The 71,626-nt window shown below is 37.5% G+C and overlaps 6 protein-coding genes and 2 pseudogenes across 7 annotated transcripts in view; 2 read left to right on the top strand and 6 right to left on the bottom strand.

The window, feature by feature from the left end:
* LOC143614738 (stomatal closure-related actin-binding protein 1-like) overlaps window positions 1-4,614 on the bottom strand; it is a 4,785-nt gene extending 171 nt beyond the window's left edge. The window contains exons 1-12 of the mRNA XM_077088084.1: window positions 4,563-4,614; window positions 4,058-4,338; window positions 3,852-3,980; window positions 3,672-3,764; window positions 2,799-2,939; window positions 2,129-2,197; window positions 1,667-1,750; window positions 1,383-1,563; window positions 1,196-1,312; window positions 1,017-1,075; window positions 197-331; window positions 1-110 (exon numbers count right to left, since the gene is read on the bottom strand). The exon at window positions 1-110 is cut by the window's left edge and continues 40 nt beyond it. Of these exons, the coding sequence (XP_076944199.1) occupies window positions 1-110; window positions 197-331; window positions 1,017-1,075; window positions 1,196-1,312; window positions 1,383-1,563; window positions 1,667-1,750; window positions 2,129-2,197; window positions 2,799-2,939; window positions 3,672-3,764; window positions 3,852-3,980; window positions 4,058-4,318 (1,379 nt within the window). The 5' untranslated portion in view covers window positions 4,319-4,338; window positions 4,563-4,614. The remainder of the gene's footprint in view (window positions 111-196; window positions 332-1,016; window positions 1,076-1,195; window positions 1,313-1,382; window positions 1,564-1,666; window positions 1,751-2,128; window positions 2,198-2,798; window positions 2,940-3,671; window positions 3,765-3,851; window positions 3,981-4,057; window positions 4,339-4,562) is intronic.
* Window positions 4,615-13,184: 8,570 nt separating this feature from the next.
* LOC143614743 (RHOMBOID-like protein 13 pseudogene) lies at window positions 13,185-14,099 on the bottom strand (annotated as a pseudogene).
* Window positions 14,100-17,246: 3,147 nt separating this feature from the next.
* LOC143614739 (acetylornithine aminotransferase, chloroplastic/mitochondrial-like) lies at window positions 17,247-20,195 on the bottom strand. The gene is made up of 3 exons (XM_077088085.1): window positions 19,788-20,195; window positions 18,411-18,845; window positions 17,247-17,954 (listed from the first exon to the last, which is right to left on the bottom strand). The coding sequence occupies exons 1-3, from the start codon at window positions 20,193-20,195 to the stop codon at window positions 17,412-17,414; spliced, it is 1,386 nt and encodes a 461-aa protein (XP_076944200.1). The 3' UTR covers window positions 17,247-17,411.
* Window positions 20,196-27,015: 6,820 nt separating this feature from the next.
* LOC143614750 (transcriptional regulator SUPERMAN-like) lies at window positions 27,016-27,651 on the top strand. The gene has a single exon (XM_077088091.1). The coding sequence runs from the start codon at window positions 27,016-27,018 to the stop codon at window positions 27,592-27,594; it is 579 nt and encodes a 192-aa protein (XP_076944206.1). The 3' UTR covers window positions 27,595-27,651.
* A 17,113-nt stretch (window positions 27,652-44,764) lies between these two features.
* LOC143614745 (quillaic acid 3-O-glycosyltransferase CSL1-like) lies at window positions 44,765-48,955 on the bottom strand (annotated as a pseudogene). The gene is made up of 7 exons (XR_013150341.1): window positions 48,324-48,955; window positions 47,486-47,569; window positions 47,243-47,371; window positions 46,925-47,137; window positions 46,734-46,833; window positions 45,889-46,409; window positions 44,765-45,312 (listed from the first exon to the last, which is right to left on the bottom strand). The product of XR_013150341.1 is annotated as a quillaic acid 3-O-glycosyltransferase CSL1-like (transcript).
* A 3,293-nt stretch (window positions 48,956-52,248) lies between these two features.
* LOC143614753 (uncharacterized) lies at window positions 52,249-54,179 on the bottom strand. Its single transcript, XM_077088093.1, has 8 exons — window positions 54,086-54,179; window positions 53,382-53,458; window positions 53,172-53,295; window positions 52,986-53,050; window positions 52,811-52,880; window positions 52,645-52,720; window positions 52,475-52,565; window positions 52,249-52,378 (listed from the first exon to the last, which is right to left on the bottom strand). The coding sequence occupies exons 1-8, from the start codon at window positions 54,177-54,179 to the stop codon at window positions 52,256-52,258; spliced, it is 720 nt and encodes a 239-aa protein (XP_076944208.1). The 3' UTR covers window positions 52,249-52,255.
* Window positions 54,180-55,630: 1,451 nt separating this feature from the next.
* LOC143614749 (PRA1 family protein D-like) lies at window positions 55,631-56,273 on the top strand. The gene has a single exon (XM_077088090.1). The coding sequence runs from the start codon at window positions 55,677-55,679 to the stop codon at window positions 56,199-56,201; it is 525 nt and encodes a 174-aa protein (XP_076944205.1). The 5' UTR covers window positions 55,631-55,676; the 3' UTR covers window positions 56,202-56,273.
* Window positions 56,274-60,423: 4,150 nt separating this feature from the next.
* LOC143614744 (uncharacterized) lies at window positions 60,424-62,090 on the bottom strand. The gene is made up of 4 exons (XM_077088087.1): window positions 61,675-62,090; window positions 61,174-61,289; window positions 60,774-60,877; window positions 60,424-60,641 (listed from the first exon to the last, which is right to left on the bottom strand). Exons 1-4 carry the CDS (start codon window positions 62,073-62,075, stop codon window positions 60,528-60,530), a joined length of 735 nt encoding a protein of 244 aa, XP_076944202.1. The 5' UTR covers window positions 62,076-62,090; the 3' UTR covers window positions 60,424-60,527.
* Window positions 62,091-71,626: the final 9,536 nt, after the last annotated feature.

The following is a 71,626-nucleotide window of genomic DNA, read 5'->3' as shown; positions in this document are numbered from 1 at the left end:
GCATTTCTTTCTCTTTCCGACTCGAATGCTAACACGAACGAGAGCCCTATCTTTGGTTGCCAAAATGCTGCTTGAGCTGCAGCATTACCACCACCTCTAACTCCACACAACTTGTTTGGAGAAAATCACATATAATTAATTATAAATTGGAAATGCAAAATAAAATAATATAAAGTAGAAGTGTTTACATATATACCTGCATAGACGAGGAATAATATTCTTTGGCGATTGTCGTTTTGTCCTTGCAAAGTTTCATTCTCATCTTTCCCACGTTAAGTACATGAATCGACTCTGAAGGATGGTTTTCGCCATTCATTTGGACAATAACTACCTGCACACATTAATGGCATCATAATGAATATAATTCCAAAAAATATGAGAATTTACATCATGTTTTAAATAATGTGTTTATTTCGAAGGACACCATATATAAAATCTAATATGGAACTCCAAAATTGCACAATATATCTTGGTCATGGGCACGTAAAATATCACAAAATGAGAGGTTCATTATAAAAGACTAAATTCTTGTGAGAATAAAACGAAGAAACTTAAATCGTTTTTCAATCAATGATTCATATTTTTAAAAGCTTTTACTTCTTACATACAAATGTCTATGTTGTGTACACACAAAAAAAGCATTAAACTAATTTGTTCATATGTTTTTTTAATTTTTTTTTTCACTTTTAAACATTTACCTACACGTGTAGGAAATATATATACACATGATTTACACGTGTAGATTATATAAATAAGTGAGTTTTGTTTGTACATTCTTTTCGAATGTTAAAAGAAATAATATACATCGCATTTTAACCATTTTCTTGTATTTTGAAACTGAAAAAACGAATGATTTGTTTCGTTCTTTCTATTCTCGCAAAAAATACTGTCTGCAAAGTAAAACCCTCCCCAATGTGTGCGTGCATGTAGGGGAGTGTTAAAATCACAACCAAGACATATGTTGAGAACTGCAAGAATCGCATAAAAGATAAACTTAAGGAAGCTATCTGATATACATTAAACTCAGTTTCATGCCGGCGCAACAATGCTTCCACATAGTTTCCAAGTCCTGCAGCTGTTTACAAAACTTTATTAATAAAAAAGTCAACAACCACTCGCATGAATTGGCTGCTAACAGACCATTCTTTAATGGTAATTAATATTATAAAAACACAAGAACATTAAAAAAAACTACCTGGATCTATGGGACCGGATGTTGCCAGCGTGACACTAACCCCGCCTGACATAATATCAACTTGAAGTACTCGGCCAACATCAGATGGTTCAGGAGCATAAATAGGTTTAGTGGCACCTAACAAGTATGATTGCTGCTTAGTAATATCAAGGATTAAAGGATTTTAGAAAGTGTTGAAACATAATACCTGATATAAGGCACTTTTTTCCATCTTCAGACGCCAAACGATACCACTGAATAGAACATTCTAGAAGTTCTGGAGCTGTATCAGAACATGGATGGATTTCCAAATAAGAGCCTAAAGCTTCGGTACCATCTAATTCAAACAAGTCAGGCGTATTATTCCCTCCATGTTTGCTCATTGCCAACTGAAATAGAAAGGAATAGAAATAATCAAAATGGATATAAGCATAATACGAATTATAGAAATTACATAATAGCCCTAACAAACTAACTAACAAACTAACTAACCTCTTTTTGAAGCTTAAGTGAAGATTTAGACTTTTCTGCTAGTTGAATACGTAACGCTTGGAGTTCATGATCCATGTCCATAACCTGTGGAGACAATATTTAGTTCAACACGTTTGAGTGTATAAAATGTACTTTTAACAACTTTAATTATGTTAAAATAAAGAATATTAAGGCATGCAACACCAATAACATGAGCATCTATATATTATTACAAAAGTTTAGTTTGACTTCTTTACAGGATTGAGAAATTAGAAATTATTTCCAAGCACATTGACATGTACATGCTGTTCATGATGTACACAAGTTTATATAACAAATAAATAGCAGGTAACCAACTACAGATGTAACGAAAAACATTCCAAAATGTAAGTATTTAACATTAGAAATTATACAGTAAAATAAATATCGTCGTCGTTAAACTGGCATTAGTTCTAAGCATTTACTGGTTGGGAAGCGTGATACCTTACTAGGCTGATGCAGCATCTTGATCCTTCTAGCTTCCTGAACCTCTTTCATCAGTTCTTCCACGTCCTTAATATCAGAATAATATCATAAAACAGTTTAACTACAACAAAAGATTACAATAAATCATCAACTTACTCTACACACACAGACACACACACACACACATATATATACATGTGTGTGTGTGCATTGTAAAACAAGATAGGCATTCATGACAATTATTAGAATTTAGGGATGACACTCAATACAAAAGACTAAATTAGTGTGATAACAAAAAGAACAAACCTAAATCATTTTATTTTATTTTTATCAGTGGTTTCATATTTGAAATTAAAGAACGTTACTTCTTACATACAAATGTCTATGTTAGATACACAAAACACTATTAAACTAATTTGTTCATGCGTTTCTTTCACTTTTAAGTGTTTCTTGGTTCTGATTTAAACCCACCCTATATAGTGTAAAGAAAAGACAGACACAATTACTAATTAGATGTTGTAGCTGGCAACCTTTTAAGTTTCTATATGAAAAATCATTAGTAACATTATTGTTAGTAATGTGATCATTCTTGTCAATTTTTCTTAGTTATTAACATATGTATGTTCTTGGCAATTTTTAAAAGGTCATATGGACTAAACAATGTTCAGAAACATGTAAGCAGAGATACCTGTTTCCCAGCAGCTCGGGACAATCTTTCTTGCTCCTGAAGAGCCTCTTCAACTCTCTGAACTGCAGCCCGAGCCTTCTCGATTTCACTCCGTGCAAACGCCCGTTCTTCATCGACGAGTTTTTTTGCATCTTCTGATGCCTATATATTATTATTACTACAATTCATCACCAAAACTCGAAACAATTGAATGCTTTTAATAATGGAAGTTCAAGTGATTTACCACACGCATATGCTTAGGCGTGTAAACAAACCAAACGTTTAGTGTACTGTTTGTGAAGCATTCAATGGGAAGTTGGTTTACGTCCGTTTAATAGACTAATGAACACGAAAAACATTTTTTGTTCATTTATTTAAACAAATAAACATGAACAAATGTTTCGTTCATTCATTTATGTTCATGATGTTTGTTCGTTTACGTTCATTTATGTTCGTTAGTTGATGTTTGTTTTTAGTTCGTTTGTGTATATATTCTAACTTTAAGTTAGATCTTTTGGGTCCATTAATGTATAGTCTAATTTTATGAAAAGAAAATATCACTCAATACAATTTAGCGTTTATTATACTCTTAGGCTCAGTTATTTGATATTCAAATTTAATTTTAATTGGTGTCCGCTCAATTATGTTCATTTATGTAATTATGTTCGGTCATGTTTCATTCATTTACATTCATGAACCGTTCGTTTATATTGTTAGTGAATGAACATAAACAAACACGACCCGTTCATTCTTTTAACGAACGAACAAGAACAAGAAAAACTTGTTTGTTTAATTGTTTGTGTTAGATCATTTGTCTGGTGAGGGTTAAATCAGCGAACATGAACATGCCCAATTCATGTTCATCCGGTTCTTTACAAGCCTACGTATACTAACCTGTTTCAGAAAACTTGCAAGTTTCTTAACCTCAGCTTTCTCTTGAACCAACTCACTTTCCCTCTGAGTCAATTGAAACGTTAAAGACTCAACCTACAATATCAATAAAAAAAACACACACACATTAAGAAACGACATTTTTATCAACTAAACTAAAAAATCAAAAAGAGTCGAACTTGCCATAGCAATAGCCTCTTCAACATCATCCTTGTTTTTACCAACCGCACGCCCTCTTAACGATTCAAGCGCATCTCTAAGGTTTTCTAGAAGCACGTGTTTCTCTAAAGAAGCAACATCTTGGAGTTTATTCTGTTCCACATACGTAAAACATAGCGTTTAGTATAATAAAATGATTTTAATAAATATATGAGACATCCAATGTTCACCTCATCTGATAACTTCGCAGCTGCAGCCAAACCCTTTTCAAATTTACTGGCGAGATCACGAACCGAGAGGCGGTTTTGCTGATCTAGCAGTTGGGCGGTCTCGTTTCGGGATTGTTCCTTCAAGGAAACTAACTTTGCATCCTCATTGGTTCTGTTTTTGTAATTTGGGAATCGAGTGGAGGCGAATATGACGTCTGCTGACACTGGGGAAACCGCGTCTGGTTGAGTTGTGTAGCTGAAATTGCGGCCCATTCTCGTCATGGTTCTGGTTGGATATTACTCTGTTCAATTGAAGATCTTACAAGTTTTTAATAATAATACAAAACAAACAATCTCTAATGTCAAATAACACTTGCACACCACAGCTAGTGACATCATATAGGCCGTATGACATGACAAGAAATGGTCATAGGGGTTGTATGCAATATAAAGTAAAGGAAACCCAGATTCAATTAGCAGAACAGAACAGTGATAAACCCTAATTGGAAACAGCAAGTGTACTTACAGATCATGTTAACATATGCAAATTGAACCAATTCAGCGGCTTTAGCTTTAATGTTAATCTATGAATGGATGGAGATTTGGAAACTCTGTTTGGTTTGCTTTTTAAAAGCAGGAAAAAAGTGAGGTTCAAAGTCTTCCTGTTTGTTGTTGTTTTGGTTACTTGCAAATTGCAATTGCAATAGTCATGGCTGGGCCTGGTTATTATTATTATTATTATTATTATTATTAGTTTTAAGGGGATTTAATATTTTCTTTATTTTGTTTAGGTGGCTTGTCAACTATGAAGGGACGGCTATAATTTTGTAATTTAAAAAATTAAGTTGAAATTCTATTGAAAATATTTAATAATTCTACGTTATACACCGACTAATGTATTGTTTAACATTATTTTCTTTGTTTTTCATATGATTTTAACGCGAGTTAAAACACTTTCGAGGTGATCAAACGGATTGTACAGATGTATCTCTATATCCATGTTTCCTTTTCAAAGTCTTCACAAACCGGGTTCGTGATTCTGAGAGGTTGTCGCTAATAATAGTTGTCAAAAAGTATTTCATAGCTGTTACAATAGCTACTCAGGAGTGCTGTTATAAACCCTAACAAGTCTCATCAAGATTTGTAGTAGAAGAAACAACATGCTCTTTGAGACATAAGTTATCATTATAGTGCCAAAAACCGTAAGAGAAACAAGTAGCAATCTACTCGTTGAACCCCTAGTCGCCATCACATAACGCTTGAAACCCTAGAGGAAACGATCCTTGTTAAGTAGCAGAATCAACCTACTTTTAGAAACCCTAGCCTCCATCATAGGGGACTAGTTTCACCAAACTCTAGCAAAACAACTTATTCTCCTAAAACTTGGTCACTTATAATAGCCATTAGTGAAAGCAACTTACTCTCTTAGACCTTGTCACTTTAAATAGCAAAATCAACGTTGTCCCGCCTACGTGCCACTACGCACCGCATCTTGTTGGGAATTGTTTTACTAGACAATTTTCTTTCTTTTTAATGCATTTTTGTTATCAGCGCATACACCGAGCTTTTAGTCAACACAAACTGACCAAACAAAACCGAATAATCGAAGACACATCACAAACGAAAACATTTGGTATGTAACTTACGAAACATTTGGTATGTACTTTTCTATGATAAACTAATTACTTGGATTGATATCACTACTAAACAAATGAGTATCACTAACGACCGATAACTAATGATGGACGCATAATGTTGGTAATTACCGACGAATTTGTAATGGAATGCCCTAAATAATTAAAAAATATTTTAAAACAACTCTTATTTCAAAATTTCGTTAAATTGGTGGGAGAGAGTTACATATAGACTTTCCATCGGTATTCTTTCAATAATGTGGGCAATGTTGTAAAAGTAGGTTTACAAGGCCGAGTACTTTTCGAGTACTCACTACAAGGTATGTCGCCGAGGGGGGGTTCTTTAACTTCGCCTAGCTACTAAGAATCGATCAAAGGTGGTTAACCTCAGCCATAATCACATATTGTCGGTGAACTTGTGCCGATTTTGACTTAAAAAACAAAACATAATTTGTATTTCTATAATATTAATGAACAAATATCATTTTTTTAATTAATTATTAGCAATTTTTAGAATAACTTATCATTTAAAAATGTACTTCTCTTATTTATATTGATATTCACATATTTTGTTATAAATATTGGTAAACTAATAATATTTGGCATATATATAATACCCAAAAATTAATTTTCATTATTTACCATGTCCAAGTACTCTCCGAGTACTTCCCGAGTACACCCAACTCCCCAGTCGACCGCCTATGATCCGCCTAACGACTTTTACAACCATGAATGTGAGATTAGATTTTAGATAAGATTCTCACATACTCTTTTCAGATGAATGTTGGTGTGGGCCCATGCTTTCGTCAATAATCCTCACTATTTCTTTGGTAATTGATATTTGGATTTCCGACGAGATCCTCACATAGACTTTGCATACATTTATGTCGGTTATTTTGATGTTATTAGATTAATTTTTTGATTGAGAAGTCATCGTCAAAAATCCACCGACATTATTGTCGGTGAATGGTTTTTTAATTCGTCCATCAATATCAATAACAACCCAATTTTTAATTTTCAAACCATAACTAGTAATGTTTGTTTAGATATTATCTTTTTTATCCCTAGTCAAACCTTCTTATTCTATATCCAAGTGATTTTTGAAGACATTTGTATTTGTGCTCTCGAAAATCCGGAAAAACTTGGGCTTGGAGTCTACTACTTGTCTGAGGTTAGACCGTTAATACATGATAATTTTATTATATAAATTAGTACGTTGTGGTGAATTAACAATATAGTTTATTAACAAAGTGGGGTGTTTGTGTGTGGGTCCAAAAAACAAAGCTCGATCTACACGGTGATCTTGGGACCCTCGTTTTCATGTGGTTTACCTTAATTCTAAGGTTATTTTCATGTGGTGTACCTTAATTCTAAGGTTATGTGTTGTGTAGGTGTCATTTATGACACATAGGAAGGATGGCGCTGCAAACCACCCTGCTCAAAATAAACCTGGGCGCCATGAAGCTTTTCTCCTCTTCATGTTATTCCGATGGCGCCATATGTCTACAACTCCTTTAGGCTGAGGGGTGTGGAGCGCGAGAAAGGGCGCGTGAGGCCATCCGGTCGCGCCCCGGGGCGCGAGCACCACACCACCGAGGCGCGAGAGGGGCGCGAGAGGGGCGCGAGCGCGGATTTCCAGGCGAGCGCAAGGGTGATCGCGGGAGAAGAGAGAGGAAAAGCTGGTGGGCCCACCCAAAAGAGCCGTTGAGCTCGGGTATTTTTTTAAAAAAACCTTTACAAAATCCTATATAATACCCCTAAATCAACCCATTTTAACCATATCAAACACAACTTCAATCTCCAAACTCATATATAATATCCCAAACTCCTTTATAAAACCCAAAATTTTTTTCCTATATATAACCCATTTCATATAAATCAATTACCACAACTTCAAAAAAAAATCCAAAAACAACCCATCGTCCCAATTTTTTTTTAAAAAATAATGTCGTCGTACTCGTCTGATTCCGACTCCTCCGAAGAGGATGATTTGCTTCTTCATGTACGGGGAGTTTTGACCGCAACCGTGGTCAATCTCTTGCAAAATCAAGCCCATCAACCCCGACTCCCGAGGGTTAGAGCACAACCTCGTGATCGTGATCGATCGGGTGCTAACGATACTTTGATGAGGCATTATTTTAGCCCTCAACCGGTATACGCGGAGTCGGATTTTCGAACTCGTTTTCGAATGAGCAGGCAATTGTTCACGCGTATAGCGAGTGATTTACAGGCACGGTATCCCTTTTTTCAACAAAGGGAGGATGCTAGGGGTCTTCCCGGTTTTACCCCTCTTCAAAAATGCACGGCTGCTATCCGTCAATTAGCGTACGGCATCTCGTCGGACGCTTTGGATGAGTATTTACAGATGTCGAAAAGGGTTGCACGTGAATCCCTTCATTTTTTCTGCCAAGGTAAAAAACATTAATTTTACTTTTTATTAAATATTTATTACATTTTGTAATATATATTGTACGTAGGAGTCATATCGACTTACGCTCGGAGATATCTGCGTAAACCTACAACGTATGACATCCAACGCATATATGAGGTGCACGCAGAAAAACATGGTTTTCCTGGGATGCTAGGTAGCATCGATTGTACGCATGTTGGATGGGCTATGTGTCCAACGGCCTGGCGAGGTCAGTTCCACCGTGGTGATCATGAAGGGCCGACCCTCATACTTGAGGCGGCGGTGTTACAGGATCTTTGGTTTTGGCATGCTTTTTTTGGTGTTGCTGGGTCAAATAACGACCTTAATGTTATCGATCAGTCACATTTGATCAACGACCTTATCGACGGGGTTGAACCACCTCAATCTTTTCTTGCAAATGGAGAACTCTTCAAGTACGGGTACTATCTGGTCGATGGTATTTACAACGAATGGGCTGTGTTAGTTCAAGCTTTTACAGATCCAATCGCCGACAAACGGAAGTATTTTACGAAGAAGCAAGAGTCTGCTAGAAAAGATATTGAAAGAGCTTTTGGAGCTATAAAAAAACAATATTATGTTCTGGCGAACCCGATACGTTATTGGACTCGGGAGAGGATAATGGACGTCGTCTACACGTGTCTTATCCTACACAACATGACGTTAGAAGACGAGGGCAAAGCTATATGCCAAAACTACCAAGGTGACATTCCGCCACAACCGTCCACAATCAGTGATCAACAAAAACTTCATAACATAGCAAATATCAAGAGCCGTGAGATACACGAGGATCTTCGACATGAGTTGGTTGAACATTTGTGGGCGAGGCGACCAGATGATCTTGTATTAGATTAGTTTTATTATTAAATATTATTGTTTGTTTAATTTTTAGTATGTTTTTTTTTTATTATGAATTTTCAAAAAAATGTGTGTTTTTTTAAATAATTTCTTGTTTTTTTAATAATACGTTTTTTTAATACATTTATAAAAAAATAAAAAAAAAACCGCTCGCGCCCCCTCTCGCGCCCCTCCACACCAGGGCCCGGGGCGCGAGCACCAAAACCAACACCCATCTTATCAAGTTTCTCTCTCTGCCACACGTCACAATATTATTGGCTGGATCCCCCACTCGCGCCCCCCACACCCTTAATGTCAAAGGAATTAACTGTCTACACTAACAAACAAAATCCACCTCATCCATTTGTCACTTTATTTTTACTATATATATTTTAATAGAATAGTAACTAGTTATAGGAATCCTATAACGCTTAAATTAACGAATGACTACCTGATAGTGATAATGACATGATATCTCAATTAAACATGTAGCCTAGAGGTAAGTTACCTTTGGAAAATGAAAATGAAGATGAGTGTTCCAAAATCCACGGAAATGCCATATATGCCTTGATTCGTGAACTCAAAAACACAACTCTATTATTTATTATTAATAAAGTTGAACAACATAACATAACATAACATAGATAGATAGACATACAGATCCAATGCATGAAAGTAACAGAAACCAAAAGAGAACTAAAACACATTAATCATGATATTGATCGATCACCAACTAATTAACCACAGCTAGCTAATTAACAAAGCCTGGTGCAGAAACAGCGGCGGCGGAAGCCCCTGCATCGTCCTCCTGAGAACCCCTCGTTACGGCAGACGTAAGCACAGTTATGGCTACTGAAACATGTTCCATGAAACTTATGACTCTGCGACTGACACATGCGTGCTTCTGCAACCGGAACTCTAGACTCTGCATGCATCACAACTTAATGTAACTTAAAAGCGTATGCTAATTAACTCCAAACAGTACTCATGAGATATATTAATTAATTAAGGGTTATAAGATACTAACGAGATGCCAAGAGGATAAGCAGCGTGAAAAGAAGAGTGAAGAAGCTCTTGGTTGCCATATTGTCGACTCAAGTGATATGTGTATGTTGTGATATTGCAGAAGGAGATTGTGTATGCATATATATATATATATATGTGTGTGTGTGTATCAAAGGCAGAGAAAGAGGGGTATAATGTGTAATCGCAGGGAAGAAGGTGGTGTGGATGATGGAGGTCACTCGGTGTTCACCGCTTTATCAGCTTTTGTTGATACATATATATTATGCCACGAGTTGTCAGTCAGCATGCATGCGCACATCACTTTGAGATCCACATCTTTATATATGTTATCGATGGGTTAGCTTATAATAAAAGCTTACTTGAGTTGTGAAAATTTTAGAAACTTATTTTCAACAACATGTTTTTAATTAAAGATTAAATCTTGTGGTACACAATTAAAGTTAATAAAAAATATAAAAGTTTATTTACATTTTCTCTTTCCTAAAAACATATATAAAATTACTAAAAAAATGTAAAAAAATAGCAAAACGTTTTTTTATGTTTTCAATGTTTTGTATTAAATGTAACAACATATATTACATATAACAGAAAAAAAAAACGATGTTACATAGAGTTTTCACAGGTTTTCTCAACTCAAGTGGGTTTTCAAACTATACTTCTCCTGTTAACGATATATATAACATCATCTATATAATAAAAAGCTGTCAAATTACATAAAACAAATTAGTTTATCGGGTTCTCGGCAACACTGCACCGACCCCTTGGGTACTTTGATCGAGTTTTTGGCAACACTGCACCGATCCCTTGATTTGCTTTCTAATTTCAGTTTCGATCTACTACGTGGATGCGATTTTAAAAATGAATGGTTGTATGTGTATGAGAGTATGCATTCCGGTAGCATGGGTATATACGGAACAGCATCCCTACCAATTTGAGTTCATTTGGGTAGTTTTGAGTTGTCTCTCTATTTAATTGGCTAGATGATTTAGGTAAATTGGGTTTTTCAGGTTGTCCCCCGAGTACCTTTAAGATTTTGTAAATTGGAACAAAAAAAAATTCAAGATTAGCGATTTTTAAATATAATTAGTCAAGCACATTATGCAATTAAGTTGTCATTGAGAAAAGATATTTAATTGGTAACTAAGTGTAGCGAGTTAAGGCTCATTCCTTAACATAAATAATGATGTAGTCGTATTTGTAGTCAAAATTCACCACCTCAGGCGTTTTACTTTATGTGGCGCCCGATTAATATTTTAAAATTTTGCAAAAAACAAATGTAGTGGTAAAATGCTCACAACTCTCCTGCAATCATTAACTATTCCCCCTCTCTCACAAAACGCCGGTTTAACACATTGTATCCACAAAGTTCATCCCCAAAATGTGACCAAAAACAGCACCGGGGGGGGGGGGGGGGCGACGTTTTGACTTTGAAACACCTTCACAATAGTGATGGTCTAAGTAGATTGCAATATTACATTCATAAGCCGAATGTTTATACATGTAGGGCTAATTTAAGAATAGGAAAAGACAAGCTTATATGACCATTTTTTTTTTGAAAAGACAAACGAAGATAACCATTAATAAAAACAAACGATACAAAAAACAACTAGGCCTAGGCCTAGCAAGAAGCTAGACACAACCACCCCCGAAACAAACCATACACCCGAAAACGTTTATTCACGCCCAACCTAGTTACACGTCGAACCTATACCAATCCTCCCACAATAATAAAGTTATATGATAATGATAACTAAGTAACTCAGTGGTATAAACTGATGTGCCACAGTGAGACTATCTCCATTTACAAACTTATCAAGGGTGCCACTGAGAAATGGAAAAAGTAGTGATGCGGTTTTCTCCCGGCTGATTTGTACCAAAATGGGGACTACTTCAAGGTTTCTCTCTGATGGATTTTGAAACACGACTGATTTTACACCGAAATCGAAGACTGCTCCAAAGGTTTCACTCTGATGAACTTTGTGTGAGATGGACCCTTCATGAGAGAAAGTAAGATGATATATAATGTTTGGAAAAAAATGGGAAGAAAAAAAAGGGGGAAACAAGAAAAAATCTGATACGACATGCGGAAAAAAGTGAAGAAAGTGAGGACTCCCTCTCCTCTTAGGGTGGGCTGATGCCTTTGATTCCCATTATTGGCATGCCCAAGAATTTTGTTGACAATTCAGTGCAGTTGAGTTTCTATCGAAAGCACAAGGTAACTAGCTAGGGGGTGTCAATCGTTCTTTTTTTTCTTGGTTTCCGGGGTTGTTCGAGTTTTGTGTGGTGAAAATCTATCCGAACACCGACCCAATAAATGACGGGTTAATCAGATTGCGGGTTTTGATAATCGAGTTAGAGCGGCTCGGTTTTGGTCGAGAGGAAATTCCAACCAAACACGGTAACTATTACATGCTTCGGGTTCAGGTTTTATGTTTAATCGGGTTCAAGTTAGTCGGGCCTTGTTTAATAGGTTTCTTTTGACTTCAGGTCGGGTTCGGTAATTGGGCACTAAATAATACCATAAATAGCTAAAAAAATGTATGCAGGAATAAAAAACATAAAATGTCATTTGCAGTAGGTTATTTACATACATGTATGAACATGTGTGCATATGAATTATTTAGTAAGTATGCATGAATAAAAATGTTTTTAGAATGGCAGCTATATTATAAAAATATTACTGGCAAGAAACTAGATAGGACGATACATCAAAACAATAACAAATCAAAACAATAACAAAGCGACCCATAAAAAACCACAACAAAAGGAAGAACTAATGATATAAATTTTAGTGCTTCACTTTCTCTGCGAGTCTTGTGTCTTTCAGGAATCAGATCTATCCGCCAAGAGGGTTACTGGTAAAGAACAGAAATCTAATTGCTTACATATGTTTTAAACCATCTCCTTTCCTAAACTACCTTTCCTGGTAACTGAAATAACTACATTGTTTGTAACAAACCAACTCATGATCACCAATAGTTTTGGTTGTAAAAACCTTAATTTGTTAAAGCATCCACATCAAACTTAAACTTCTATGATGCAACTCTTAAATTTCTCTTTTCCAATTAGCATGTCTACCGTTTTGACCCGTTAGCTAGCCTAACCTGACCCACCCGTTTTGCCAGGTATACGCATAATAAGATCAGGCATTCCTACAAGCCCGGGCTATAGATGAAATGAAACAAACCCCAACATAAATATTCAACACACAAACCATAACATATAAACACTGCATAATTCCGTATCACCATTCACCACAAACAACACTATCTGTTTAACCACATGATATAATCATAAATCCAAATACAAAAGCCAATTTTAAAGAATCACATGCCTGCTATACAAGTTCATCATGAGCATCCAAAAGCGAGCCCATTTGCACCATCCGACCAGTCCCCCGGCAACGTAGGATCCGTCACCGATTCAATCTTAATAAACCCGAAATCACACGCACCCGACTGCTTCAAACTGATCACAAACAGAACCGCAGTCCATCCCACCATACAAACCGCCCAATAATTATTCATCCCATGTATCAACCCCCACGAAATCGCGTACCCCACAATAATCCCCGACAAGTGCCCCAAGAAACTCGCTTGCGGGACAATAATTGAAGTAAAAATAAGCGACTCAAACGGTGCAAAACTAATCGGAAGCGACAGGAACCCGAAAAGGTTCAGCTTCGACGACGGCTGCTTGATGGACAAAACCGTCATCCATCCGAACACAACACACGAGTACCCAACCGCGGTAACCCGTCGAAAATACTCGAGCTTAAACCGATTGATCAAAACATGATAACTTCCTAAAACCAACAACCCGGATAATATAATCAAAACTAGTGAGTAATGAAGGTAATAAGCGGTTCCCAAAGCGGGTAATTGTTCGAGGGATCCGAGGCTCCATAAGGCGCTCATGTTGAAGACAAGATGGAGGACACTAATGTGGGAGAAGGCGGAGGTAATGAGGCGCCAATGGTGGCCATCGACGGCGGTTTCGTAGCTTAATCCGACATGGGAGTATCCGATGTTTTTCTTCTGGATGTAGAACCAGATTAAGGTGCATAATCCTATAATGGAAGTAGTTGCGGGCTTTTCGATGATTTCGTAGAGTAAGGGTTTACCCATTTTGGGGGTTAATTGATCATCTAGGGTTTAATGGTTTACCTTACAATACAAAGGGGTGAATTGGTTGATCGATGGATCTTGTTTGAAAGTAGTGCGTGTGAGTAAAGATGCCGGTGGTTTGACGCAATATTGATCCGGTGTCGGTGAGTAAAGAGACCTTGAATGTTCGGTAACAGAAGTGTTGATGTGATGATGATGATGATGATGATGATGATATATGCTTAACTTATTGAAACGGTTTATTTTCTTATTAAATTTTAAAATGTTTTTATAGAATTTTATTTAACGGGTTTGATAACTAAAAATTTTCATAAATAAATGAGATCTTATAGCTTGTTTAAAAACTCTCTGAGTTTGGTGAAACCCTGATCTACTTATTTTTTTTACTACAAAATTGTTTTTTAATTATAAATAATATCTTTTTTTCAAAAAGTTGTATATTAATTTTTAATGTATCCATATTTTATTAAATTTTTATATCAACTATTTGGTGAGATTAGTTTTAATATAATGAAATGTTTTAACCCATTTAAAGGTTATCTGAATTTGATGAGACCCACACCTGTTAATTCAGACTAAATGTATAAGAAACTTCTATTTACAAATAAAGCAATATGATGGCTTGAGAGGATGTCAAACAACTTTTAAATGTTTTGTTATATCTATAATATATATAAACGAAAACCCAAAAATCCTACGTGTCGCGATGTGATTGCTCCCCCCTTTTATGAAAGCCACCAGATTGCTTGATTTTTAAATGGATGCCTCTCATTGATTTAACCCAAATTCATGGGTATGGGTATTACCAAAACCAGATAGTTCTTAAACGGGTTATAACATCTCATTAAATTAAAAATTAATCTTACCAATTATTTAATATGAAAATCCTATAAAATAGATATATACTAAAATTTAATATCCAATTTTTTTTAAAAAAAAGATATTATTTATAATTAATAAACAATTTTATAGTAAAAAACATAAGCAGGTCATGGGTCACCAAATCCAGATAGCTTTTAAACGGATTATAACATATCATTTTTTTATGAAACCCTTTCATCATCAAACCCTAAGTATATTATTAACTTTCTTATAATAAAAAAATTAAAATACAAAAAGTAAATATTAAAAAACGAAAAATGTAAACAACTATTCTCTCAAGCCATCAGATTGCTTTATTTGTAAATGAAGGCTTCTCACGCATTTGGCTTGAATTCACGGGTAAAGGTCTCATCAAACTCATATAGCTCTTAAACGGGTTATAACATCTCATTATATTAAAAATTATCTCATCAAATATTTGATATAAAAATCCTATAAAATAAGGATATATTAAAAATTAATATCCTATTTTATTTAAAAAAAATATATTATTTATAATTAAGAAACAATTTTATAATAAAGAAATAAATGGGTAATTGGTATCACCAAACCTAGATAGCTTTTAAACCGGATTATAGGATATCATTTATATTTGTGTAACCATTTCATCATCAAATCTCAATTATATTAATTATTAACTTTCTTATAATAAATAAAATTAAAATCCCAATATACATATATAAATATTGAAAACGAATAATATAAAACAACCCCCGTAATACGGGGGATAAAATCTAGTATATTTAATATTTTTGAAAAAATTAAAATGGTGATGTTGGTGGCAGAGGTGACGAATATGAGAAGGGGGGGGGGGGGGGTTAATTACTTGAGAAAGTTCGAGAGAGGTAATTTAAAATTCTATATTCTTTCGTTTTCTAGTGAAGCAATGTCTTCCAATAAAACAAGTTCTATAAAGTTTAAAACAAGAGGATAATGAATAAAAATTTGATTCTAATTTCATTAATTAGAGGATAATGAAATAATGTCTTGCAGTAGATCTTTTTTGGCAATTTGCCGTTTCGTATTATATTATTTTCATTTTGCTTTGGAATTGAAACATGGTTTAATTCCATAGCTTTAAAAATGAAAGCGCTATCATCATATAGATCTAAGAAGCATAAAAGTAGGGATGAGATCCTCCGACACCACCCTCATATGTTTATACGGCTCGTATAGGCCTATACGGTCGTATAGGCTACGCATTACCGACAGGGGGACAAAAAAAGCAGCTTTTTTCAACCTATACGACCGTATAGACCTATACGAGCCGTATAGGTATTAAATGGCTCGTATAGGGCTGTCTGACACATCAGAACACCTATACGGTCGTATAGGGCTATACAACCGGATAGAAAAACAGCTTTTTTCAACCTATATGACCGTATAGACCTATACGAGCCGTATAGGTATTAAATGGCTCGTATAGGGCTATCTGACACACCATAACACCTATACGGTCGTATAGGGCTATACGACCGTATAGAAAACTTTTGCAGAAAAAGTCAGCCTGCCTTTGACCACTGTTAGCCACTGTCGTATAGGATTTTGGCCAAAACATACTGATAAACATCTAGTCCATATACATAAAAATAAAAATGCACCCCAAAATACAGCATGCTCTAAACACACGGTCTACATGCATAAAAGTAAACAGTTCACCCCAAAATACATCAAGTTTTTTAACACTTGGTTCACGTACATAAAGTTCATAATAGTGCATATACTAAAAATAAAATAAGAACTACTGTGGTGGTGGCCCCTGCGCCTGTGGCTCCGGTGCCGGTCGTGAACCAGGTATATCCGGCACCATGGGAACTAGAATGCACTCCTCCGTCGCCTTGCGAATCATCCAATCCATCATCCACGTGACCCCAGCTTCTGTCCGTCGAGTCCTATACGGCCGTATAACCCTATACGCCCGTATAGGTCTATACTGGCATATTAACGTATTAATATTTAAAATTTTCAAAAAAATTGTCTATACGGCATATAGCTCTATACGCCCCGTATAGGTCTATACGACCGTATAGGGCTATACGAGGCACTACAAACAATGAACGACAATCTCCGACACAATCTGACATTATTCAGGTGCTATACGACCGTATAGTCCAATACGAGCCGTATAGGAAAAAATATGGTGTATGAAGATCCAAGGTGGTGTGGGAGGATCAGCTGCCTAAAAGTATTACACCAACACCTTGCTAACTGCTCAACACTCTCGTCTCAGAAACAACAATATCAGCAAAAAACCAAATTACAATACATTTTTTTATTAAGATTAAAATAAAATATTACACTACACCAAAAGATCACAGTTCATAATTGACAAAGTTGAAAGCCCATAAAACCATGAAATCATAGCTAAAATAAAGAGGTAATCTGCACACCACCACTTGAAATGATAAAACTACCTCTTCATAGCATAACGCATTACGCTCCTAATTAGAGCTATTCTCATCAAGAACATGTAAACATCCATACATAATCTCAACAGCAGCATCAAGTTCCTGTTCTGATATTATCAACGGCGGGACAATTCTAACAACGTTCCCTTTGCCAGCTGTCAAGACCAAAAGCCCAGATTCCCGACACGCATCCACAAGCGGGCTTGCAGAAACATCCAACTCAATCCCCACAATAAGACCAAAACCTCGTATTTCTTTCACGTGTTTGTTTCCTCCTAGTTTTGTCTTCAAAATTTGTTTCAAGTAATCACCTTTTTTGGCGACGTGAGATAAAAAGCTAGGGTCTGATACTTTATCAAAGACTGCAATTGCAGCCGCGCATACGAGAGGCCCGCCTGCAAACGTGCTTCCATGGTCCCCATTGTTGATGGCTGCATTTACTCTTTCGGTTACCAGTGTAGCACCTATTGGTAGCCCGCCAGCTAGAGGCTTGGCGAGAGTCATTATATCGGGGGTTACATCATCATATGCTTCGTGGGCCCAAAGATAACCAGTTCGACCCAAACCACATTGAACCTGCGGTTGAAAACAATAAGAACTTTTGTAAGTATGTTTCACTAATATGAATAACAGAATCACTAAAAACTAGGGGTGTAGCCGAGCGGAGCTCAACTCGCTGAGTTTTGAGATTCTCAAGCTATATTTACAAAGTTCAAGCTTGGCTCTGCTCGACTCTTTTATTATGTATTATTTCAAACAGTTTAAATTATGACATACGGTTTAAATTGATGATTAAGGCTCAAGCCTAATCAGACTCTTTTATTATGTATTATTTCATACAGTTTAAATTATGACATACTATTTAAATTGATGATTAAGGCTCAAGCCTAATCAGACTTTACTTCTTGAATGACCTACTTGGATCGAGTTTTTGGGCTTAACCAAACTACAACCAGGCCCGTTTCAGCCTAGGCACAGGCCCATTTGCATATTTCAAGCACTTACGCGTTCATTAACATCTTAGTATCTTACCTCATCAAAAACCAGCAAAGCTCCAGCTTTATCACACGCAACACGCAAAGATTTCAAGAAATCTTTTGTAGCACCATATATTCCACCTTCACCCTGAATCGGTTCCACAAACACTGCAGCAATTTTGCCACTAGATAACAACTCTTGAACTGCATCAACATTCCCATATTCTAAAAAAGTGACACCTGGCATCACAGGCTCAAAAGGTGTTCTGTAATGTTCCTTGCTGGTTAAAGCAAGTGACCCAATTGTCCTTCCATGGAAACTGTTGGTGAATGAGATAAACTCAGTAGGTGGGTCTGTGTTATCGGGGTGTGAAAATCTTTGGAACTTTCTAGAAAACTTTATCGCGGCTTCGTTAGCTTCGGTTCCTGAGTTGGAGAAAAAAACACGATCTGCAAATGAACTAGCAACTAGACGTCGCGCAAGATCTACCTGCAACAATTTAACATATACTTTGTTTGCATAAAAAGGTTAAAGAATTTCATTTTTGGGTCACAATTATAGCACTTAAATGAAAAGGTAAAAAGTTGCTAGAAAAAAACTTGTATTTATAATTTCAGAAACAAATTACTCATTTAAGCATGAAATATGCAACTCATATCTACGTTTACTTGCATACGAGACGTTTTTTCTGATTAATCATGACTTAAACTAGTGTAACACGCAATAACATGTTGCATATAGATTTGCGTATGCATTGTTATTCTCGTATAGATTCGTATAAGTTTATTATTCGTGTATAGAATAAAAAGGTTTAGGACTTAGGTTAGTAAAAGTAGACATGCTAATAAAGATTCGTGTGTCTCGTCACTCGTGGCAAGGGTGTAAACAAGCCGAGCAGGGCCCAAGCTCCTCGTTTAACTAGTGAGAGCTCAAGCTTGGCTCATTTCGAGCTCTATTTCTAAAGCTTGTGGATCGTGAGCAGTTTTCAAGCTCGAGCTCAAGTCCTTAATTATTTACTAATTTATATACAATTATAATTTTTATATATAGCATAGTATATATATATTATTTAAGCATTTCAAAAATTTATGTAAAGTAATAGTTATTATATAGATATATATTTGATATATTAAATAAAAACTATAAGCAGGCCCGATAAGTGAAGCTCATGCTTGTTTCTTGAAAAAGCTTATTTTTAGAAACCTGACGTGATGCAAGCCGATATCGAGTATCTAATGATCAGCTTGGCTCGTTTACACCCCTACTCATGGGCCATGGCTATATGTGTGAAATTGTTCTACATGAACATACATATAGTATATATAAAATCACTTGATGATTCAATAACATATAAAATTTCATACATGTAACACAAGAAAACTTAAAAGCAGAAAACATAACAATCTAAAAAGCGAATATAAGGAATGGAACCTGAGGAACAGTGTAATATATGTTGCTAACATGTGCAAGGACATTAGCCTGATGAGTAATAGCTTGAATCCAATCAGGATCAGCATGGCCCAAAGCATTAACAGCAATACCAGAAGTGAGATCAATATACTCTTTACCTTCAACATCATACAGCTTACACCCTTTGCCACTTGCCAGCACAAGTGGTGTTCTTCCATACGTTCCAACTATTACTTGTTTCTCATTGTTAATCACATCCTCGTGGGAAGTAGCTGTTGGTTGAGTGGTAACTGTAAGTTGTGCATGTGGTATGGTTGCGTGTGAAGTGGGTATGTGAATTGAGGGTCTAGGGTTTTGAGGCTTTGGGTGGTGGTGGTGATCGAGTGATAGATGAACAGGTTTGCATAGATTAAACACTGAAGATGACATTGTTCTGTTCTGTTCTGTTCTGTGCTGCAGTTCAAAAGAGGGTAATTTGAGTGATTGAATTTAGGGATTTGGGTTTAGCTTGGTGGAGTTGCGAGGTGGGATAGTGGTCGGCGTCGATGTCAGATGATGAGTCAAGTGAGGGGGAGGATGAAATGTTCTGTGTTTTGGGCCGATGTTGGATTGGGAGGGCTTTTAAGGATTCTGGGCTTCATATTACTTTCTTTTCTTTAACAAACCAAACCTTAAAAGAAAAAAAAAACTATTATGCCTGGGTTTTTACTAGGCAAACTCTAGGTTAATACAGACCCGATTTGTACCCAGTAATACCCGAAAAGCGTAACCAGTTCCATACCTGGAATTGAGTTTTTTCAATACGCGAAACCGGGTTTTTCACAAACCCGATCTATTCCTGAAATAACCCCAAATACCTGAATAATACCCCAAACAAATGCAGCGCTTTTAAAAACTCAATCTATGCCCATAAAAAACCTGAAAATAGGGTTTTTCAATACTCGAAAATATGGTATTCAAATACCCGGTCAATGCCCGACCTAAACACGGTACATAGGGTATGATTTTAGAAACAATACCCTGAAATGAACGGGTGTAGCCCACACCCGATTTTCCCATACCCACTCGTACCCGAATCCGATTCCATACCCAAAACCGGATACTAGAAAAACTCAATTTGTGCACCTCTATAAGTAGTCCAACCACATCATCTTGTGTTTCAAAACCATTTCAAAAAAAAAAAAAAACGACAACTAATATCAGGCAAAATATTAATTGAATTAGAAATATGCTTATTGGCTTTTTCAAAACGTCATTTTGAAAAGCCAGGATTTAGGACTTTTGAAAAACTGTTTTTTAACCCTTTTAAAAAGTTAAAATAAGAAAGTTTTTTGTGATTACCAAACCCATTTTAATGTAGTGGCTTTCTAAAAACACCCATAAACCACTAAACATTTTTCAAACCCAATTCAAAACATTCTCCAAATCAAATTCAAACTAGAACCTTCGTCCTTCGGCCAAAATATTCACTTCGCCAGTAATAAGTTGATTGATATAAATTTATGCCCACCGTGAAAAACATTTTTAAAAGTCAAGATAAATTTATGATAAAAAAAAATCGCTCATAGCCCTAATTTATATTTTCTTTCTAAAATTGAGCCTCCCAAAACCAGGATTTCTGCTGTGCAGATGCTTCAACAGGTAGTCTTAATTTTGTTTGGTTGTTTTTACGTTGTTTGGAATTGGTGTTTGATTTTACCCAATAGTCTCATTGTTTGATTCTACTTCATGTTATGCTATTGTCAAAATGTGTATGTTTGCTGATACATACTGGTCAAGTTCTTATCAATTAAACCATGTCTCTTGATGAATTTTGTCTCCTATTGTCATTAAAAAACAGTATTCATAACCCATTTTATAAGCATTATGTTTCTATTTTTAACACAATGTCATGTAGAATGAAAAGTATCATTCAAATGGATAGCATACACTTACATTTACTAAATTAAAAAACTTGCTCAAGTGTGAATGATTCAAACTGATTGCTGTTTTGTGTGAATTTTGATGCCATTAGGAGAAAGAAGCAATTACAGCAGCATCCGAAGAGGTTTCACGCGAGTTTGAAACCCTAATTGATTCACACGCTTTGAATTCCTTGAAGCAATTACAGCACACTATGTATGATTTATATTATGTACTTTTCGTTTAAAAATTATACACGAGTTAATATTTATTTGACATAATTATTGCAGATTAGGGCGTCTGCAAGACAGTAATGCAGTTCTTTCTCGTTTTAATGACTATTCAGAGCAATGTTTTGCTGATGTGTCCAGTGATCTTTCTTCAAATACGCGCCGCTTAAAGTCGATGAAGTCAGACCTTGATTACATATTTCTAAAATTGAGGTCGGTTTATAACCTAAAACCATCTTTAGAAGTGTTTGTGCATGCTCTTTGTGTTATTCAACCTCAAAAACCAATGTATTCACCAGTCACCGACTATCCACTTTGAACACGTACTTATGGTTTTACCTCACCCTTAATTTAAAAGGTTTTTTGATTTTTTCTTACTTATCTCGCCCTCAGAAGCATTGTTGTTTCGCTAAAGGGTAATTAAACAACTACATGGCATCATCTAACCTGCAAACATAACATACGTTGCAAAAAAAAGAAAAATACTTAAAAATTTTGCATTAGCTATGCATTACAGGTATTGGATCATGAATATAAATAAAAAGTTATTGCATCGAAAGATAGTGACAAGCAAGATAGTGATTGCATCGAAATAGAAGACAAGCGGAGAACAAGCTGCGTCGCTACCCTTTTTGAATGGCAAAACCCAATCCTTAAAAAAAACATTCTTAACATACTTAGCAGGCACACGCCTTAACCACTCGGCCAAAGCGTCAGTTGATGCTTTGCTTCACACAAGCGACACTACATATATATTCTTAAATCGAGTCTATATATACGCACCCTTGAAATATGTGCTTAGTGTTTGACTCTTTAGAGTACGTCAATGAAGTTGTCAAATGTTATGTTTTGGCTTTTGAGCATATAGATACAATACATTTCATAATATGTCGTCATGCACGTACATCACACTAACAATTGGTTTGCCAACGCAAGTAGGAATTTGAGTAGGTCACATGAAACCTTCGATATATTTCCGTCCCTTGGATCGATTCAGTTTTTCTTAATTGGCTCGCAATTAATTCGACTAGAAAGGCTTGAAATGAACATATTTATTTGTTTGTATAGTCTTTGAGTGGTTGAAAGTAAAATATTTACATCTGACTAAACTTTTATAATAAAGCATACATAACACAATTACACAAAGAGTTAAGTGTCATTTTAGTATCCGTGGTTTGTTCAATTACGCAATTTTAGTAACAGTTTTGAATTTATTGCAAATGACTACCTCACTTTTCTAAAACTTGCAATTTTAATACTTTTTTCTAACCCCGTCTAGTTTGTCCGTTAAGTCAGGGGCAAATTAGTAATTTTGATTATTTTTTATTTTTCTTTTTCGCTAACTGTCATTTTCATACATGTGGTTTGTTCAATTACGCAACTTTAGTACTTTTTTTTGAATTTTTTGCAACTGAATACTTTGATTAGGTTCGGATAAATAGGCAAACAAGGAAGACATTACATATTACAATTAAAAGATCATCTCTAACCCTAAATGAAAAGATCAACCCCCCCCCCCCCCACGCTCATTGATCCTTCAAACCCTAACCATTGTTCATCTCAAGTTCAATGAATTACGATATGGTGTTTTGCCCATGTGATTCGTCAACTGCCGCTCATCTACAAGTTCAATTGATGTTATACTAAAAGGTGCGAAGTTGTGTGATTATCATTTGGCTTGATCCTCCGATATGTTGAAGAGCTACTGTTATCATACCCGAACTTTTGAAAAAAAAAATCAATGCACATAAAAAAATGCAAGAAAAATGGCTAAGATGAACTCCAATCTTGAGCTACTAGAAGTAAATTGCAATCAAGAACAAAAGGCTAAAAAATATGTTATGCATTTCATGGTTGTTTTTCATCCTCTATTATGTATTTTAGTTACCTTTTAATTATAATATGTAATGTCTCTTTTGGTTTGTCTATGTACCCAAAACTAATCAAAGTATCTAGTTGTAATAAATTAAGAAAAATATACTAAAGTTGTATAATTGAATAAACCACAGGTATGAAAATAACACTTAACTCAAAAGAGAAAATAAATAAAATAATCGAAATTACTAATTTGCCACCGACTTAACGGACAAAATAGACGGAGTTAAAAAAAAGTACTAAAATTGCAAATTTTAGAAATGTGAGGTAGCCATTTACAATAAATTTGCAAACGGTACTAGCATAACATAATTAGACAAACCACAAATACTAAAATGACACTTAACTCTAACACAAAATAATGTGTTTGGTAAATTCTATTGATCTTAATATATAACCTCAACGGAATACACAATAAAGATATTTGAAAGTTTTTTAAGTTATATACTAAAGAAAGAGGTGTAATAGTCAGTGTTTAACTGTGTCGCTTAAAAGTTGATGAGTGACCAGGGCCGGCTGGGTGGGGGGGGGGGGGTGGTCGATGGCCCCCGACCCGACACCCCCGCTAGGCCCGAATTTTTATTTTTTTTAATTTATGTATATGCATTTTTATAAAAAACATTACGTGTATATATTTAATGTTTAAACTCAATTATGTAACAATTGGTTTGATCTAGTGGCAAAGGTATATGACTTCCAACTAAAGAGTTGTAGGTTCTAGTCTCAGTTGAAACATATTTAAGCTTATTTATACACAAAAAGTTTTTTACACAAGCCAAATTATACCAAGTAAATACATTTAAAAATTAAATTGTTTAAATTAACCCAACAAAATTCTACTTTTACAAATTCCCAAAATATTTGTCTTCTTCGACCCAGATATTTTAACAATTATCAGAGACGGCTAAAATAGAGATGAAAAAAAGAAAGACTTATCTTAACTCAAACTCGAGCAGTAATATATAAGAGTTTAGCAACAAACAGTTATGTACGATATTAATATTAATATTACTTTAAAGTTGAACGTCATGACAAGAGTCACCTAAACATGCATGGAGATTTAAAGGCATATTCAAGTTAAGACCAACAAAAAAGATTTTATATAAAAGGTGTAAAATAAATTTATGCATGTAAACATTTTCATTAAACACAACATTTTGTAAATGTAAGGGCATGCGTTAAAGACGAAGGAGAGCTAGCGATGCCAAATTACTTGTCTAGGCTCTAGAGTGACATGTTTGGACTCTAATTAAACACCCCACATAGCGGCGCCAAAGGTGCTTAGGGCAACACGAGGAACTGACGGTTTAACATTTTACCCAACCATAACACATTACTCTAATAAGTGTGAAATGTGAAAACCTTTTCATCGATTAACTACGCGCTTATGTGAAATGCCCATTTCACAGTCACTCAAACTACCCATAACAATAGCTTAATTAATTGTTCAAAACAGGGTGCTATATAACTCTTTTTTTGGGACCATCAAATATATTATATTATTATAACAAATATCTATGATATATATAAAAGAAAACCCTAAAATCCTATGTGTCGTCATGTGGTCGCTCCCCCCTTTTATGGAAGCAGCCAGATTTCTTAATTTTTAAATGGAGACCTCTTATTGATTTAACTCAAATTCATGTGTATGGGTCTTACCAAAACCAGATAGCTCTTAAACGGGTTATAACATCTCATTAAATTAAAAATTAATCTTACCAATTATTTAATATGAACATCCTATAAAATAGGGATATACTAAAATATAATATCCAATTTAAAAAGAAAAAGAAATTATTTATAACTAATAAACAATTTTATAGTAAAAAACATAAGCGGGTCATGGGTCACCAAATCCAGATAGCTTTTAAACGGGTTATTACATATCATTTATTTATGAAACCCTTTTATCATCAAACCCTAAGTATATTATTAACATTCTTACAATAAGGAAAATTAAAATCCAAAAAATATATATTAAAAAATGAAAAGTGTAAAACAATCATTCTCTCAAGCCATCAGATTGCTTTATTTGTAAATGAAGGCTTCTCACGCATTTGATCCGAATTCACGGGTAAATGTCTCACCAAACCCATATAGCTCTTAAACGGGTTATAGCATATCATTATATTAAAAAATAATCTCATCAAATATTTGATATGAAAATCCTATAAAATAGGAATATACTAAAAATTTATATATCCTATTTTATTTTAAAAAAACATATAATTTATAATTAAGAAACAATTATTTAATAAAGAAAATAAACGGGTAATGGGTATCGCCAAACCCAGATAGCTTTTAAACTTGATTATAACATATCATTTATTTGTGAAACCATTTCATCATTAAACCTCAAGTATATTAATTATTAATTTTCTTACAATAAATAAAATTAAAATCCAAATATACATATATAAATATTAAAAAACGAATAACGTAAGACAACCCCCGTAATACGGGGATACAATCTAGTATACATATATATCTTGAGGTTTGCACTCAACACAAGTTGAGATAAAGATCCCAAAGTTTTACGGTTTTAATATGAGTATATGACCATTAAACCCGTCAACTCACTCCAAAAAGTAGCATCATGTCCACGTTTTTGCAGATCATATAAGTTGAAACAACATTAAATCTTTGTTGATAAGATTTGAGACAAACATAAAGTCGCTCCAGATGTGACAACGATGATGTCTACGGATGTGTTTTCACTTAAATGTTATAGTGCAAGTACGTAGCTTTTTCCTTTGACCGTTCCATCCAAATTATGTAAATTGTAACTCTTTTGTTTTCATATGTATCAGATTGCACAGAGATATTAATTTGCAGCATTCATGTAGAATACCACCATCATATTGCTTCTACAAACCGACACATATTATAGGCATCCATTCCACTGGAATAATATGTATCTATAGTAAAACAAATAGTTTTGTACAAAATAATTCAAATATTAGAAAGAAACAGCCATTATATCGGTGCTAGATTTGGCAAAAAGGTGTAGCCCTGTCACTAATAGGATTCTACTTTTGGTAATTAGTGACCAAACATTCCAAACATTTTCAGATAACTACCCCACAATCTTAATGGCATTAATTTCCACCTTCTTCTCTCTCCATAAACTCCAAATCTGAATCTTGGTTTTTGTATGCAGCAGTTCTTGCTGTGTTATAATCTTCAAGGGTTTTGTGGTTTGATTCATTGCCTTTCTTAAAAAAGAAAGAAAAAAGATAATAATGGAGAAAAGTAAATGTGTGTGGAATCAAGATCACAACTTTATTGGTTCAAGATCAGCAACATGTCATAGGTTTATCAAGGATTCAAGAGATGATGTTCAAGATAATATTATTGGAGAGGTGGCAGGAGACCATTTGGTTAATGGTTTTGCATGGCCTCCAAGATCTTACACTTGTGCTTTCTGTAAAAGAGAGTTTAGATCTGCTCAAGCTCTTGGTGGTCACATGAATGTTCATAGGAGAGATAGAGCCAGGCTTAAACAAATGTCAAGTTATAGTGCTTTGTTCAAGCTCAGCCTCCATCAAAACCCTAATTCTTATAACCCTTGTTTCTCACCTCATTTTTCTTCAAACTTGTCATCAAGCTTAACCTTCTCATCTTACTCATCTTTACAAGAAGAAAATGTAAGCATGATGAAATCACATATACCAAGTTTTGGGTTTCATGGTATTCCAAGTGAAAACGAGGGTAAGGTTGCAACAAATTCGGAGATTGTTAGATGGAATTCAGAGATCGGTTTGCTTGGGGAATCAAAGTCAGATGATTTGGACTTGGAACTTCGATTGGGTTGCTCTTAGTTGTTTTAATAACGTGTAAGCGTTCAACATTAAGAAGAATGGAGTTTTGAATTGTTTCATAATCTCAGGTTAATTAATCTTCAATATGATATTTGATTAGCAATTTTCTGCTCAAATATTACATCTATAGCTACCATGGATGTGAAACAAACGTATACGCACTGTCACATACGTATTTGAGGGGGGAAATTTGTTTGATAATTACTGAACTAGTGTGTTTGGAGTGTTGAACCATCATAATTCTTATGTAGTTTATAAAAAAGATGAAGTAAACCAATTTTTTTTAAAATTTATTTTGTAAGAAACTAATTTCCCAACATATATCATGTTATCAGTTATGCTTATGAAAATTCGACTACATTTTCCGAATCAGTATTTTCTAGTTTTGTATAGAATTTAGAGATCATGTATATCAAAACTATATCCTTATAAATGATAATAACAAAATTATTAACAAGTTACAACAAGTTATAAATATGCAGAAAACCGTTAATAAAATATACAAATATAATACTTTCAAATCAATTACGGTACTGAAATGAGGATGTGAAGAAACACTAATCTACCTCGGGCAGATTACGGATAATCTGGGGGTTAAATAGATGTTTCCCACGAGGGTTAGTTCCGGCAAAGATGGTTGTTCTGATGACCTGCAAAACAGACACCGTGAGCTCGTCACTGAGAAGGGGGGGGTACCTCCTTGTGACCACCCTCCGGCGTGAGAATCAGACTAGATTGCTCTGAATATAAGTGTATATTAAGAGATTGCTAGAGAAGATAAGATAATGAGATCAGATAATGTTCTTACCATTCCAAGGTGTTGGAGCATTTATAGCCGAAGGTAGGTTTCCAAGAAGGTACAGCCGGCTTAATAGTATTCCTGTTCTACCAACAGTGGGCTACGCACAAGCCATGCTGGTTGGTGGATAGGCTGCGGCTGATAGTGACAAGGCCGGCTGTATACTGTTCCTTTACTGCCGGCTATGCACTGTTCCACCAACTGTAGGCTACGCACGTCCCACAGTGAGGGTTGGTGAGTAGGCAGCGGCTAATAGTGACAAACAGTACTAGAGGGTGCTCCTCCTCGTACTGTTGTCGGTGAGCTGTCACCCTGTGATTGGTTCATGGGCTGTTTTGGTCAGATCGTCTATTTTGCCCATACCTTGGCAGGTATAGTACAAAAGATCTTCCAGAAGCATACGGACTGGCTCATTTGGGCGGGAGTATTCCCGCCTTGCTCATTCCTTCAGGTGACATTACTGAAGTATCAAGAGTTAGTGCCTTGTGCGTGTAGCCTTGCTATTAGTGCGGGTAGCCTTCCCTGATGGCTTGTATCCGCAGCTGCGGGAACAGGCGGGGTACTTCACCATTGGGAGGCTTTCCCTGCTGGAACAGCTGGCGTACTGCGCGTAAGGTCTTCATCTCTGGGCATGGTGGGTCCTGCGGAAGCAGTTGGTCCTTGCGCAGACGTCCCTCTTCAAGGTGAGTCTTGCGGGTCCAACTAGGCTCTGCTGGGACCTACCTCCTCAAGTCCCCCCAGTCCAATGTTCTTCTCATGAATTAATAATAAGTGAGGTGAACTTTTGGACTTTAGCAAGGGGTTTTGAAAAGGGTTTTTAGTTTTAAGGTTTTCCGTGGGGATTCTTCCCGCGGTTTTCCTAATGCCACGCAGAAATTGCCGACTTTTCTGCTTGATCTTTGGGTGTGATGCGGGTAGGTCTGTAACCTCCTCGCAAGTCAGGAGCGTTGAGTTCCACTTGTGTAGATTCTCCATGAGGTTTTGGTAGTTTTGAACATAGTGATCAATTATGTTTAAACAACCAATTCCATCTTGGAGGTTCAAACAGTCTAGTTCTCGACGTTCCCGCTATGCGGGGATGTTATTCCCGTTTCCGCAAGCACTGCCCAGAAGATCCTTCTTGGTTTCAATTCCCTGTGGAGTGCTAGGTATGTGAAGGGTTTTGCCTTGACACTGTACCCGTACTCGTCTTATAGTTACTTTACTTCCAAGGTATTCCTGGCTTCAATTCCCTGCGGGTGCTAAGTATGTGAAGGGTTTTGCCTTGACACTGTACTCGCACCCGTCTTATAGTTACTTGGTTGCCGAGGTATTCTTGGCTTCAATTCCCTTCAGGTGCCAAGTATGTGAAGGGTTTTGCCTTAAGACTGTACTCGCACCTGTCTTATAGTTTCTTGGTTGCCAAGGTAAGGGGTATTTTTCCGCTTACTTTTGAATCTTTTTGAAATTCGAAAAGTTGGTGAAAGGGTAAGAACAGTCCAAACTATTGAAACGTCGTCCGACGGTTTCTTCTGACAGTGTCAGGACGTGCAGGAAGTTATGGCGACGTGACAGTATATGGTCATTCCAGGCGCTTTTTCAGGCACGAAGTGCATCTGACGGAGGTACACCCGATGACGATCGCCAAGATCCGCCACTTTGAGTGGGTGTGCCTCATTCTGGGCGTGGAGCCCCACGTAGATCGGTTGATGACCTTCTACTCCTGGAGGTGCATCCAGGGGTGGTACACCTTGGTCAATCGGATCAAGGGGTTGAAGATCTGCGCTACCGAGCGTAGTCTTCGGTCGTGGAAGCGTGAGTTTTTTTATATCTCCGCTCGCGTCGTCCCCCTTGCGATGACCTTTAAGAATGGGAGAGCACTCCCCGCCCTTCACGCCCTCAACTACCAGGAGGCGGAGTGGTTCGCCAAGATCTCCCGGGTCCAGACTCCGGTGTACCGCTTTGCGGAGTCTGGGATGGTGATGCTTGGGATGAGCCGGGTGTGGAAGGAGGCGTCGCAGGTTCCCATCGTCCTCGAATACGGTTTGAACTCTGTCCCTTACGGTATGCTCTGTCTTCTTTGTTGATATAGGTTATTCTTCTAACTGTTTATTTTTTTATTTCAGAGGGGAATGACTTGCAGTCGCTCCTGCATCTGCGGGAGGCTGATGGTCCCGCTCGGATGGTTACTCGTGCTCTAGATGAGAATGAGTTGCCCATCCTTGAACAGACGGCGGATCGGTTCGTGGAGGTCTACCCGCCAGGCCACGAGATCCTGAGCGCCGGGCGGCCAGGTAAGGAGTTATTCAACCCTCGACCTCTCAATGCTGAAACCTCTGCTGGAATTCCTCTAATCTTGTCTTCTGATAAGGAATCCGCAGATGGTCCTCCTTTGGTGCGGAAAAAGAAGGCTGCCGGCGGGAAGGGGAAGGCGAAGGTTGCCTCCACTGCCGATCCGGTGAATCGGTCTGATTCAAAGACCGAAAACGAAGAGGTGGCGGGGAACCCAGGTGGTGATAAGACCACTGCTCCGGAGGCTGCGACGACTGTCACCTCCGGGCAGCCCAAGATGACGACGGTGAGCGGCGTAAAGAGGCCGGCTCCATCGGGTTCGTCCCCGCCTGTTCGCACTTTTAGGCTCAAGAAAACCCGTAAGTACAAACTTCCTTTACTTTTAACTTCATAGCTTTCCATCATTATACTTATATATCTTCTTTGTGCAGGCGTGGATGCTACCGCATTCCAGGGTGGAGCGGGGAGGAGCACCTCCGGACCCATGACGGTAGGTTTGGTCAACCTACCTGAGGCGATGACCCAGGCGTCTGCGCCTACTTCAGTTGGTTCAGTTGCTCACCCGGATGAGCCAACTGTTCCAACTGTGACGACATCTCCGCCGGCTGTCAGTGCCATATTTACTGAATCTTTCACTGAGCCGGCGGTGACTATTTCTGCGGGCTCCTCCGCAGCGGCGACCACGGTTGTGAGTTCACCTACGGTATCGGCCTTCTACCGCGGCGGCCTCCACCATGCCTCCTCCGTCATCGGCAACGACGGCCGATCCTTCAGGTATGCTTGGGGCTTCTCGCCAACCTCTGCCTCTTTCCCATCTGCCTGACCTCTTGGATGGATTTCCCTTGGGTTCAGGTGATGGGTTTGGCGGCTATCGGCCTGTTGTCGACCCTACAGGTGCGTAGGGTTGTTATGGCCTTTTTTTTTTTTTATATATCATCTTTTCCTAACTGCTTTTTGTTTTTTGCAGTGTCGGATTCCAATGAAGTGTATGTTCCACGATGGAACATCCGCCGAGGAACAACCCTTCGCACGCCTGTGGAGTGCGTGGAGTGCGTGGAGTGGGCTCGTCACGCAGCTCCCAGTGGTGCGTTGGGGGAAGCAATGGCTAGCTACCAGGAGGGTAGGCTAACCAATGAGCTTCGGATTCTCCTGGCCCGGATGCAGCCGCGCGTCGAGCTGCTTTGTCGTGAAAACGACAAGTTAAAAGCAGCTCGTATCCAAGAAGTAGCTCAGGCGCGGGCTGTCCGGGAGGAGAACAATAGGCTTACCGCAGTGGCTGCGGAAAAGGAGAAGGCCTTCAAGGCCCTTGAAATTGAAGTTCAGGCCCGTCTCGAGGCCCGTTCCAAGGCTGCCCAAGCTGTTAACGAACAGCTTCGGCTGGCCAAGGAAACTGCACGGAACGCAACTGAGAGGGCCACCAAGGCTGAAGCTGTTGCTGAGCCTCTACGCATTGAGAACGAGGAGCTTAAAGCCAAGCTAGAGAGGCTCCAGCAGGCTCATGATGCCTTGGCTATGGAAGACGCCAAGAAGCTCCAAGAGATCTTGGACCAGAGGGGCGTGCTTGACCACACTGAGCGGAAGCTAAAGGGCGTTGAAGAGGCTGCTGCAAAGGAAGTGTTGCTTGCCAACCTTAATAAAAGTGAAGCCGAACGCGCCCGTAACCAAGCTCGCCCTCCAGGAGGCTATGGTTGCCAAGGAATGGCTTTTTCGAGAAGCGTTGTCTCAGGTATGCGTAATTTCATAATATCTTTACGCTTTTCTTTGTAAATAGAAAAGGTTTTGATACTTGTATTTTTTCTTGTAGGTTGTGCATCGAGTCTTCACGGACACATCATACGACGATGCCATGAGCGCAGCCCTCAACGCTTCTCATGAGGATGGGGAAAAGGCCGGCTTCCTGCTTGGTCTAGGGTTCGTTGAGAAAGGCATCCCGCCTTCCAACTTCCATTTATTTGATGTGGATACTGAAGCTTTATATGACAAAGCAGTGAACCAGTATGCCGCCTTCCCGCATCCGGTGGTGGAGAAGGTGAACGAAGTTGCTGCTGCTGATGATGGGCTAGCTATCCTTAAAGCTTTCCTTGAACCGCCACGCTCTACTGATGGTGCGGGTCCAAGTGGAAGTGGTCCTGAAGCTTGATCCTGAAGATCCCTTTCCACCATTAGAGTAGATTTTTATTTGTATAGCTTCTTTTGTATGCGGGTATGTACCCAACAATCTGTAATATTTGAATTTCGATGGAATAAAGATTATTTGCTAATTCCTTGCCTTGTTTATTTTACGCATATTTTGATTTAACTTAGCAATTTCTTTAGTACTTAGATAAGTTAACTTTTTAACGTGGCAGATTATAAGTTTAAGTTTCGCTTCCTCTTTCGTGATTGTGCGGGTATGACCGTCACTTTCACTTAGTAGGATGGCTAAACTTTACTTATATCTGTCCTGCGTGGAAGTTTTCCTCATCTTTTCCTTAGAAATTTTCTAAGTATTTTGAATAAGTTAGCCTTTGTACGCGCGGTTGTTAATAGGTTAATGTTCAGTTTCCTCTATCATGATTGTGCGGGTAGGACCGTCACTTTCATTTAGTGGGATGACCAAACTTCACCTATAATTGACCTGCGTGAAGGTTTTCCTTATCTTTTCTTTTGAAATTTTTACCGTTTTATGTGTTTATGCGGGTTTTGCCGCCTTCCACACGTAACGACTTACTTCTTCCCATATTTATGCGGTGAATACCGGCATATCAGTGTGGGAAGTTCATAAGTATAAAGGTAAGGCTATCAACACAATGTGAAAGGAGATTCATTTCCATTAGAAGTGGCTCTAGGCCTTTTCTTTACAAGTCTGGAATTGATCTACATGTAACATTTGCGTAATTGAGCTCCATTCCATGTTCTTGGGATGGGAGTGCCATCGAGCCTTTCGAGCCGGTATGCGCCCTTTCTAAGAACTTCTTTGATAATGTATGGCCCTTCCCAGATCGGGGCCAGTTTTCCTGGGCGTTGTTGGTTCGAAGCCTTGTTGTTACGCAGTATGTAGTCTCCTACATTGAAGTTGCAGAGTTTTACCCGCGTGTTGTAGTACTTTTGCATTTGCCGCTTGTAGTTCTCTTCACGCGCTGCGGCTAAGTCTCTGCGTTCCTCGGTTAGCATAAGGTCTAACCGTCTTTCCGCATCATTGTCTTCTGGCTGAATCAAGACCCTTGGTGAGGGTAAACCAATTTCGACCGGGACCATGGCTTCAGTGCCATAAGTGAGGCTGAACGAGGTTTCTCCCGTACTGGCCTTTTTCAGCGTTCTGTTTGCCCAAAGGACGTGCGGAAGCTCGTCCACCCAGCCGGATCTGTGTTCCAAGAGTCTTTTCTTTATGCCTTCGACGATGCTCTTATTTGCTCTTTCTACCTCACCATTACCCTGCGGGTGCGCCACTGAGGTAAAGGTGTGAGTGATTTGAAGTTCTTCCAGCCACTTTTGTAGCTTCTTGTCAGCAAAGTTGGTGCCGTTATCGCTCACCAAATTCTGTGGAAGTCCAAAACGACAAATAATAAATTCCCAAATAAATTTTTTGATATGTTTCGCGGTTGTTTGGGCTAAGGGTTTTGCTTCTATTCACTTGGTGAAGTAGTCGATGGCTACCACTAGGAACTGAACGTTTCCTGCTGCTGTAGGAAATGGGCCTGTCACATCGATGGCCCACTTCTGAAATGGCCATGAAGAGGTGACTGGAACAAGTTCATTCTTCGGGCGATGCGTGTTGGGTGCGTAGAGCTGGCAAGACCTACACTTTCTGGATGTATGCCAGCGCATCCGTATGCATCCCCGGCCAAAAGTATCCTGCGTTGTTTAGCTTAGCTACAACAGCGCGTGGACCTGCGTGTACTCCACAGATGCCTTCGTGTACTTCCCTTAGGAGGTAGTCAGCATCTTGGTTGTCCACACATCTTAAGAGTGGGCCAAGAAAGTTACGTCTGTAAAGGATGTCATCGATGAGTTGATAATTCAGTGCTTTACAGCGTAGTTTTCTTGCCTGTGTTTTTGACTCTGGTAGTTTACCCGCCGCAAGGTAATTTATTATTGGTGTCATCCACGTTTCTGTGCCGGTTTGGATGACACAAATTTCCTTGTGCGGGACTGAAGGTGCCCAGAGGAGTTCAATGCGGATGTCCTTTCCCAAGTGGGTGAAGGCTAATGATGCAAGCTTGCTTAACGCATCCGCAGATTTGTTTTCGCTACGCTTGACGTGTATGACTTTGCAATCGTTAAAATCGCGCATAAGGGTTTTTGCTTGTGCGAGGTACAGGGCCATTGTGTCGTTCACGGCCGTGTACGTCCCGTTTATTTGGTTGGCTACCAACATGGAATCCACGTGGGCTTCCAAGTATTTCACTCCCATCTTACGCGCAATTCTCAGCCCGGCCAAGAATGCTTCATACTCGGCTTCGTTATTCGTACTTGGAAAATCCAGTCGAATAGCGTAAGTGTATTCTTGGCCTGCTGGGTTGGTTAGTTTCAACCCTGCGCCTGAACCCTCGTTACTGGCTGCTCCATAAGTGTAGAGTCGCCAGACATCATTGATGTCCTGTGCTGGAGAGGGTTGAGCCTCTTCCTGACACTCTTTTTCCCGCGATGCAGGAACTTCCGCAATAAAGTCAGCCAAAACCTGGCCTTTTATGGCTGGTCTTGGCTTATACTTTATCGCGTATTCCCCCAACTCAATTGCCCATTTGGCTAGGCGTCCCGATAACTCGGGTTTGCGTAGAACGTTTGCAAGTTTGAAGTTGGTGAGAATGGTGATTGGGTGACCCTGGAAATATCGTCTTAACCTGCGTGAAGCGTGTACAAGTGCTAAGACTAATTTTTCGATGGTAGAGTACCGGGTTTCTACGTCTGTTAGGATACGGCTGACATAATAGATTGGCATCTGGATGCCTTTCCGTTCAACTAGCAGGACCGCCCCGGTTGCTCTATCTGTTGCGGAAAGGTATAGGATTAACTCCTCCCCCGCTTCTGGTGCTGTGAGCGTTGGGAGTTCGATCAAGCGTGACCGAATCTCCTGAAAAGCTGCTTCCGCTTCTGGTGTCCAGCGGAAGTGCGTTTTCTTTAAACAGTTTCTCAATGTTGACACGAAAGGAAACGACTTATCCGCGTGGTTTGCCAAAAAGCGATTAAGTGCGACTAGTCGTCCATTCAGTGTCTGAGCCTGTTTGATGGTAGTAGGTGATTCCATTTTGATAATGGCTTCGACCTTTTCAGGGTTCGCTCTGAAGCCATCTTTAGTGACGATGACCCCCAAGAACTTCCCTTCTTTCATCCCAAAGGAACACTTGCTCGGGTTGAGCTTCATGTTTATCTTCCTGAGCGTGTTGAAAGTTTCTTCGATGTCTTTCAACATCGCTTCTGCGTCAGGGCTTTCGATGACCAAGTCATCCATGTAGACTTCCAAGTTCCTCCCAATTTGGGCATGAAACTGGTTGTCCATCAGGCGTTGATATGTGGACCCGGCATTCTTAAGTCCAAATGGCATCATTTGGTAACAAAATGTGCCATCGGGCGTCCGAAAAGCGGTTTTGTCCTGATCATCAACGGCCATGTGGATTTGATGGTACCCCTTATACGCATCCAGGAAGCATTTAAGGAAAAACGGTGCTAACGAATCCACCTTAAGATCAATTTCGGGTAACGGATAACAATCTTTGGGGCATGCTTTGCTTAAGTCCTTGAAATCTATGCACATGCGCCATTGTTTGTTATTCTTCGGTACCATAACGGGATTTGCAACCCATGTTTGATATCTGCTAACGCGTACGATGCCTGCGTCAAGGAGTTCCTTGACTTGGGTTCTACACGCGTTAGTTTGTTCTGGCCCCATTACTCTGCGCTTTTGTACGACTGGCGTAACAGCTGGGTCGCACTTGAGCTTATGCTCTGCCTTACTTCGGGGTACGCCAGTCATGTCAGCTGGTGTCCACGCGAAGATGTCAGCGTTTTTTCTGTAGTAAGCGTTTGAGTAAGGTGCGCGTGGGATCAACGACTATTGGGCCAATAGTAACGGCCTGGTTAGGGTATTTGCCATTGAAGGCCCATCTTTCCGGTTCGGTGATGGTTGGTTTAGCCATCTTTGGTTTGGGTTTAGATGAGACAGATGCGATGCATACCTGGGGAATGCCGGTGATCATCGCTACACCCTCAGCTGTTGGCCATCCCATCATGCCGTGGACTGAAGATACCACGGCGTTGAATCTTGCCATCCCGTCTCTCCCGAAGAGAATGTCGTATGTGTGGTGTGGCTTCCTCATCACGACAAAGTCCACATCTTCTGTGCGGGAGTGTTTCCCGTCCGTAAGAGTGACGGGGAAAGATAGGATACCCAGGGGGGTGTTTGTGCTGCCGTCGAACCCTTCCACCGAGGCGTAGACCGTTTTCAGGCGTTCCTTGTCTTCTTCATCTAGCTTGTCGAAGAACTGCCTGTACATCACCGTTGACGAGGCGCCGTTGTCAGCAAGAGTGCGGGAAGTGATGTAGTGCCCCAGCTGGCTTTTGATGACGATAGGGCCTTCTTTGCTGGGTCCTCCTGGCACTCGCGGGAAGCGCACCTCAGTTTCCTTCCACGCGCATGGTTCTGTCGTTCGCTTTTTCTTCCTCTGATGTTGCCATGAACCATGTTGATGCTGATGTCAACGGGCTTTCGTCCGTTGCCTCTGTACCGGTTATCATTATTTCCTCCCTTCTTGATTGATGCCACAAGGTGTGCAAGTCTTCCATCCTTGACGAATGTTTCAACAATATCCTTCAAGGATGTACACTCCTCCGTACTATGACCCTTTGTCCCGTGGAAGTCACAGGATTTGCTTTGATCCGCATTAGGTCGCTGCCGGATCATTGGAGCTTTTGGCCATGGTAGTTTTTCGGTGGCAAATATCTCCGTGACGCTTTTGGTGAGTGGCGTCCACCGGTGTTTTCGGCTTGAAGGGTGTGTGTTATTCCTTCCGCTAACAAGAGGGCGAGAGCTGGATGAGGTGTCAAAGTTTACCCTTGACTGCCAAATACCTAGCTTCCTCTTTTTGTTCTGCCGGGCGATCCGAACATTGTTTTCTCTGGTCCTCTGCGTGTAGAGGTGTGTACTCTGGGGAAGATCCCTACCCAGTTGCTTCTCTGTCTCGGCAAAGCGCTTGGCCGCCGTCATGATGGCATCCCATGTGGATGGCATGCCGTCCTTACCCGTCAACGTGCGGATAAGCTCTGGGTATTCGGCGCCCTGGATGAAAGCGGCGCGAACAAGATCTTCACTTATGTTGCCCAGACTCAGCTTTTTGGAGTTGAAGCGAGTGATGAAGTTTAGTAAAGATTCATCCTCCTCTCTAACGCAGTTGAGGATCGTCCACTGTTCTTCAGTATATTTCCTCTGTTGGCTGAAGTGTTGGCTGAACTTGTTCTGAAAGTCCGCCGAATCATAGATGTGGTGGACCGGTAAACGATCGAACCATGCCCTGGCCGCTCCAACCAGTGTCATCTGGAACATATAACACCACGTGGGTTCCGTCCAGTTGCTGACGGTTGCCCCCGCAATGAATCTGTTCAAGTGATCGTCTGGGTCGGATAGACCATCATAAGTGCCGATGTTGGACATTTGTTTGGCACTTCTCGGGGCGATTGCTTCCGCAATGTCCCTTGCAAACTTGGACTTTACTGCATTTGCAGCAGTTGGTCTAAAGGTTTTGGAGAAGTCACGTGGGTTTCTCCCCGCATTCGTTGGTTTAAAGGTTTCTCCAAAATTCCTTGTCGGTTGGAAGTCCGTTTCCTTATGCTTTCCTTTCGCCTTATGGCGAGGGTTTGCGTCGGTATCGGATTCTTCCCGCTCATCGTCCGAGTACTCGCACTCACTGTTCATGTTGAGATGTTGGCGAGTACTGCCGAATTCGTCAGCCTGTTGAAGTGAACGCAAGCGTTCATCCAATTCAGCTTGGAACTCTTTCTGACGTGCTTCGGCCCACGCCTTAACTTGATCGAGTGTTTGGCGAGGGAGCCTCGCCCGTTTCTCCAACTGGGCATCAGTGAACCCAGTGAAATATTGTTTACTGCACTTGTCCCGGCTTGGGTAACCGGGGTAGTGTTCGTAAAATTTGTATAACCGTCGGTGTTCCCCCCAGTTGCTGGGGTTGTGGTTACCGGGGTTTCTTGGTCACTTACTGGCCTTGGGACCGGAGTAACGTTAACCATTTCTTCAGAAATTTTGAAAAAACTAAGAATTAGTTCTCTTGCTCCCACGGATGGCGCCAATGAAGAAACACTAATCGACCCCGGGCAGATTACGGATAATCTGGGGGTTAAATAGATGTTTCCCACGAGGGTTAGTTCCGGTAAAGATGGTTGTTCTGATGACCTGCAAAACAGACACCGTGAGCTCGTCACTGAGAAGGGGGGTACCTCCTTGTGACCACCCTCCGGCGTGAGAATCAGACTAGATTGCTCTGAATATAAGTGTATATTAAGAGATTGCTAGAGAAGATAAGATAATGAGATCAGATAATGTCCTTACCATTCCAAGGTGTTGGAGCATTTATAGCCGAAGGTAGGTTTCCAAGAAGGTACAGCCGGCTTAATAGTATTCCTGTTCTACCAACAGTGGGCTACGCACAAGCCATGCTGGTTGGTGGATAGGTTGCGGCTGATAGTGACAAGGCCGGCTGTATACTGTTCCTTTACTGCCGGCTATGCACTGTTCCACCAACTGTAGGCTACGCACGTCCCACAGTGAGGGTTGGTGAGTAGGCAGCGGCTAATAGTGACAAACAGTACTAGAGGGTGCTCCTCCTCGTACTGTTGTCGGTGAGCTGTCACCCTGTGATTGGTTCATGGGCTGTTTTGGTCAGATCGTCTATTTTGCCCATACCTTGGCAGGTATAGTACAAAAGATCTTCCAGAAGCATACGGACTGGCTCATTTAGGCGGGAGTATTCCCGCCTTGCTCATTCCTTCAGGTGACATTACTGAAGTATCAAGAGTTAGTGCCTTGTGCGTGTAGCCTTGCTATTAGTGCGGGTAGCCTTCCCTGATGGCTTGTATCCGCAGCTGCGGGAACAGGCGGGGTACTTCACCATTGGGAGGCTTTCCCTGCGGGAACAGCTGGCGTACTGCGCGTAAGGTCTTCATCTCTGGGCATGGTGGGTCCTGCGGAAGCAGTTGGTCCTTGCGCAGACGTCCCTCTTCAAGGTGAGTCTTGCGGGTCCAACTGGGCTCTGCTGGGACCTACCTCTTCAGGATGAAAATGGTAAATTATTATACTTCTACAACTAAGGTGTTATAAATATATTAATATTATGGTCATCAACACCTAATATAGATTAGCTTCCTTCTCAAGTTTTCCTATCCTATATATATACATCTAATTGTACCTCATTGAATGACGTACCAAATTAATGAAATCTCCATCTTTCTCCCTACATGTTCATCTCTTATTGTTTTGGCTATAGGCTTGTTTCGTAACATAAGGCAAATTAAATATGCAAGAAGAGAAAAAAAAAACAAATGGTGGCGGATGAGAACTCAGTCTAACACAATTCTCTTAAAATATGTAGCAAATCTTACAAGAGAACATGTCTACTTCCCTGAGTAATTCAAAGCAGTTTATGCTGTCGTGGAAAACTCGAGAACCCGAAATTGTACCTTGAATTAACAGTAGTACAGAGATCAAAAGATTGATGCAATGCCTTTGTTTGTTTGTGAATTTTATAACTATAGAAATGTGTCTCAAACTAAACTATAGCACCTTGGTTTTATACTAATTACTAAAACAAAAGATCAAAACAACCTGGTCAATCAATCGAAATTAAACGAAAATGTATAATGCGTCTTCAATGTAATTTATTCAATTTAACTGATTATGATTGGAATTGAAGTATTTCCGATTTAAAATTTAGTTACTGAATAATACTAACTGATTCCTCGAGTGTAACTAATTTTAGTTCTAACTTAAACCTTAGTACTTAGTAGTAAAGTTAAGCACTAACTTGCAGCTCGGTGATAACTGAGCGGTAGTACGTAACCCAACCCTATCCAAGTAATAATGCGCAACCAAGCTGTAACTCAGTAGTAAGTTGCATTTGCAGCTCCTTTGTTCTTAGCTGAGCAAAAATCATACAGACGGCTCAAGTGTGTCAAGTGCTCCATCAAAGCGGCTCACGACATGAACATGCGTGGGTGAATGCGAGCGCAAGTTAGGGGGCGAAGTTCCCCACTTCTTACTTTGTCTAAGGAAACAATATTTGAAGAAAGCTTCCACATATAAAACACTCAAGGTTTCACCTTCTTCCTATATAGAACAAGTTCCCACTCATTTCATTATTTGTCCTAATTTGTGCAACATTGTCTGTTTCATATACACAACTTCGAATATCAATATGTCATTTTATATCCATTGAACACAACTAAGTTCGTTGAGAAACTCTTACACAGTAGAACACGAACATGTAAACAATACATATAAACAATAATTACATATAATTATTTGTATACAAAGTTAGTGAAAAATACACCTTTCAATTGGTGAAAAACCTTATTTTTTCACAATTTTTCAACAAAAGAAAAATTCTTAAAATGTTTTCATTACAAAAGAGAAATGTTTGCACGAGTTGCTTTTTATCATATGAATAAAACTACTTGTCATCAGGGAATTACTTTTTAAATCAATTTAATTAATTGGGGTTTCGCCTTCTTGACTTACTCTTGCTACATAATCATGATTGACTTGGAAACATACACCCCACGTATGATTAAAATAAAACAAGGTGAATAGAACACATACGCATGTAACACTTTACAATCTAGTTTGGGAGGTAAAGTCCAACAGTGAAGTAGTCACTCAATGGCCGTAATACTAACTTTTGGGAAAATAATGTTTTAAACTTTAATTAAATCTCTTAGTTCTGAAACACAAAAACTTGTTGCGAAAATTGCTTGTGTGCCCTAAGCGAGAATTAGATGGATTTTGAGTGGAATTCGGGCGTGATTGTGAAGTAGTTGGATATAAAGGCCATTAATTTAATTAATTAGCTGGATGATTATTAGATTCATTACTAGATTGTTATGATTTCTACATGGAATCGGGTAATTGAATATTTATGGTTCGTTTTAGTTTGATAAATTGGACAGAGTGTGGTGAATAAGATTCAACGAGTTTGTAGATAGGATTGATTGCTTGGCGGAAGAACAGAAGTAGTCGAGATGTAATGTCTTTCCCTATTAAAAGTAATTCAAGTATATGTATTGTCTTAATTATTGAGTTAAAGTTTAACTAGAATAACAAGTTAAGAGTACCAAACTTGTTTTTCATCGGTGTAAAGCCAAGGTTTTCATATTTTATCTATTTGCATCTTTTAGCTAACTTAGTTAGAATTTTCGGTAGGTTTTAATTAAAATGATCAAAATACCCCCATTTATTAATTTAATTAAAGGAAATTATATAAAAAGAAATTTTATATATGTATATATAAGATTTATTTCTTTTGAGAACCACTTTGAGTTTTAAGAACTCGAAAGAACTCAACGAAACAATTTTTTTTTTTTTTTTTTTACATATACGCAGGGTCGGCTCAAACGAGTTAGAAAGTAAAGCTAGGGCTATAGGCCCACAAATTTTAAGGCCCTCATATATATATATATATAATAAGCATTACGTTAGTCATCTAAAAAAAAGATGTTGCTTTGGTGCAGTGGTATTATTATAACTTGGTTTTTCCTATAGGACCCGTGTTTGATTCTTCTTTCCTTCCTCGGAGTTTAAATTTTTATTTTATCCAGCATTCCAACCTGAAGTGAGTAACAACTTAAAAGTCCAATTGCAAACAAATATTCATTTTCCTTTTTCCTCTAGTACTAGAAGTACATATTTATTTTATCAAAATAAATATTATTTATTTTTTGTTTTTTTAGTATTTTAATAACCTTTCATTTTTCCTAATTAAAGACTACTTCTAAACCTAAGCTTATGTGTTACAAAAAATTACAATTATTAAATAACCTGAGCATATTCAGCATAATTCATAATTTGTAGACAAAACTTGTTTTAAGTTTATATGATTAAATTTAATCATTATCTAATTTTAATTACTCATTTTTCCTGAAAATTAATATAATATATGTTCATTAAAATTGTAAACGTCCATATTCAAAATGACCAATGTGTGTGTTGTCCCCAAAATGTTTTTCAATATCATCTGAGTTACGTTTATGCTGTGTTTCAACATATCTGCACTTATTTTTTGTGCTTTAGTTATCATTTATTTATAACTATTCAAACAATACAATAAAGTAGAAGAGTATTTGCATATTGGTTGATTGAATTTTTAAAATTCAAACAATTATTACAAAAAAACAGAAGGTATCTAAAGAGTATTTGCATATTGGTTAATTGGGGTTTTTGAAATCATGTATTAGTTGTCTAGCCTATGTTAAAAAATATTGAGTATCTATAAAGAAGTGAAACTATTTTGGTTTTGAATTTAACCTATTCATTTAATAAAATAAAATGTGAACGCGGAATGAATAAAATTTTTGGAAGTACACAAACCCAATTTTTTTAAGGATTTTTACATATTTCCCCTTCCTAAACAAGGGAAATTACATATTTCCCCAAAATACAAGTTTTTAATGCAAAATGTACAATGCTTTTTAAGCATTGTTTGGGGAAATATGTTTTCAAAGTTTAGGAAGGGGAAATATGTAAATGCCTTTTTTTTTTAAAAAAAGCCCCTTGACATTATACTCGCTTTAGACCTCCAAAATGATTGGGCCACCACTGCATATACGTAATATATGTGGGTTATATGTACGTAGAAAAATTATAGAATTTTTTACGTAACGATTCGACTTTTTACATAGATGTAACAGACACTTAAATTATGTAATCACTGTACATCTTAATTCAACCACATAATCTAGTCTATTTAATTAACTGTGTAGTTAAAAATGAAGTTTTTAAATTCTAAAAACTCAACAAAGTTCTCAAATTATTCCTCTCCTATATGTATAATATATAAACTTGGACTCCTTTTTTTAAAACAAAAAGAAAGGGAATGACAGAAACGGGTCTGTTAATTCGTTTCTTATCCTTCTGCGCAAGTTCTATCCCGTTACTATATATATAATTTAAAGTTTTACTTTGTAAGTTTCGTGTGAAGACAAAGTGGTCAAACGTTGGATAGCATCATCTCAAATACTTTGTTTTATTGATGATTCTAACAACTACACAACAACAAATACATGATGATTCCACATATATCGCACCACTCCCTTTTGTGGATTTTCAACCAAGAAAAAAACCATTTTGATTTAGTAACTTTTATCTATATAGATTTTATGTGTGTGTAAAAGGGTTATTCGTGTATTAATACCTAGAAAATCTTAAAAATATGATGAGAATGACAAAAAAATCCATATATAATTGTATATCACGTTAACATGTATGCTTTGTAATTACGTAGACATACCATGTACCATGTTCTTTGAATTCTCTAAAGAGTCCATATGTGTAAATAATTATTTGTATCCAGTTCTTCTCGTTTAAGTATGATTCCAATTGTAGTTTTCAACTTTCTATCTATGAATTCATCGAGAATTTAGTTATTTAAAGAATTTTAACCGACGATAAAAGAAACATGCGTGCGATAATTTGTGTAGGTGCGGACATGTCTTCCCTTCTAGTATTAAACAAGAAGAGCTCTCAATAAAAATCTGATCATAAGAACCTAAAGTGGTTCTTATAAACATTTGAGCTCATTCTCATTTGGACGTCCATCATGCAAGCACACATGTATATCTATTACTATCTTTCTCTTTCTCTCTCTCTTTATATATATAAGCACATAAAAACTTGTATTTATTGTTTTAACTATGATATAGAAGACGATTATGTAAATGAACAAGTGTATTTCTTTCTATCTCCTATGATATATGTCATGTACTTTGTACGTGTTTATCTTATACTCTTAGTTGTTTATTGTATTTAAAATTGGTTATGTATTGAATGTGTACACGTATTAATATTAAAATCTCCCTTCATTCTCTATTATGTCAACCAATCATGGTTTTATTCTTATATATCCAGGGGAACATAAATGAATCCATGGCCATCATCGTAAAACATTTACAATATGATAGTTTTTTGTTCAATTATTTTTAATCTTCTTACTTTTGGTCTTGTTTGGAACGAGCCCCTTGAGGATCGGATAACTGAATAATAGAGTTGTCCACGACATGAAAACCTGAGCAAACATCTCGTCAAGATTGTTGTTGCTTATTACCCGCTTGACGCCAACAACAAAACATACCACATTCAACAACACCATGACCGTCAATGGTATCATGAATATCTTCGCACCTTCCAAATCAAACTTACCACTCTCGTATCTTTCGAGCTTCTCTCGATCAACCACTTTGTTTGTCAATCTAAAATTAGCTTTCACCACACCGAATGACTTCATCATCACATCAAGACAACCAAACAACAACGCGCTCACGCATTTTATGAAATATATCCTTTGTTCGTTCCACCATGTTGCTAATGATCCACCGCTCGACACCACTTCGTACAAATGTTGCAGAAGTGAAGACACATAAACCGCTGCAAACACTTTAAACCATGGATTCGAAGCCTGAAAGTAATAAATGATAATAGTTATCAAATTATTCGACAAAGGACCGAAGCGGAAGGAACAGTCCAATGGGATGAAATTTGTTATGATATTGAAAGTTGTTTTTTTAACATTACAAATGCATCTCTATAAATCATAAGCTATGCTTATAATGCAAGTATTAAATTCGGTCAAACGACTCAAACCTAAACACTAAGTCTCCTCTTACAAATTATATAAAGTAGTGTAACCAAAGACTCGTTAGGCAGTGACAGATCCAGAGAAAAAATTCAAACAGGGTCAGAAATTTTCTTAATTGACTATAGCTATATACTCACAGGACAGTTGGTCAAGATAATTACACTATAATAGTACTAAAAGGATTTTTTTAATGGGACGGCCGACTCTTGTTCCACAAGGGTACGTCAACATAACCGGCATTTTGGACCAGTTTGTAAGATTTTATTAAGGTTGTTTTCTTGATTTTGTTTTTGGAGTTATTAGCCTACTTACTCTCTTTTCACATTATGACTATTGGCTGGTCTATACATGAGTCGATCATTTCAGTAATCGATCTCTCATCATTACTAAACTTACCGTGGGATACGATGGGACACCGTTAAGAAGGCACAACGGTGGTATGATGCCGTAAAGCAGAAACGCAAAAGACAAAAATGGTGTGAACATGAAGTATGCATAACACATGCTTTGAAGGATTGACATTCTGGCCATCCCATACACTAGAGGATTGAACCGGGATAGTCCAACTTGTAGCAAACCAGATGACCATTTCATGAGCTGAACCATGGCGTCTTTCATGTCGATGGTGGTCGAACCCAAGAAACATGGTCTCTTAGGGTACAAATACACAGACTTCCATCCTCTTGTGTGCAACAAATAACCTGTGAAACTGCTCTCCAGCAAGGATTCATACGAGTAACCGATTTGCTTACCCCATTTGGTGTTGTCTTCATAAGAGCACGAAGCGAGCTTCTTCAACTCTTCTAAAATGGCAGCCGTGGATCGATCTGTTTTCACTTCATTCTCCCTATGTCTTAATGAATCTATGAACTTAGTGGATTCGCCGAAGCTCTCTTCTGGATGTAGAAGATGTTCATCTAATAATAAGACAAATAGAAAACAATAAAATAATATGATACAGAAGTACGAAACTAATACAAGAGTTAGCCAACTCATATTTGGACCAACTAGACAGTGAAAATGGACACAGTACTGCCCTAACATAGGTAATGGATCGAAAGGAATCGACAAGCCAATCAATTGGCATGCTATCTTAGGAATCGAACCTGAATTCCATCATTTAGGTCTCTGATTAAGCTCTGAATATTTTCCATAAATTTTAACAACAATTTCTAATAATTCAAATTAGTGTAAAACCATGTTTATTTTTGTCTTTAATTTCACTTATAAGTTAATGATACCTTGTTGATTAGGAGATCCGTACAAAGCTTTTTTCTTCAAGTAATAACCAGTTCCTGAACAAACCGTGCCTCCGATTCCATCCATCCCTTGATACTTAGTCTGAAAATTAACAAATATGTTAATTAGACACTACAAGTTTTTACAAGTTTGTTAATGCTTCAAACAAAAAACGCGCACAAAGTTCTTTCACCTTGTATGCAGATCTTGCTTGGCCATCATATATATCTCTCTGGCTAACGTTATAGAAAATTTGCGGGTATTGAACAAATGCTAGGGAACTAGATAGCTTCGGATCAAGATGAAAACACATTGCTTGTTTAGCGGATGATGGTTCGTTGCAATACATGTCACAATCCAGCACGAGCATGTATGGAGCATTGCTCAAAACTCCTGAAACACGAAGCTGCAAAAGCGTACGATTGGCATATATAATATATCAAGTCAGGTTTAGATAGATTTCATGACTCTAACATATTAGATACGAAATTTGTTGTTTCATAGAGCTTACAAGAGTGTTTAGTGCACCGGCTTTGAAACGATGAGGAAGAGATGGTCTTTTTTCACTTGATACATAGACTAGAAGTGGCATTTCAACTTGGTCATCCTCGTTGCGTCGCTTTTGGTTGTCATGTATTATCTAAGTTTAACGTAAACCAAAACATGAGCTTATGAATTTGATTTATCCAAATATCGCGGAAAAGTTAATTCGTTAAAAAAGGAGCATTATAATTCATGAATAAAGTTAACATACCTCAACACATGGTGGCCGATCGTTGACTGCCGAAGCTCCATTGGTTCTTCGCTCTACGTTTTCTTTGAATTGTTCATATGCCACCTACAAGAAGGCAAGTTTTTAACGATTGCTTATAATCACACTACAAAGGAATGACTTTGGGCGAGGCTAAACACGCCCCTTTAAATTAAGGCAAATTCAATTTAATAATCCCAACTAACTGTTATTGGCCGATAATAATCTCAACTTCGTTTATTGTCACCGGTGGTTCCAAATTTTAAAAATTGGCTCTCAATGGTCCCCGTTAAAAAAACTTAACGGCGTTAAGTTTTTCCCAAATTTCAAACTGATTTTTTTAGGGTTTTTGATCGGAAAGAGGGTACAAGTTGATTGCTGTAAAACGTAGCTTGAAACGATGTTCCAAACAACTTAATTTTGTTAATTTGAAGTTCAAACACCCGATTTGAAGCACTAATTAAGCCGTTTGGAGCATCGTTTCGAGCTACGTTTAACATCAATCGATTCGTATCCTCCTTCCGATCAAAAGCCTTAAAAAGTTAGTCTGGAATTCGGAAGTTTTTTTTAACGGGGACCATTTAGAGCCATTTTTTTTTTAAATTTGGGACCACCAGTAACAAAAAACGAAATTGGGATTATTATCGGCCAATAACATTTAGTTGGGATTATTAACATCCAATTTGTCTTAAATTAAAGTATAGAGATAATGTGAAAATTTCGGTAGGGAAAAAGATACATTGGTAACAATAGAATAAGCAGTTTAGCACAATCAAAGATTTTTTTCATGATTAAGGCAAGTACGAACAACTTGTTCTTAATTTATCAAAAGATTACTAACATTCATCTTCTCTTCATCTGCCTCAAATTCATCCGTTCTGAAAAGCAACTCATCATGGCCATACGTCGAGAAAAACCATTCCGGGCACCGGCTTTTGATCCCGTACTTCTGACAAAACGGTAGCCAACTCTTTGCAAATGAACAAGCTTCCTTCATAGCATAAAGTGTCGATGGTGCCCCACCATCGTCAGACAGATACACCGCCAGTTTATCTGGCGGGTAATCCAGTCCCATGGCGGACAACACTGTGTTCATCACCTCCACCGTCGGCTCCTTACTGGGGTCGGCGGTGCAGATGAACACATCCACACCAGGCAGTTTGTTGTCGTCCGGGAGGTTTCGAAGGACCATACTTCGAGCCACTGGACGCCAACGAAAGGCCTGCGTTAGGAACCAGATGAAGGAAAAGATAACTTCAGCGGTGGTGACCAACGCCCATGCTAAGGTGGGCACATCACCGCTGATCAGGTTGGTGAACCTATAGTACAAGATGACTAATATCGCAGTCAAGTGGAAGAGGATGTGGATTCGTTGGGCGGTGGCTTGTGGCTGTTGAACGGAGCATGGGAGACGGTGGTGGTCGCATGGCGGTTGGTTACTCCGGCAGCTGCCATTGTTTACTTGGTGTTTGTTTGATAAGTTTTGTTTGTAATGAAGGATGGATACTAATTAACTTTTTCTTATATATTGATTATGAATCTTCTAAACTCCAAAACTTGCATCGCCCATATGATAATTAATCCTATTTTTTGTCATTACTTCCAATCCTTGTTCTTGTTCTTGTTTTCTTATTAGCAAAAGATATTGGATGTCAATTTCAAATCATATAAAGCATATGTAACAGGCGAATTGGATTTATTGGTTCAAACTATTACTATATACCCTTTAAAAAAACTTATTTGTTGACAATAACTTGTATATTTACAATTTAACCAATAACACTATTGAAAATTTATTTTTATTGTAAATAGAAATCTCACTCACATAATTATTTTAGAACTGCATACGGTTTCCTCTTGATTTCGCTCGAATGAATGATTTTGAGCAAAATGAGAAAACATATCTTCCTTATGAGCAAAACTGAATGTAAATTATGTGTTAATCCAATTTAACTTGATGATTATTATACGAGTGGGATTGTCATATATAGTCAACAAACCTGAAAAATTAAAAGTGTCACTGATAAATGTATGCGTTAATATTATTGATCAATAATATTATTGATCAATGTATACGTTAATATTATTGACCAATAGGCAATAGTTTACAAATTATGTTATTATATATACTTAAAAAAGTGTCAAGGATTATTTTGGTTCAAGTCATTAACTTAACAAAAAATTTAACTTACAAATTATACTTTAAAAATTATGTTTGCGGATTTGACTGCCTTCCAAATTGTCAATTGTTTATAACGCCCTTTCGTCTACGACGCTTTCATCTTTGAAGACAATTAGTTAAATTAGTCCTAATCAGTAATCAATAGTTCACTACACATTTTTTCTTAGACGGCCAGAAGATACCTTATAATTAATTCCCTTTGTTTTATTTCAAGTTGTCCTTATAAAATATTTTAATATTTTTTACTTGAAAGATAACTTTTCTTTTAGGACCAGCTTAAAATAAATCATCGAATTCTTGACACATGAATTTTATAAACTTTTACATAAACTTACATTTGTAGACATATCATATTATCATGAACATATATTTGATAGGCAAATTGGAAATTAATAGTCCCAACTTTTATGTATTGGTCAATAATAATCACTACCAACGGTCCCAATTTTTAATTATTTTTGTCTCAATGGACCTCTGTTAAAAACACTTAGCGTTGTTAAGTTTTTTCCCGAGTTTCAAACTGATGTTTTAGGGCTTTTAATCAAAAGAACGATGTGAATTGACGGATGTAAACTTATCTTGAAACGGTTATCCAAGCGACGAAACAATGTTTCAATCCGGCTGTTTGAATTTCCAATTACCAAAAATCAAATCATTTGAATCACCGCTTTGAGATAAGTTTTACATCAGTCGAATCCTATCGTTCTTCCAATCAAAAGCCCTAAATTATCGGTTTGAAACTCGGGAAAAAACACAAACGGCGTTAAATGTTTTTTTAACGGATGTCCATTGAGACAAAAATTGTTGAAAGTTGGGACCGCTAGTAGTGATTTTTTAAGTTGGGATTATTATCGGCCAATACACAAAAGTTAGGATTATTTATTTCTAATTTGCCTAATTGATATGATATAACGTTGGTTTATACTTTTTTTCAATTAAGTCGGTATCAAGTAAATAATTATAAAATGGGCCATAGGTGCTTGATTCACAAAGAGAACCTCAAATTAACTAACTATTAACTGGTTTTCTGGACCAAAATGTATAACCGGTTATAAACCATCGGATACAGTCAGGTATAAAACGGTTTTTATTGGATTGTGTAGTAACCGGTTAGCTTGTGCATCTGCACCGCTATTTTTAAGTGTCTTTAGAAGGCCTAAATTAAATGCTTTGAGCCCAATTTTCTGTACACAAATAAATTTGCATCATAAAGGAATATTGCAAGTGTTGTGGGATATTTGATAATCTTGTGCCTCTAAATCATTTAGCATTTTTCTATAATCTACTTATTAAAATGTTTTATAAACCATTAAAATGCGTCTTTTTAGATAATCAAACACATTGTACTTCTAAACAACTTAGGGCGCGTTCGTTTCACATAATAGAATGGAATGGAATTGGAATTGGAATTTGCATAGGATTTGGAATTGTAAGAAATTGGATTTGGAATATGAACATTCCAATAGGAATTGCAATTTGAAGGAATTGAAATCCAATTCCATTCTTGATGTGTTCGTTTGACATGAATTGGAATCGAGTGTTTTTTTTAACGAAGATAATGGCGAAAACATTTTGGTTTTTTTTGTTTTTTTGTTTTTTATTTATATTTTGCGTTATGATTTTATTTATTTATTTATTTTGAATTTTTTGGGGTTTTCTATTAAGATCAAAAACCTCTCAAAAAAAACATTCAAAAATAATAATAAAAAATTCACAACTCAAAATATAAATCGAAAACAAAAAAGGTAAAAAAAAACAAAAATATTTTATTCGTTGTTCCCGTTAAAAAAAATCGATAAAATATTCCAACGAATTCACTTGAAATCCTCCACATATTGGAAGGATTTAGAATCCCTTTATTTAAAGGAATTTGAAGGATTTGGATTCCAATTACTTGACAACCGAACGCATCAAAAGGAAATTAAGATTCTAATTCCAACGAAACGAACACGCCATGTCATGGGATTTTAATTCCAATTCCTTTGAATTCCCACGAATTCTGTGAAACGAGCGCGCCGTTAGACGTAGCATCTTAATATAATCATTAAGAGGTTTTGACAAACGAAATGAAAACAACCTGTGTATCCATAATCCATATTACAATATGCCTAAAAAGGCTTAAGGAAGCCACAATATAGACATACACCTCTGATAAATGTTTAGTGATAAATTATATAACTTAAAACATTTTTTTGAAGAGTGTACTTGTTTAGCAAAGCAAGTAATCCATACAATGAATTCTTTCGGGTAAGTTGTCCATGAGGCCATGAACAGTTGATCAGATGAGCTCAAGTTGAAAATGATGTGAAAACCAGTTACAATTTATACAATCTTTCGGTTATTAAACATGATGTAGCAAAGCTACCAACTAAACCAATCATTTTGAATAAGGATTAAGGAAAATGCATTAACTAAATCTTAATTCAATCAAGAATTACAGGAGTATCATCAAACCGTTTCCGTTAACTACAACAAAACCCCAATAGACAATACACGCACACTCACCTGTTCTATCTTTTGAACTTTATGTTACCACAACTCGGGATTAAGATATAACTTACAAAAACCTAGCAAGAAAGAGTCGGTTTGAATCATTTTCCCCTCCTTGAAGCCCTACTAAACATATCTTTGATACTATGTGAATTCGTCTCCACTTTTACCTTCTTATTTTGCTTCCCATTTCGTGTAACTCTCTTCTCATTCCCCGCCTGTTCCTGATAACGGAACATGTTTTCAATTTATCATTTTCTAAACTTTTTTTTTTCAAGTTTGCAATCTCAGATTTTATTATAGCTAATCATTCCAAATACCTGCACAGTGGGATTAAATGATGAAGAAATACTTGTGTCCGCTGATTCAATTTTCATATCTGGTGCAGCAACTACCTCAACCATATTTAACCTGTAATTTTTGAAATTTGTCAGTTTCAAAAAAGTAATTAATTAAATAGAAGTAAAAGAATTTGTTACATACACAGTACCTAAGATTGTCACATAGTAGCTTACACCACGGGTCATCAACCAAGTATTCACCCAAAATCATCACCACATCAGCCACTGCACCGGGAAACAAAATTAATAATCATAGCCCACGGTAAGCAGTGTACACACACACACACACAAATTTATATATTTCACAAAGCATACAGATTTCCTTCTGGGTTCGGGCAGCATAGTTCTTATCGAGTTCGACAAGACTCTGCTTTAATTGTTGTACCTATCAATCATTAAGGTTAACAAGTAACAACAAAATAATCAATCTAACACCTTTTAATAAAAGCCCTCAACAAATATACACGCATAATGTTGCTAGTTACGATACCTTACACAACAACCACGCTAAAACCTTTGAATCGTTCAGTCTAAAAAACTTTGTGGATCCAATCTCTGCCACATAAACACGAACAAAACTTTCAAACCTTGTTGGTAGGTAAAATAAAAATATAGTATACAAAAAGGACACACGACACATAAAGAATTTGTATAACCAAATTCAGGAGGCTTGTACCTTTACAATCACAAACTATTTCCATAGATTTTTCTGCAATTGTTGATAAATAACAGTATCCAGGATAATCTTGAAGGTAAATGATCTCATCAAGTTGCCTAAACTTCCCGGGATCATTTCCATTCTGCATCAACCGCACACAAACCAGATATCAGAGTTTCTAGTATTACATTCAAATTATTATTAATTATTTATTACACGAGTACGTACCTTCATTCGTGCTTGGTGAAACATGGGCAACAGAATGAACACGGGGTCAACTGATGTAGCCGCGTACAGCCCACCATCTGCTCACACGTAAACATATTATTAAAAGATACACATTTTACCTACATTTATTGGAAGAAAAAAAAAGATAAAGAATAAACACACTCCCCTATCACACACATGTTTGGTTATTAATAGCAAAACATTTTATTTTTACAGATGACTCAAACGTTGCTACAAATTGAATATATCAAGGCTGTCCCCGAAAATGGTTAAAAAATTTGGGGCCAAAGGCGAGATAATTTGGGCCCTTAGTAAGAAGAGTTTTTGTATTGGGCTTAAAACAATTAAATTATTAAATTGGCATATTGGTTATGATTGGATTGTGCAAAATTTTTTTTATTAAAATAGGCTCAAAGGAACTGGTAAATTGGGTTTAAACATTGAGTATAAATATTTTTTTCAAAAAAAATTAATAATAAGCTTGTTTAGGCTCGCGATCCAGCTCAGGCTAGTTTATTAAACAAACTTATTTTTAAGCTCGATCTTGTTTAAGCTCAGCTCAATTCAAGCTTTTAGCAACCCTAGCACACACATACAAAGATAACCATATAAATGAAAAAAATCATACACCTAAATTCAGTATGGTTCATCAATCATCAAACACGGCATTTTGACACGAAACAAATTTTTTGTTAAATCAATACAATCAGTAAACTTAGTTACCTTCAGAGATATAATCTCCAATGAACCATGACCCGTAGCGTTGTTTAAACCAATTAAGCTCTTGAAGGCCACCATTAATCAGAAGATAGGATGTACTCTCTCCTGTTGGATTGGAACAACAGAAAGCACTTACATTTTGTTATAATTTCAATATAATAAGTTAGTTAATAATATACAAAAATGAATCTATATATTAATATTATTATTACCGGTTTTAGGATGGCGAAGTTGGAGAAAGTGTCCGGTGGCAGAAGGATCTGAATTAGCAATGTTAAAACAACATTAACCCTAAATTGGATGGCTTATTGTATGTATAGTCACAGATTATTGTTCCAACAATCAATTTGCATTTGGTTTGATTACCTGATGAAGCAATAAGAACACGAGGATCTTCGAGATCTTCATACCAAGCCATTGCGTGCGACTAATTTGGGGGAAATGGTCACCTAGGGTTTTAGTGACAAGTGAAGTCAATTTGGCGGGGTTTTGAGTATTGTCGCGCCAAATATAACCATGGGATTTGGTCGTCTAATTAGTGTCCAACGCCCACGTAAGCGGAGACAAATCTTACAATGGCCGTGTCAAAGCGAACTCCGCTCGGTTTTGAAAATTGGTTTTATTGTAAGTTGAAACCGTATTGAATGATAACATTCTAAGAAATTTTACATCGGTTGTAATAAAAAATATTCTTGATTCATAAAACATTTTATGTTTTTTAAATCACCAACATACTTTGAACTTATATGAAGCAAATAAAAAGTTCTTTCTAAATGTGCTCATACGATAAAAGAAAAGTGTAAGATATATCATATATTGCTTAAGTTTCCATTCTCCACCAACATAAACAAAAGTAAATATATGAGTTTGGGTGTGTCGGATGTGTAATCCATCAAAGGCAAATTAGACAATATTTGCGGTATTATGAGTCGTATATCACACACTAAATGTGAACTTCAATAATACATGATCTAATTTATTTTTAAAACGGCTACTTTGTTATATTTAGGTTATGTCTCCAAATTTGGAGAGCACAAATACCCAACTCTGACCATATAATGCTGTCTTAACCGGGACCACGCTAGCTTTAGAGTTTTGCTTGGGCATTCCCCCGCGAAAACATATCACCGGCTGCCACTTGACAGTTGTTAAACCGCCACAAGAGCATAACTATCTGACGTAACACATGGTGGGACGAAAACTCGGGTGGACTCAGGGTTCGAACTGACAACCTATACACAAGGCCTAGCTCAAATTCTTCATTAATATTCATGACGAAAACCGGGTGTACCCAGGGTTCGAACCCTGAGTACAAGACCTAGCTCAAATTCTCCATTGTCAATATTCACCCAGAAGTGTCATACGTGGGATTCAAACTTGAATCTTCACTGAATAACCCAAACCTTCTACCACTAGGCCGGCCACAAGTGCGAAATCCGACCAATAAATCAAGAGATGATTAAAATCCAAATTTTCTAATAATGATAATAATAATAATAATAATAATAATAAATAAATAAATGTTGGTTGCTCCGTTTCCCCATCAATCCAATCACCGTGGTTGAACCAACACAGATGTCGACACCATCAACCACCACTACGCCACCACCATCCACCACCATCCGTCCATGGTTCGACGACTTCCTCTCCCTATCCTCCCTATCTCTCCCACTCTCCTTCCCAGAACTCTCCCACCGCATCCAAAACAACCTCCACACCTTCCACACCAACTACCTCTTCATCTCACTCCTCATCTTCCTCCTAACCCTAATCACCCACCCCCTCACCTTCTTCCTCTTCCTCGCCATCATCCTCCCTTCATTCCACTTCCTTTTTAACCGGCACGAGCCTCTAATCGTCTTCGGTTTCGAATTCGGTCAACGATTCATTGCGATTGTGCTCGCTGTCGTTGTTATATTTGCCCTAACGGTTACTCATATCTGGTGGAATGTGTTTCTGTCGGTGTTGATATCTGCGGCTGTTGTTTTGTTGCACGCGAGTTTGAGGACTCCGGATGATGTGGAGGAGTCGCCCTACGGCGCGTTGCTTTCGGTTATTGACGAGGATGAAAATGAGCGTGGACCGTATACGTTGGTGTGAGGAGTGGTGAGGATAATGCAAGTCAGGTTAGTGATGGTAGAGGTGGTGTGTGTTTTATGAAATTGTGTTTAAATGATTGTAGATTGATTGATTGATTGATTGATATTTGCAATTGATTTGTGAAATTAAAATCTTTGATTGCTCTATAATGATTTCATTGTTTGTGTGCTAACTTGTGAACATGAATTAGTGAAATGTGTGTAGCTTATCTTAATGAATGCATAAGTTTTCTTACGGTTTTGAATGTTTTGCGTGGCGCCTAAAAATGTAAAAATTGTATAGCAAATGAACTACAGAAGTGCAAATTCACAGCTGTTTTAAATAAAAGTTGTAAATAAATTCAAAATGACTTGAGAAATTACATGAACATGAATTTATGAACACGAACACGAGATATTGGAAATCAGCTTATTAACATACTGATTTGGAAATCGACATTTAACATATTTAATTTGGAGATGGATGTTTAAACCAAACTGCCATTTTATAATTATAGTGTAAAACTATAGTTAACAATAACTTATACAGTAACAAAAGTATACTTATAGTCATATAGACATCTTATGCTGATTGGAGTTTATAACCTTTGAAAGTTTAAAGCAATTAGAGATTTTTATATAGAATTGATAATAAAATATTTGTTAATGTGCATTTGTGCTTAATTAGCATACCTATCTCATGCTTTATCATTTCTTCATATATTTAGTAGAAATAGTTAATCATCATGCTGAAGTGCTGGTAAAAGTGTTTGCACACCTCATTTATTTCAATAAATGCACTGAAAAATTGATCCATTTATAACTATTTGGGTACCTGATGTCTCGTCTGACTTTTCCAACCGAAAACCCATTTTTATGAGCTTTTATTTTTTGTTTATTTGACTTGTTAAATCTATTTGAGATGAACTTAACCAAAATTGATGCACATAAGTATATGGGCTGATCAATGAAGTTCAGTGAATTGAAAATACACTTTAGGTTGACTTTTTGTTTGACCTCTTTCACCTATTTGAAGATTGTTGATAATTGTTTTATATATATATATATATATATATAATTTTAACCTGTTTGAGATGGACGTAACTAATATTGACACATTCATGGGTAAATGGGCGAAATTAAAGATTAATCTAAACTTTTGAATTGCTTTACGAGGTCACCCGAGTTAAAATTAAAAGTTGCGAGTCTAGCTTAAATGAGCTTGGGTTTAAAAATAAGCTTGTTTAATAAATGAGCCTAAGCCTAAACTTCACTTATCTTATCGAGCTCGAGCTAGCTCACGAGCCTAAGTGAGTATCATTTTTATAGTTTTTATTTAATATATTATATGTAGTTTTATAATAATTATTGTTATATACTTATATACAACATTATAATAAAAATTAGTTAATAACAATAAGCGAGTCGAACTGAGCCCGAGGTTGAAAATTACTCACGAGTCGAGCTCGATCTTTAGAAAAATAGTGTTCGAAACGAGCCAAATTCAGGCTCGAGCTTGCAAAAGTTAAACGAGCCGAGCTCAAGCCTAAATGAGCTTTGGGTTGTCTTGTTTACACCCCTAATGCATATGTGTTGCTTGGTTTTAAAAGGCGTGTTTTTGCTTGCTTTTGCGGATTGAGGCGTTCTATGGTTTCTGTCATGGTGATTGGTGAGACAGGTTCTATGGTTTCTGTCATGGTGATTGGTGAGACAGGGTCATTGCGGGAAGTGGGATTGTGGTGGGCTCTTCATGTATAGGCTAAGCAATAGGTACTGTATGAGGTGGGACGGTGTTACCGCCCTTCATCTGTGTGGTGTTGGTTTTGAGCTATAGTGGGAGAAGGCGTATTGAAGACCTAGGCGGGCCCTTCATTTACAATAAGAACATCATTGAGTTTTGTTTCTTTTTTACTTCTTTTTTGAGATTTATTTCTCTGCTAGTTTTGTCACTTCCAATCTGCATCACAAGGATTTGACCTTTTTTTTATCATGAATTTGAATTTGTTTTACATTAGGGTCGAGGTTTAGAACAACTTTTTGGCTGCAGATGTCATTAGCATGGTGATGAGATAACCAATACATTTCAATTACCACATCCATCTTTCTCATGACCATAAGAATAAGATCAATAGAATAAGCTTCACCTTCTACTTCAAGAATACAATTAGATATGCATAGATAATAGTGGAGTCTTACAATGGTTTAGGTAACTTAATAGCAGCATTAGAGACAAATTGATTTAAGAGATTTAAGCATTCGCATCACAGGTGTTCAAACTAAAACAACAAATGCTCGTGATGAGATTGCTGTTGGTGCATGTTTGTGCCAGTAGTTCATTTGTTTATTGTTTGATTATCGAGTCAGTAATGAATACAATGTCTGTGTTGATTTACGTTTATGTTTTTGGTTGTTAACTGCTGGCCGAAGTTAAGTAGCGGCGAACTTAACTTAGACGACTTCGCTTGGTCTGTGTAAAAGGTGAACTTGATGTGAATATAAGTCAAGTTCGGCCTAGGGTTTTGTGTTGTTGCTTTTTTTGCCTCCAGCCTTTATTCTCGTTTCTCTGCTTATGTGCTGATGGTTACTGGGATATTAATCAATACAAGAAGCTTTTACCCTTACATTCGTTATGTGTTTCTACTTGTTCTACACTATCTAACAAACGTAAACGGATACTAAGTGGATTCCGCACCCATAGAGTTCGTGACCATCTTATAATCGATCCATTCTGGGGACCTACACTTGCTTAATGAGACATTCTAACGGTGATCTACTTTAAGTGAAAGGATCAAGGAGTGAACACAAGTGAAGTAGTTAACCTTCATCGGAACCACTACACATTGTAATGCTTGTTTGTATAGCTCATCGTTACAACGCCTATGATGTTTGGGATATTTTTATGCCAGTTACCTTTTATTTTTTATTTACTACTCTTGATTATCAAAAAGAGTTTTCGATTACAAATAATTGAGAAAAAAAACACCCAATTCACCCAATTTAGGTGTCTACGGTTTTGATGGCAGAGATTTTAGTAAGCAAACTCATAAATATCAACTAAGCGGCTTGACATGTTTCAGAAACTGTTGGTCAGCTTGGGATATCACTGACAAAAGATTTAGAACATTCACACTAACCACAATATGTAATTTCTAAGTACTGAAGTACAATATGAAATAACCAACAGCTCAATGGAGGATTTTGAAGTGTAAGTCAACCTCCTTTGTTTTTTACATTGACCATGTGTGTGCTAGTCCAAAGTGATACATTTTACACTTGTTGCTACAAAGTTCAAACACTTTAGTCAAATATGAAGATCATGTTGAAAGATAAAACCAAACTTTTAAGTGGTTTAAAAATCGAACGTTATGTGCATTTGGTAGATATGAGAGATTTTTCACAAACGCATTAGAAGATTCAAATTCAAAGTATTAAAGATCTTATCGATCCGGTCCACATTTAAATTATAGGTGCTCAAAACTTCCAAAAATGTCAAGGTTTATGAGCATCCTTTGCAAAGACTTGCTGTGCACAATTGTTTGGCTAACACGATTATTTGGCTAACACCTAAACGTTTATTAGTAACCAAGAATCCGCTAGAAACTTGATTACAATTGATAATCCCTACACGGTTTATGTAGACCGAACCTAGACAATCTAATTAGGATTGCTAAACAAGAGGGTTGAGTGAAAAAGTAAACTTGTCCTAATAACTTAAAACAATTTACTTGTATAAGTAATAGCCATCTTTATCTCCTTTGACTGGTGTGCCGACTTGTGCCCCAAGTATTGCGAGGATTCACAACATTGGTAAACACGGACATTTGGAGTGTCTTCAAGAGTATGTTCACCAAAATCCTGATGTTGTTTCAAGATCAATGATTTTTTAGTGTTCAATGCCAAACTGAATAACGAAAAACCATTAATCTCAACCACGAAACCCCCAAAATTACTAAACTCTGTTAAAAATTCTTCGACCTCGCTCAAAACAGCGGAAATCTGGGATCAATATACCCCAAGGAACCCTATACAAAGTTTCTCACATGGAAGAAATCTCTTACATTTGCATTAGTAGTTAAGCTTCTATAATCATTCATAAAGTAATTATAGAAAACGGTTGGTACATTATGCTAAAATCACATGAGAATTCACATCTATATCTTCACTTGTAGACAAAAAGTCACTTATACATGTGGCATACACAACACTAGTAGAATGATTTCCTAGGTCCTTAGTAACCTTGTTAAACTAAGCCCTGGTTTCTCATTCTACTCGTTGAGAAAAACAAAGCTTGCTTACATTCATGTCGATTCAAAGGATGGTAATTACTTCAAAATTTTAAAAACTAGTTTTATGTTAAACTAAGCTCCAGTTTCTTCTTCTCCTTCAACTTAGAGGTCAGGTCCTCTTCCATTAGAGCTCGACCACTTTTCAACATTGTCCGCCACCAAGCTACGAGTTCATCCTGTAAAAAACAAAGATTTATGATGCAAAAAGAAAAAAAAATCACAAAATATTTAATTAATCTTTGTTCTTAATTAAAGTTATTTTTCGGGCTTTTAGAATTTGCAAAAAATTACCAAAATGATAAGTTTACCTCAAGAAAATCACAGTTAGAGATATATCGGCATTCAACCAAGCATTGCACACCTCCAATGTTGACACGGATAGGCTGCTTGGACCCTTTCGACGGGTTTTCATCTTCAACATCATTGTAAAATACTTATTGTTAGGATTCTAAGCCACAATAGTTTATATAACAGAAAGATACTTTGACTTTTAAGGTCAACCGATATGAAAATGTCTACAACCAACAACTTTTGATCCAACTATTTTCTCAGCAACTTAAGGGTGTGATAAATATTTTTAGATACAGAACAGATTCGTATCATTTTGGAAGTTGAAAATTGAAAAGTGGTTTTGACTTTGGAAAGTCAAAACTTTGTACTACTCTTTTAAGGAATGCAAATATGAAGAATTAGACCATGAACCCATACCAGTTATGCAAGCAACATAGTACCCTGCTCCCCCTACTCCCTCTTCCCATTTTGAAAGCCGCAACCGTAAAAAATATCCTTCCAAATTTGAGACTTCGGAACGAGAATTCATCCATCTGAATACATAATAGAAATCAATTATAATGTATAATTTATAGAATATTTATATAATATAATGACTAAAATTATTTAATATATTATTTTTACAGTATGCCGATTAAAACAGATTCTTCACCACTATAATTTTCTTAAAATTTTGGTTTAGTTAATAGTTTACTGCTATTATCTTTAGTACCTTTTCTTTTTGCTACTGTTTAAATTCCCCGTGCCAGTGTGCCACGCTTTATGTTATATGGATATGATACTTTACATGTCAAGAAGAAGGTTTTCGGAGACAAGGGTTTTAGCGGGAGCAACACCTCTTATCTTTCTATGAGTGAGATTTTACTTGGTGCATTTGTTTGTAATAATTAAAAGCAAAAGTGGAGAGAGAGGTCTTACTTGAGGATGTCTGTCCGAGACAACCTAAGCCTCCTTATGGTGTTAAATATTTCTTTCGGTACACTGAGGATCTTGGCTTGATTCAACATGTTATCAGAGGTTGAACCCGTTTGGTTAACATTTGATACCTTCACCTTCTTCTTGAAGAACACATTTTTACTTTCATTTATGTGTAAACAATCGCGTGATTCATGGCCCGTTTTGCCACAAAAGTAACAAGTTCTAACTGCAATTTGTGCAGCGGGCTTAAGGGCATCATCTTCATTTGAGGAAGTTGCTGCAACCGGTTTCTTGCAGCCAGCAGAAGCAGAAGTCGATGTAGATGCAGAACCGGAACCAGAAGCAGTGTGTTTGAGCTCTGAGTTGTTATTGAACAAGATTATTTGTTTAGAGTTCTCCATTTGTGTTTTTGTTTCATCAACACGTAGCGAATACAAAGACTGAAAAACAGACCGAAACCCGAATATTTTGCTGACAACGTTATTTAACGCTTTTTCGTCTTCGATTGGAGGATGATCGTCTTCTTGTTGATTAGGTTTGACCATGTTTGAAATCCAATTCCTGAAAGAACTGTCTTGTTTTTTGACCACACTACATTCTTGACTTTGAATCTTGAGTCTTTTACTTGTATTAATCAACCGGTTTTCAAAACCGCTTCTTTTATTAATTTTCGATGCACTGTTGCAGCTTTCCATGCTTTCTCCTGATGACTCTTCACCCACTTCTTTAACATTCACATCATTTTCAGCTGTTTCTTCAACCTTTTCAAGATAAGCGGGCCCACCTTGTTCTCTAATGTCTTGCGTTAATCCAATATTTCCTGATATTTCAGGATCACTAGTGTCAGAAGTAGTTATCCGAATAGGTTCGTGAACGAACTAAACAACCGACTGAACAGGATTAATTAAACAATCAAGGTTATTTTTATTCACGTTCGTTCGTTAAAAATGAGCATGTTCGTATTTCTATATGTTCATTCAGTAACAGTATAAGCGAATGGCTCGTGAACATAGACGAACGAACTTAAAAAAGTAATGTGAAGAACAAGAACGCTCATATTCGTCCGTTTATTAGATAAACAAACATAATTGATATTCCCCTTCGTATGGGTTCATGAACTGTTCATTGAGCATTTGGTTCGTTTACAAGCCTATATCCAAACACTTGAAACTGATTGTCTTGACACGTAACAAATAATATTTGAGAAGTAATGAAGTATATTATAACCGCACCTTCACTGTTTATAAACTCCTTTCCTTTGCCCTTATTATCAATGAAGCCACCATTTTCAACTGTATTTTAAAATAAACTTTTCAATATTTATATCAAATGTTAAGTCAAAAAACCGTAAATTTGACTTCAAAATCTTGGTCAAGGAAGAATACGCCATACGTACCTGTGGGACCAAGAGCGGATTTGGCCGACTCGTCAAACATACAGTTTTCATCACTGAAAAGACAAGGTTTGGTGCCAGCAACGCAGTTGGTGCAGCCACCGCACTTGATGATTAAACCGTTCTGTGTGGACCAAACTAACTCGGGTAAGGGACGGTGTCCCACAATGGTGTCGGTTCTTGACCTCGAGTTTGCATTTGCACCTGCATCTGTGCCACTAAGCGTCTCAACGGGTTGGTTTTTAACACCGAGAGCAAGACTTAAATCAATTTCATTATCTTTCATCTTCTCCATTACCCTATGTTTGATACAAATCATAAACAAATATAAAGTCAGGTTGTCTTGTAGCAATCACTCACTCATTAGTCACCATTCATAAATCATCATCAACAATATAACTAATCAAAAACACAATAAAAAAAATGTGCAAATATAATTATCCGGTTTTGCTAAACAAACACCACCGAAAAGGTTATTACCGGCTGTACTCCCCTTCAGCTATCACAGAGCCATTTCACCTGTATATTCATTGTATGCTAGTGTTTAATGCGATTCCTTTTATACAGCCGATTAACTCACATCGTATTCTTAATTTGTATACGAGCATTTAGCCTTGAAGATTATTGTATATGCGCATATAGCCCTAAAAATCAATCAAACTAGTAAGGTACAGTTTTTAGTTTATTTTATTAACCCCCTTTTATATAGAAAGAAATAATTGTGGAACTAAACATCAACATAACTGAATATCATCAACTGAACTGAAGTGGGACAGATTTAAAATCTGGTAAATTCTAGTTTGACTTTTAAAGTCAACCAGCATCTTCTTTTTTTCTTTTATAAATTAAAGATCAAATTCTGAAACTGGAATCTAATAAAACTGAAGATGAAATTCAACATATTACCAATCAATTCAAGTTGAATTAAATCTTCAAATAATTAGGACTGCATGTAGTCAAACCTTAAAACTAATGAAAACGTGAACAGAATCTGGACCCAACTGAAACAGATTCATTCAAGGAAGAAGATACTTATACTTAATTGAAAAGGTAAACACAAAATCTTATTATTCCAGATTCATTAAAATGAATAGCTACCTAATTGAGCTGAGAGCATAAACAAATCAAAATTATTAAGTAAAGTATAATAATAAGAAAATATAAAATAACAAAAAGTGAAATTGCTTACCAAAAATGGAAGTGATATAAAGTAAATGATAATTGAAAATCCAATGGGTTTACCAAAAATGGAATGCAAATGTTTCGAAGTTCCACACACACAAACAGAAAGAGAAGAGAGAGAGAAAGAAGAAATATAATATTAATATTAATTAATAATTAATAAGAATAAGAGTATGGTCTTTTCCAAGTCCCAGTTGTACAGTAAGCTGCTTTTCCCATTGTGGTTGACGATCTGCCACGTGGAAGATTCTCTATGGAATTTGCTTTTTTAATATTCTCGCCTTGGACGTGGAGCCGGATCCTTAATTCTTGGGCCGTTCAAAGCGTTCGACTCTCGACGTTGCTCGCGTCTCGCTCGTAATTTGTTTAGAAAATGCTCGCTCGTTTTTTTGTTTGATTGTAAACGAGCCGCTCTGCTCGGTTCGTTTGTAAAGGATTCAAACAACAAGCAAAGGTATGCTCGGTTCGGTTCGACTCGAATATTTTTAATTTATATTATATATATGAACAAATATACAAATATATAAGCAAAACACATAAAATATAAGCATACAATTTTTTAAACCTTTTTAAAATTTTCATATTCCGTCAATTTTATGGTTTTATTAGTTTGATTCAAGTTTATAGGATACTAAAAGTTTGTTCACATGTTTGTCATATCTCACTTCAAACTTCTTTCTCCTAAAACTTTACTACCTATACGTTTGTCTAAAATCTACTAATTTTTTACAAAATATATTATTTGCATTCTTCAAATTTGTTTCTTATTGAAAATTTTAAAGTGAAAAAGAAATACAAAATGCTCGAAATCGCTCGGTGTTCGATCGATAAATACTCAGTTCGATTTTGGCTCGTTTTGTTTTTCGCTCGGTTCGAATTTCAGTCGTTCGGTTCGGTTCGGTTGTAAACGAACCAAGCAACAAGCAAGCCTTCGCTCGAGTCGGCTCGGCTCGTGTACAGCAAAGCGTGAACCGTGTCGGGATGTATCGAACCTGGTTAAAGAAATGGGTTTTGGTTATTAATTTATAGAGTTGAAAATGAAGAAAAACTTTCATCTGTTGTAATATTATCAGGGTCAGGTTATTATATAAATGAAGACAAAAATAGAAAAAATGAGAATGATTTGTAGTTACACCAAAAAATAATTCAAAAAAATATAAAAAAAATTAATAAAATAAAATCATAACTTTTTAATAAAAAACAAAAAAAGTAACCGTCTTTCACGTTCTAAAAAAAAACAATGTTGAATGAAAAACATCATTATGTCTTTTTGTTCATTGTGTTTTTTGTTTATTTTCGTCATTGATTGTATCTTTTTTTCCCTTGACGTCGTGTCTTTTTTCTTAATATTGTTATATTACTCAACATTGTGTTATATTTTGTTCTGTATTGTGTTATATTTTGCGATTTATTGTGTATTTTTTTACTAATAATTGTGTTTTTTGTTCATTTTAATCATTGTGTCTTTTTTTTGTCATTGTGGCTTAATATTGTTATATTACTCAACATTGTGTTATATTTTGTTCTGTATTGTGTTATATTTTGTGATTTATTGTGTATTTTTTTAGTAATAATTGTGTTTTTTGTTCATTTTAATCATTGTGTCTTTTTTTTTTTGTCATTGTGGCTTTTCATTTTTTTTTTGAACGGGAATGGAGGGATACATTTTAGTTTTTAAAATTTTTCAGTTTCTATTTATATTTTGAGTATGATTTTTTTATTATTATTTTTTAAATTTTTTTTGAAAGGTTTTTGTGTGGTCACAAATCCTTCTCACACTACTCATTTTTATATCCCTCACTATTTTAACTTTTCCCTTTGTATAATCCCCACTATTGTTGAGGAAAACTGTGGGCCAACTTATATATGAAAATTGGATTTTGATCATCTCAACTATTGATTATTGGCAAATAAAAGTCTCTACTAACGAGTTAACTGCTGACAATCTCATCTTTTAACATATTTGCTCTCAACGATTCGCTACTAACAGAATCCTAACATGGTTAGTTGCCAGTCACCAGAAAAACATTTTGGCTGAAAAATTCAACATTTTTCGTCATTCAAAAATACAAAAAATACATATAATCCTTGAAAAGAATAGGCTGGCTTCCAATCTTCCATGGTAAAAAATTTCCAACCCAAACTTCCAGGCCCAAATGTTGTCCAATTAATCTACAAAACTGTGTTTTAACAATTCTAACAAACTACATACGCAACAAAAGCATATTTTTAGCTTATAACATTAATATATACCCGTGGATCCATGATATCCTTTATCTCAACCCGACTAAATCAAGAAAGATTATCAAAACACCAAAACTTTGTTGAAATTAGTATACTTTTAATGTATACAATCTTCTAAATTGGGTTTGGAACTTGAGGGAGATACACTAGCTGCAATCTTGCACATAACACTAAAGACGGAGTTTCATTTTGAGATTTAGTTTGTTGATTTCTAAATGGAAAATTTTAGCATTCACGTTGAAACTTTGAAACTTTCACATATCAATCCCAATTTGATATGTGAATGATGTGATGATAAAAAATGGTCAAATAAACAAATCCCAAAGTTAAGTGATGAATATGTTATGTAATCGGCTAGGCATCACTCACACGATTGGTCTTAAAGATCTTTTAATATAAATTTTATTTTTTTCTTAATGTAATTAAATAGTGAATAAAAAAAAATCATAGGCACATACATAGGGCTGTAAACGACCAAACTGAACTGGACGATACCCTGTACATATTTATCTATTAAGCTTTTGTCAGACAATAGACGGTTCACTAACACTCTACCGAATGAAAATTTGTGTCCGTGTCCGTCCATTAAAAAATTGAGTTTATCCATACCCATTTGTGTTCGTTTGTTAATATTGTAAACAGACGCTAATGGACAGTAAACACTAAGGGGCGCTAATAGACAAACGAGCGCATGGACACTAATGGACAAATGAACACTAACAGACACTAATGAACATTAATGGACAAACATACATAAGCGACTCTAATGAACAAACGAACATAAATGATTAGATTTTGTTTCCACTTGGTTTATATATGAGGCCATGAGGGCTGGGTAATCTCGTAGAAAACCAAATAATTAAAACATATTAATTACAAAATATTATGCATTACCGGACCTAACGAATGGACGTTACCGGATTGACGTTACTATACGTTCACGAACACTATTTTGAACAAACACGCCTCTGTCCATGTTCGTCCGTTAAGCTAACCGAACGAAAGTTTTTGTTTATGTTCGATTCATTTATTAAACGGGTGAGTATGACAAACTTATTGCCGAACGGACGACCGGACGCCGCTGAACAGACGGCCGGATGTCCGGTTCGTTTACATCCCTACGCATACACACTTCCATATGAATAGTGATTGTTTTAGAAAAACTATAGTGGAATTGTTTCACACTCAATTTGGTTGAGGAAAGGATCACATATTAATAGTCATAAAAATGAGTAAACCGAATGCTATGAAATTTAGTTTGATGAATATGAAATTAACAAAGGATAATCTAATTGTATTTTGAGATATGAGATCACTAAAATAATTTATGAAGAGGTAGGTTCCAGCAGAGCCCAGTTGGACCCGCAGGACTCACCTTGAAGAGAGACGTCTGCGCAGAAACCAACTGGATCCGCAGGACCCACCATGCTCAGAGACGTGACGTCCTTACGCGCAGTACGCAAGCTGTTCCCGCAGGAAATGCCTCCCAATGGCGAAGTACTCCGCCTGTTCCCGCAGCTACGGATACAAGCCATCAGGGAAGGCCACCCGCGCAGCAAGGCTACACGCACAAGGCACTTAGCTCTCAAAATAATTCAGTAGTCACCTGAAGGAACGAGCAAAGCCGGGAACAATCCCGCACAAAGGCGGGAGGGGGAATACTCCCGCCCAAATGAGCCAGTCCGTACGATACTGGAGGATCTTTTGTACTGTACCTGACGAGGTATGGGCAAAAGATCTGACCAGAGATACGACAGCTCATTGACAACAGTATGGCGAGCAGCATGCTCTTGTACTGTATGTCACTATTAGCCGCTGCCTACTCACCAACTCCTGTCATACCACGTGCATAGCCTGCAATTGGTGGAAAAGGAATAGTACACAGCAGGCCTGGTCACTGTCAGCCGCTGCCTACCCACCAACTATCAGCATGGCACGTGCGTAGGCCACAGTTGGTAGAACAGGAATACTATTCAGCCGGCTATACCCTCTTGGAAACCTACCTTCGGCTATAAATACCCCAAATGGTATGATCATCTCATCTTATCTTGTATCTTACATCTTATACCTGATATCTGCTCTAGCAATCTCTTAATATACACTTATATTCAAGAGCAATCTAGTCTGATTCTCACGCCGGAGGGTGGTCACAAGGAGGTACCCCCCCCCCCTTCTCAGTGACAAGCTCACGGTGTCTGTTTTGCAGGTTATTAGAAGAACCATCTTTGCCGGATCTAACCACTCGTGGGAAACATCTATTTAACCCCCAGATTATCCGTAATCTGCCGGGGTCCATTAGTGTTTCTTCATTGGCGCCATCCGTGCATAAAAGCTAGAACTTCATTTCTTTTCAGTTTTTCAAACTTCTGGAAAGATGGTTAAATAAACTCCGGTAACCACAACCCCATCTACTGGGGGGAATACCGGCGACTACACAGTTTTTACGAACACTACCCCGGTTACCCAAGCCGGGGAAAGTGCAGTAAATTTTACGAACACTACCCCAGTTACCCAAGCTGGGGCAAGTGCAGTAAATAATCGCCCACTGGGATTCACCGATACCCAGTTAGAGAGACAACGAACGAGGCTCCCCCGCCAAACACTCGATGAAGTTAAAGCGTGGGCGGAAGCACGTCAAAAAGAATTCCAAGCTGAGTTGGATGAACGCTTACGTTCACTCCAACAGCCTGAGGAATTCGGAGAGTACTTGGACAATGATTCGGAGGAATCCGATAGTGACGCAAACCCTCGTCATAGGGCGAAAGGGAAGCGTAAGGAAACGGACCCCCAACCGAGAAGGCGTTTTGGAGAAACCTTCAAACCAAAAAACGCGGGTGGAAACCCACGTGACTTCTCCAAAACATTTACACCAACTGCTGCAAAGGCGGGAACGTCCAAATTCGCAAGGGACATTGCGGAAGCAATCGTCCCGAAAAGTGCCAAACAGATGTCCAACATCGGCACTTACGATGGTATATCTGATCCAGACGATCATTTGAACAGGTTCATAGCGGGGGCAACCGTCAGTAGTTGGACGGAACCTACGTGGTGTTACATGTTCCAAATGACGCTTGTTGGGGCAGCTAGAGCGTGGTTCGATTGTCTACCGGTCCACCACATCTACGATTGGGAATACTTCCAGCAGAAGTTTAGCCAACAAAGAAAGTATACCGAGGAGCAATGGACAATCCTCAATTGCATTCGAGAGGAAGATGAATCTTTGCCAGACTTCATCACTCGCTTCAACTCAAAGAAGCCAAGTCTGGGTAATATTAGCGAAGATCTTGTTCGCGCTGCTTTCATCCAGGGCGCGAACGACCCAGAGCTCATCCGCACCTTAACGGGTAGAGATGGCATGCCATCCACATGGGATGCCATCATGACAGCAGCTAAACGCTTTGCGGAAACGGAGAAGCAACTGGGTAGAGATCTCCCCCAGAGCACAAACCTCTACACCCAGAAAACAAGAGAAGACAACGTCCTTACCGCCCGACTAAACAAAAAGCGGAAGCTAGGCATTTGGCAGTCAAGGGTAAACTTTGACACCTCATCCGGCTTGCAACATCGGTTAGGCGGAAGGGATAACGTACAGTCGAACCAGAACTCCAGATGGACGCCACTCACCAAAAGCGTCACCGAGATATTCGCCACTGAGGAGCTCCCATGCCAAAGGCTCCAATAATCCGACATCGTCACAATGCTGATCGGAGCAAATACTGTGACTTTCACAGGACAAAAGGCCACAACACTGAAGAATGCACAGACGTAAAGGACATCGTCGAAGCATTTGTCAGAGATGGGACGCTCGCGCACCTCGTGGCGTAACGAACGCTGAGCAGGCTGACGCGTGTAGAACCCCAGTTGGGGAAAACACGAATAAAATTGCAGCTTAAATGTTGGAGACTACATACTGCGTAAACAACGAGATCCCGAACCAGGTGCATATCGGCTCGATGGCACTCCCATCCCAACAACATGGAAGGGAGCTCAATTACACAATTTGCATGTAGATCAATTCCAAATTTGTAAAGAAAAGGCCCAGAGCCACTTCTAATGGAAATGATTCTCCTTAGAACATCGACGCTGATGATTTTACATTTATACTTATGAACTTTCCACACGGATATGCCGGTCTTCACCGCATACATAAGTGTGAAAGAAAGTCGTTGCGTGGGGAAGGCGGCAAAACCCGCATAAACCCAAAAAAGGCAAACCTTCACGAAGGTCAGTTAAAGGTAAAGTTCAGTCATCCCACTAAATGAAAGTGCCGGTCTATCCGCACGAATCATGATAGAGGAAACCGAACTAACCTATTGACAACAGCGCGTTCGAACGGTTAATTTATTCAACACTGATATGCCGGTATTCACCGCATACTTACCTGGAAAGTCGTTGCGTGGGGAAGGCGGCAAAACCCGCATAAACCCAAAAAACGGCAAACCTTCGCGCAGGTCAGTCATAGGTAAACTTTGATCATCCCACTAAATGAAAGTGCCGGTCCTAACCGCACAAATCATGATAGAGAAAACCGAACTAACCTATTGACAACCGCGCGTCGAACGGTTAACTTATTCAAAATACTTAGAAAATTTCTAACAGAAGGATGAGGAAAACCTCCACGCAGGTCAGATGTAGGCAAAGTTTAGCCATCCTACTAAGTGCAAGTGACGGTCTTACCCGCACAATCACGAACGAGGAAGCAAAACTTCAACCTATTATCTACCACATTCAAAGGTTAACTTATTCTAAACACTTAGAAAATTTCAAAGGAAAAGATGAGGAAAACTTCCACGCAGGTCAGATATAGGTAAAGTTTAGCCATCCTACTAAGTGCAAGTGACGGTCCTATCCGCACAATCATGAAAGAGGACGCAAAACTTTAACTTATTATCTACCACGTTGAAAAGTTAACTTATCTAAGTACTAAAGAAATTGCTAAGTTAAATCAGAATATGCGTGAAATAAACAAGGCAAGGGATTGGCAAATAATCTTTATTCCATCGAAATTCAAATATTACAAAGATTGCTGGGTACATACCCGCATACAAAAGAAGCTATACAAAAATAAAAATCTACTCTAATGGTGAAAAGGGATCTTCAGGATCAAGCTTCAGGACCACTTCCACTTGGACC

This window comes from Bidens hawaiensis, unplaced genomic scaffold (genome assembly GCF_021521415.1).
Source record: "Bidens hawaiensis isolate Kalapana, Puna unplaced genomic scaffold, B.hawaiensis_p1.1 tig00040833_1, whole genome shotgun sequence".
Lineage (NCBI taxonomy): Eukaryota > Viridiplantae > Streptophyta > Magnoliopsida > Asterales > Asteraceae > Bidens > Bidens hawaiensis.
This window is presented reverse-complemented; position numbering and strand designations above follow the sequence as displayed.

Excerpts from the sequence above, each read along its gene's own strand:
- LOC143614753 (XM_077088093.1), bottom strand. The coding sequence starts at position 54,179 with ATGGTGGCCTTCAAGAGCTTAATTGGTTTAAACAACGCTACGGGTCAT. Across the intron at positions 53,459-54,085 it reads GGTAACTAAGTTTACTGATT|ATGGTGGGCTGTACGCGGCT; the intron begins GTATTGATTTAA and ends ACGTGTGAGCAG. Across the intron at positions 52,379-52,474 it reads CATTTAATCCCACTGTGCAG|GAACAGGCGGGGAATGAGAA; the intron begins GTATTTGGAATG and ends TTCCGTTATCAG.
- LOC143614744 (XM_077088087.1), bottom strand. The coding sequence starts at position 62,075 with ATGGAGAACTCTAAACAAATAATCTTGTTCAATAACAACTCAGAGCTC. Across the intron at positions 61,290-61,674 it reads TCTCGGACAGACATCCTCAA|ATGGATGAATTCTCGTTCCG; the intron begins GTAAGACCTCTC and ends TTATGTATTCAG. Across the intron at positions 60,642-60,773 it reads CTAACTGTGATTTTCTTGAG|GATGAACTCGTAGCTTGGTG; the intron begins GTAAACTTATCA and ends TGTTTTTTACAG.
- LOC143614750 (XM_077088091.1), top strand. The coding sequence starts at position 27,016 with ATGGAGAAAAGTAAATGTGTGTGGAATCAAGATCACAACTTTATTGGT.
- LOC143614739 (XM_077088085.1), bottom strand. The coding sequence starts at position 20,195 with ATGTCATCTTCAGTGTTTAATCTATGCAAACCTGTTCATCTATCACTC. Across the intron at positions 18,846-19,787 it reads TATATTACACTGTTCCTCAG|GTAGATCTTGCGCGACGTCT; the intron begins GTTCCATTCCTT and ends AAATTGTTGCAG. Across the intron at positions 17,955-18,410 it reads CTTTGCTGGTTTTTGATGAG|GTTCAATGTGGTTTGGGTCG; the intron begins GTAAGATACTAA and ends TTTCAACCGCAG.
- LOC143614749 (XM_077088090.1), top strand. The coding sequence starts at position 55,677 with ATGTCGACACCATCAACCACCACTACGCCACCACCATCCACCACCATC.